General features: G+C 49.5%; 3 protein-coding genes and 1 pseudogene across 6 annotated transcripts in view; 2 read left to right on the plus strand and 2 right to left on the minus strand.

The window, feature by feature from the left end:
* The first annotated feature begins 11,075 nt into the window (after positions 1-11,075).
* On the plus strand, positions 11,076-16,042 carry SFRP5 (secreted frizzled related protein 5). Its single transcript, XM_084773768.1, has 3 exons — positions 11,076-11,753; positions 13,514-13,591; positions 15,034-16,042. The coding sequence occupies exons 1-3, from the start codon at positions 11,240-11,242 to the stop codon at positions 15,378-15,380; spliced, it is 939 nt and encodes a 312-aa protein (XP_084629894.1). The 5' UTR covers positions 11,076-11,239; the 3' UTR covers positions 15,381-16,042.
* Positions 16,043-22,181: 6,139 nt separating this feature from the next.
* On the minus strand, positions 22,182-46,966 carry ZFYVE27 (zinc finger FYVE-type containing 27). Of its 2 annotated transcripts, XM_084773766.1 has the most exons (13): positions 46,768-46,966; positions 45,823-46,110; positions 40,592-40,662; positions 38,472-38,658; positions 35,035-35,130; positions 33,609-33,721; positions 30,483-30,622; positions 29,860-29,931; positions 28,258-28,278; positions 27,956-28,100; positions 24,758-24,804; positions 24,364-24,445; positions 22,182-23,560 (listed from the first exon to the last, which is right to left on the minus strand). In XM_084773766.1, the coding sequence occupies exons 2-13, from the start codon at positions 46,017-46,019 to the stop codon at positions 23,496-23,498; spliced, it is 1,236 nt and encodes a 411-aa protein (XP_084629892.1). In that variant the 5' UTR covers positions 46,020-46,110; positions 46,768-46,966; the 3' UTR covers positions 22,182-23,495. The 2 variants fall into 2 exon arrangements, with proteins under 2 accessions (XP_084629892.1, XP_084629893.1); XM_084773767.1 differs by lacking the exon at positions 28,258-28,278 and having other exon boundaries at positions 46,768-46,965.
* Positions 46,967-65,876: 18,910 nt separating this feature from the next.
* Positions 65,877-70,404, plus strand: part of LOC311592305 (N-acylneuraminate-9-phosphatase-like) — a 5,267-nt pseudogene continuing 739 nt past the window's right edge. The window contains exons 1-2 of the transcript in view: positions 65,877-65,987; positions 66,065-66,641. The product of the transcript in view is annotated as an N-acylneuraminate-9-phosphatase-like (transcript). The remainder of the gene's footprint in view (positions 65,988-66,064; positions 66,642-70,404) is intronic.
* Positions 68,989-70,404, minus strand: part of MARVELD1 (MARVEL domain containing 1) — a 4,322-nt gene continuing 2,906 nt past the window's right edge. For both annotated transcript variants that reach the window (XR_014773098.1, XM_084749564.1), the window contains exon 2: positions 68,989-69,903. The gene's annotated coding sequence lies outside the window, so the exon portion shown is untranslated. The remainder of the gene's footprint in view (positions 69,904-70,404) is intronic.

The raw sequence follows: 70,404 nt of genomic DNA on the forward strand, positions 1-70,404 counted from the left end.
ACAAAACAAGGATATAAATAGACAATAGATAGATGGATAGATAGATAGATAGATAGATAGATAGATAGATAGACAGATAGATCTTTATAGGATAGTATATTTAAATATATGTAATTAAATATCTTTTTTAATTATTTAATTTTTATTTTATGTGCATAGGTGTGAGGGTGTCAGACAGTTGTGAGCTGCCATGTAGGTGCTGGGAATTGAACCCTGGTCCTCTGAAAGAGCAGCCAGTGCTCTTGACCACTGAGCCATCTCTCCAGGCCCCATTAAATATCTTTTAAATGGCTCTCCTAGTGTGAAATAGTTACATCATACACACAGCCCAGTGCTGGGCCTCAATAAGACTTCTAAATATGATAGACCTGCCTGTCACCAGGCAAAGCTTTGGACTACTTTGGAGAGGCCCAGGCATCATTTAGTCTTCTCATCCTCTAGATCTCCTTCTTCTGCCTCACAGCACTCCCTCGGGGAACAGGCAGCACAGAAAGGCCCCGCTACCCCATTTGTCTCAAAGTATACCAGCATTTCCATTGTGCAGTAAAATGGTCATTATCCATCATTAAAAAAGAACAGAGGACTAACGCATGTTATAACATGGATGAGCTTTATAACATCGAGCTAAGAGGAAGAAACCAGCCACGCAAGTCACATTCTATGTGTGAAGACGGACATTCATATAAAGCATTTAAAACAGGCAAAGCCATAGAGGCAGATGTGTTGTACTGGCTGCCAGACCTGGGCAGCGAGAGGATTAGAAGTTCCTACATTAGTAAGGAAGGTTTCCTTTGCAGCTGACAAATGGTTTACAAACAAGACAGAAGTGGTCACACGAAACACTACTGGGTTGCTCGTTTTAAGATGGTTAGGGAGCTGGCGAGCTGGCTTGGGGCCTAAAAGCACTGGTCGCACTTCTAGAGGACCTGGGTTCAATCCCCAGCACCCACAGGTGGCTTGTAGCCATCTGTAACTCAGGTCCCAGGAACGCACACAAGCTGTACAGATGCACATGTCGACAGAATGCCCATTCACACAAAATAAAAATAGAGGGTAAAAGACATTTGCAAAGATGGTTATTTTGTGCTATGTGAGTTTTGCCTCCCTAAAACATGATTACATGCAACCTCAGCTCCTCAGTATACACATACACACACACACACACACACACACACACACACACACACACATACACGCACGCACACACACACTCACATGGCTAGTGGCAGCTGACTTGGAGTGGCAGGAGGCAATGTTTTCACCACTGCAGATTCCCACACAGAATCTCTGCCACGCTTGATCTCCAACTAATCAATTACAGTGCTCCACCGTCTCTTCAGACATGACCTCGTCCAAGCTTCTCACCAGGATGGTTTCACATATGCCTTTGCAGGCTGGAAACTGAGACCGGAAGAGGAGACACAGAACCCCCAAGGTTGTACAGAAAGTGGCCGAGCTTACCCTGGGCCCTGGGGCATGCAAGCCCATGTCTTTTCTGTTTTCCCCCAGAAATTTGCTACCAAACTCCTGGTGGCCGCTAAGCTCTCTTGCCCAGCTGGCCTCCTAGGCTGCTGTCAACCAGATCCCCCAGGAAAGGATGTGAAAGTGGGTGGTCTGGAAGTGGAAGTGGATGGGTGCTCTGTTCCTGTATGAAGGAACTGGGGGGAGGGAGGGAGGAAGGGGGGAACACATTGGCAAGTAATTTGGAATCTGAACAAAAATTCCAGGAAGCCAGAGGCTGGGTGTTGAGTCCAGGGGAAAGAATGCACCTATTCCTGACCCCAGCTGCCTCATCACGAAGCCAGGTCAACAGGGCACCAATCTCTCTGTCTCTGACAGCCCCTAATCTGACTCCACAACCCTCCGTGATGGCAGCAGAGGGACCAGTCCAGTCCTTTTAGCTTTCCTGACTTTGGCCCACTGGATTCATGGGGCAGTGGGAAAAGGACAGAATGTCAGAGCAAAAAGAATCGGAGCTTTGTTCTGGGCCTTTCCATCACGGACTGCCTGGGTGAGCTGGAGGAAGCCAACCTCTGGCCTCAGTGTCTCCAAGCAGGGAGTGTTCACTTAAGCCTCCATGGAGCTGTAAGGATGAACGAAAGCAGCATCTGTAACTCCCAACCCCTTCATTAAGATGAGCTATCCTCATCAGGACCCCAGTAGCTGTCTCATGGGACCCTCTCCTGAGGCAGGACCCCCTATAATGTCCTCATTAGTGATGCTCTTCTCATATTGCTGGCCAGGCTAACTGAAAGCTGAATAGAAGGACCCAGAAAGAGCCAAAGAGACATGTGGCAGAGGGACATCCATCTGGAACCTCCCCACTGTGCGACCGTTTCACCTCTGTCTTCCCATCTTATGCACAGGAGGAAGGTGATAACACCTCCCCACTGTGTGCTTAGTCACTTAGATGATGGAACACTTAATGCAGGACACACACTGTCCCCTGACACCATCATCCATCAGCACTAAGCTGGGGGCTGGGTGAACAGGAGGGCCGTGAAACCAAGTAAACCACCAAAGACAAGAGACCAGGGGACCAGGGCAGAGGAGAGACGTCTGGGTTGTGTGGAACTTCCAGAAAGGAGAGTTCTCGTTTTATCCCAAACGAAGGGACCGTAAGCAGGAGACAGGAGAGAAGATCAGTTCTCAGAACTGTTCTGATTGGTTTCTATCTACAGCAACCGTTTTGCTGTGTAGTCTAAGAATCTCTCCCTCCTATTTTGACGTGTGCCGGGGCTGAGCCGTCCTGGAGAGCCGGGAAACCAACAATAGTTCACAGCTGCAGGGAGTTAGCCCTTAGACCTGATCTGCCCGACACCTCTCGGTATGAAACAAAAGCTAAAGCTTTTGTTAAAGCTTTGCCTACAATGCGAGCACAGACCAATTCCAGCAGATCTGTCCATCAGAACCAACACTGACCATCAGAACAGAGGCCTGACCCATCACAGCATCCAGAACCATCAAGCACACCACCCTTCTAGCTGTGAAAGAGGCCTGGATGGCCTCCCAGGGCAAGGGTCACACAGCTGGCTGGAACGTTGGCTCTGGGTACATTTCAGCAGAAGCCCCGTCAGCATTTGAGACAGAGAGCCTCTGGTCACACAGGCTGTGCAGGATGTCGCCCACTAGGCTCAAGAGGTGGCTCCACCACCCTGGCGATCATACCCCATCTCACATCATCCAGGTAGAGCAAGCTGCCCACCCAGCTGAGAAGCATTCTCAGTTCGATGCTTTGCAAGCGTGGCTTCTGAAACACACCAGCACAGAGCAGCAGGGTAGAGCTGCACAGGAGAGCTGCAGAAGCCAGCTGAGCCTGGCCAGACACAACCCTCAACATAACTTGGGTCCCCAGAAGGGGGCAATTGGGATTTGGGAATCCCTTCTCAGAGAGCCTTATGTGGAGACCTACACCCTGAACTGTCATGTCCAGCAACCCACCCTGGGGCCTGAACTCTAGGCAACCGGTGGAGGAGCCATTCTAGACCAGGCAAGGGGGGCCAGGACCACCTCTGTTGCTCGAGAGGCAACTGTCCAGCCATTCCCAGGCTCAGACCCCAGCTTCCTCCCACCAGAGGACAATTGCTCCATTGGCCAGCAAGAGAAGGCTCGGTTCCCCACATTCTCTCGCTTGCTGTGGCCATGCCCAGCTCCTGCCTGCCTGCACCCTCTCTTTAATGAGGCCATTGTCTGCCCAGGGTTCCCCCAACAGCTGGTCCCAACCCGAAACACTGGCGCCCTGGGTTTGCCCTCCGCGGTCCTGCCCTAAGGTCCCTCCCAGGGGTGCTGACTTCCTCTCCAGCACCCAGAGCACAAAGTGCCCCCCAGGACCTCCGACCTGCTGTCCCCTGAAAAGCCAGTCACTTCCCCCTCCCTGCCCATGGAGGGCTGCCAGGGAAGCCTGTGAGCCTGGGAAGGAGTTGTAGCCCTGAGAGCGTGTCATTTAGCTCCAATCACAGAAATCGCTGTTTTATTTACAGGCAAATGAGCCGTTCTGTGTCTGTGCTGATTTGAGGAGTTGTGGAGAATGGTTGATAGCTTTCAATGCTGCCTCCATAGCCGCTGGTAGTCAGGGCAGAATCAAGAATTACTCTCAGCTGACACAGTTTATAAACATGGGACCCCCCCCCCCAAGCAACCCACATCTGGGGCTAGATGAGGTGACCCTGCACCATACTCCTGTGACTGCAGACCCCTTTGCACCAAACACTAGAGTAATCGTCTACAAATATACAGCGGAACCCTCGCATCTACTTTGCTGATAGGGAAACCATAGCGCAAAGAATTGGGTCTTGTCCAAATTCCCACAGCCTGGAAGCAATAGAAATAAAGCCTAAGAGAAGAGGGCGTTTCTGACTCTGCCCCCACACTTTCGCCCTTTCCCACAGAGGTAGCTCCAAACACCTCTCCCGCTCCCAACCAGGAAGTCCTCCTAAACAGCAATCACAAGTTCATGAATTTGTTCATCAATGGCGTCCTGCCTTCTAGACTGTGTGTGTGTGTGCCGCTAAGATCAGAGAGCTGACCAATGTCAGCTATAGTGGCTTGGGTCTCCTTGAAGGGGTCTGCTACCCTCAGGCCCCTTCTTCAAGGCAGTTTGACTCAAAGATCAAAAAGAACACCACCCAAGAACTTCTCACATGCAGCCAGGTATCCACACAGCATAAAAGAAAGCCCTAAGTTTGAGCCCTGGTACCTGTCTCAGCTGTGTGACTCTGGGAATGTTACTAGCTTTCTCTGAACTTGTTTCTTCATATAAAATAAGGATAATGCCTCTGTCATAGAGAATGAGACTATATAGGAAAGTACAGGGCATGATGCCAGGTACCTGGCTATCTCTAAACTGCATCCAAGAGAGGAAGTAGTGGGGTTGGAGAGATTGCTCAGTGGCTAAGAGCACAAACTTCCCTTGTACAGGACACAAGTTTGATTCCCAGAACCCACACTGGGTAGCTTGAAACTGCCTATAACTCCAGGAGACCTAATGCCTTCTCCAGTCTCCCCCAGATTTGTCAGAATATGGCCCCCCCAAAAAAATCACAAAATGACTGGGCTATTGGGGGAACAACCACTGCAAAGCGCATTTCAGAATTCTAGGGCACCCCACAAGGAAAGCTGGTCAAACCAGAGCCTTCATCCCAGGAGCAAGGGAGCCTATGGGTCTTGAACTGAGTGTCAAGCCTGCTGTTTCCACCCCAGCCAGCGGAACATAGTGAGGCTGAGAGGACGCAGAGCATGGTGGGAAGAACGAGAGGAGAACATAGCCAGGCACAGGGCCTATGCCTGTAATCCCAACACTCAAGAGGCTGAGCCAGCCTAAGCTATGTAGTGAGCTCAAGACACCCAAAGGGTAGGGGTGGTAGGGAGGAGAGAAGGTGTGGGTGGGTGTAAGAGAAATTCGGGAAGAAAGAACTAAAGAATTTGGTGACAATCTCTCAGCACCACTGACAGGCCAGTGTTCAAGCATATAAACTAACAGTTGTGTAGACAGCTCTCACTGCATACTGTTCTAAGCAGTATTTAAAATTAACTCTAGAAACCAGGTGACCCAGCACATGCCTGTAATCCTAGCACCCTGGAGGGAGAGAGAGAGGGAGCAGGGGTTTGAGACCTACATGAGATATTATCCAACCCTGCAAAAGTTAAAAGTAACCTTTCTGATGATACTATAAAGAAGCAATATTCACCCCCTCCCTTTTTTTTTTTTGTTGTTTTTTGTTTTTTGTTTTTTTGAGACATGGTTTCTCTGTGTAGCCCTGGCTGTCCTAGACTCACTTTGTAGACCAGGCTAGCCTCGAACTCACAGTGATCTGCCTGCCTCTGCCTCCCGAGTGCTGGGATTAAAGGCAGGCGCCACCACGCCCAGCCTCAATATTTCCATTTTACCATTTTACAGATAATGAAATGGGAGAAGGGGTAAAGTAACTCACTCAAGCGGCATTGCTGAACTAGAACTCTCTCCAGCCTGAGTGCCTATTCTTTACCAATACATTTGATTACCTCTCTGATGAACTCTGGTCAGGGCTGGCTGCCCATTACCCTCATCCTTGGGCCTCCTCGGTGTGCTGGGAGGCCAGGGAGAAGACGAGAGTGTGCTTGACCTTTGGTTGGCTAACAGTCCTGCCTCCCACAGCCCCACCCACTGCAGGCCCACACACCACATGCCAGGATGCCGACCCTCAAATGGGTAAGCCTGGAGCTGCATGGAGACCCAAGCCCAGGACAAGCCTAGCCTCTGCTTTAGTCCTCTTACTGTTGTGGGCTTGAGAAGACCCTGAAGAGGCTCTAGTGTCCAGGCTTACAGCAGGAAGGACTCGAGTGCACCTCCAAGACCACGTGGCTCAAGTTCCTCCAAGACAGTCCTCATGGCTCCCAGCATGCCCAGTGATCCCCAGCAGGCAGTCGAGCAGGCAGTCTGCTAACCAAGACAGGGGCTGCTCTACCGAGGGGCACCCCCGCACAGCTAGGATGCTCTGGGAAGACGCCGGCGTTGCCGTGGACAGAGCTGAAAGGTTGAGCTGTAAGAGGAAGAGCGCTAAGCTGGAGTCAGGAAGGTCCCAACAGCACTAATGGCTCCATTAGTCACACAGAACAGCAGCTGTACAGAGACAGCGTGCCACTGGGGAGTGAGAGGTTGTAAAGGCTGGTGACTCCAATGAACCCTGAAATACTAACAAGAGCCTATCTTGCCTCTCTTGGGAGGGCAAGCCTGAGCTAGAGGACCTCCTGCAGCCAGGAGAAGGAAAGAGGTGACAGAGGCTGGCACATCACTTCTAGCCTCAGCCCCCACCTAAAGCAAAGGGCAATCAATATCAGGTTCACCTCCACTAAAATGCCAAGTCTTGCTCAGGCCTTCAGTTCCGGTACTCAGGAGGTAGAGGCAGGTAGGTCTCTGTGTGGGAGGCCAGCCTGGTCCACATAACATAAAGAGTTCCAGGCCAGACAGGATGGCCCAGCTATCCCCTGTCTAAACAAGTTAAGCTTTTTTTTTTTTTTCATTATCTCATTTTCTCTTCAAGCTCATCCTGTTGAGCATAAGGAGTAAAATGGTCCCCCTCACACAGTAGAGGCAACGAGGACCCAGGGCATGGGAAAGCCTCGCTCATATATTGAAAATGAAACGAAGCACGCTCGGAGTCTGAGTGTTGGTTCACAGAACTGTATCCCTCAAGCACACAAAGGAACCAAGAAGCCCTGGCAAGGGGGCACACGCCTTTAATAGGAGCCTTCTGGAGGCAGAAGCAGGCAGGTCTCTGAGTCCAAAGCCAGCCTGATCTACAAAGTGAGCTCCAGGCCAGCCAGGGCCACACAGTGAGTCCCTGTCTCAAAAACAAACAAACAACAAAAACGGAGCCAAGGAGAATATATTCCGAACAGGTAGGAGAACAGTCCCAAGAGGAGCCACAAGAATCATGCAGGTTTGTGCTGCCAACAATGTAGCTTCAAAGAAGGTCAAGCAAAGTGCATTCAACTACAAAAGCAAAGAAAAACACTACAAGCAGATTTTTAGATGGCTCTCTTGAAGACTGACAGGATAACTCGACCAACAGACCTTAAACGTTTTTCTCTCAGAGCACACATAGATTCTGAATCCCAAAACCGGGGCTCACGGTGTGTGCCTGGAAACTCTTCACTCAGCAGGTGGTGACAAGAGAACAAGAGTTCAGGTCCCTCTCTAGCGTCCTGGCCAGATCAAGGCCAGCCTGGCATCCATGAGCCCTTGTTTCATTCATCGGTCAGCCAATTGATAAATTTAGAACCCCCAAGGGTGATTTCATCCCTGTTGTTATTTGCCATATTTGAAGTTGAAAATAAGGAAGGAAAAAAAAAAAGGTTTCATTCATTTGGTTAGTAAGCCACTGCATGTTAACAATAAACACACTTCGTAAAAATAATTATGCTTTTTCAAAATGAGAAGGAAAAAAATGTGATACCCTGAAAAAGAGTGGCGTTGTTTAACAGTCTCGTAAATCCCCTTAACGTACAGGGTAATGGAGGACAGCTGGACCCCTCTATCTCCCTCTGCAGTCAATTTGTTGCCACATGTGTTTTGGTTGAACTATATGATGAAAATTTGGCCTCACACAGAAACATAGTTGGAAAAGGAAGGAGTGCATTAATGGCCTTTGCAGATAGTTATGAATATCTTCTTTGATAGCACCCCAAAAATGACATATGGGCAATATATGTTCATGATAGCAATATGTAATCTGAAGTCTATTAATAAACTTTTCTTACTACATTGCCTTGAAATCCACTGATTTATCTTGCACTTTAATTGACTTTTGTTTTGTTTTTTGAGACAGGGTTTCTCTGTGTAGCTCTGGCTGTCCTGGATTTCCTTTATAGACCAGGCTGGCCTCGAACTCACAGAGATCCACCTGCCTCTGCCTCCCAAGTACTGGGATTACAGGCATGCACCCAGCTAAATTGACTTTTAAACGATGTACAATTTTGGCTTTGTATCCCCTTTGAAAAGGCTGGCGCTTTTGAGATCCATGGGAATAAACACTAATGTAGAAATGTAGAAAGCTGTAGGAGTTCATGAAAATAATTAAATTTGCTCAAAGAAGCATCTGAGATGCAAGAGACGTCTAAATAGGATTTTGCTCTTTTGAACAAGTGGCCCCCTCTACCAGCTGAGGCAGCACGAACCTGGCCAGCTTGCGTACATCCCAGGATGGACAGATGCCAAGTGTGCCAGGTGTTCAACCCAGCTTCCTACGCTGTGCGTTCGCCTCATCAAGAGGCAACACCACATCAGAAAGTAGCCCAGCCTGAGAGCCAGGGGAAGGGAGGGTTAGCCACAGAAGCGCACAGCCTTGAGCCACCCAGTGCACTCTGGCTCCTTCCCTTGTAACGGGCTCCCCTCTTTGCTCCCATCAATCATCCATCCGTGTCAGGGAGCCTCAAGCCTCCCCACATCAGAGTTGGCGCGTAAGCGAGGCTCATCTGCCTCTTCAAGGAAGCTTCCCGCCCAGCTCCCAGGCCCATACATGCTTGCTCTCTGGCCATGTGATGGCTTTACATAACCAACCAGAGGAACACTGTCCAGCTCTGTCTAGGTCACCCATAGCAATACCAAGAATGGTCCAGCAAGAACAGCTGGTCGAGACCTCACACAAACCAACAGGGAGGCCCAAGGCCCCTCCCCTACGGCATAAAAGATGACTAGACCCAGAGATGAGGCAGGGAGTGGATTACAGAGAGCAGTGCCATTTCGCTCAGCGCTCATTCAAAGTCTTGCTCAAGGTGTCTCAGGGTGCTCAGAACACCCAATGCATATTTGCCTGAAGTCTCATCCCTGTGAGCATCTGACATGTTCCCAGGTGCTCTTTACATGCAGGCGCTGCACAAGGCCTTTCCATTTATCTCCTTTGCCCATCACAACTTCGGTGGAAGTCCCACTTTATAAAGGAGACTAAGGGTCAGAATCACTCTTACTTGCCTTAGGCCCCACAGGTAGTTGCCCAGGGAGGACCAGAATTTGAACCTGGCTTTCTGATGCAGTCAGGGCCCTTTCACGTTACTACTGTATGCTGCTTGTCTCCATGGTGACCGGCCCTTCCCCTTCTAAACAGTCATCTATGTGGCCTCTTGACGCTGCACATAAAGGGGGTAAGAGAAGAAAAACCCAACCCTCCCCCCCTCCCCCCACCCTGGCTCCACCTGGACTCCACTATGTCAACCAGGACATCAGAGGCCTCGTGTCCCATCCTGGGCTGTCTGCCCGATGCCTTCTAGCTTCCACTGCTCTGCCCAGCCACATCAGCTACATTCGGGACCAAGCCTCACCTATATCCAGCACACAGCAGGTGTTCTATGTGTGTTGGGTGGATACTAAGGTGTGGGCCCCGCATCTCCCCTCCCTACCGCTGCACAGGCAGATCAACTGGAAGCCAGGGCCCGGGGAGATATTGAGGAGCAGAGAGAAAAGGAAAAGGACCACTGGGGAGAAGCACTCCTCACAGGAAGTAGAACCAGCCCTCCCCTCCTCCAGCCCTCAGGAGGCACCTCCCCAGAGGGAAGACCAGCAACGCACAAGGGTCTCCTCCCACAAGCCTCTGCTCCAGTTCCTCTCACAGAAGAGTGAAGGAACACAGGACCCAGATAGCCAAAGACGCCAAGCTGGGATTCTGGAAGTCACCTTTTTGCTTGGATGACAATGACACTTCTCCCTCCACCCACAGTATTTCCTGCTCCAATGAAACACTGGTCTTTGGACCACCACCACCCCCCCCCCCGGGAAAATTATCTCCACTACTCTGAACCCTCGGAATCCAGACCTTTTTTGCTTGTCTGTCTGTGCTCTCACTCTGGAGCCGGACTTGCTAGATCCAATGACCAGCTGTACTCCTTGCCTAACCTCAGTCTCGGTGTCTTTATCTGTAAAGTGGTGGCGATAATGGTAGCTACCCTCTTGATAGCATCACTGAGAATTAAATGAGGCCGTTTGTGAAATGTGCCTAGAACAGTCTCGGAGCACAGTTAGCCCCCACTGGACGCGAGCTTTGTTAGAAAGAGGCATTGATAACGGTGCTCAGTGTGGCGCTTAGTAGGAGCTCATTACATGGAAGCCAAAATTCCCTTCACCCTGTCCCCTTGACTGCCACAGCTGGGTCTTAGCCATCCGCTATCCCCAGCAGGACAGGACCTCAGGGTGAAGCTCTGCCTGCCTTCAGAGGGCGGGCGAGGATGGTCAAGAGACCCTAGTATCTGAGAAGACCAAGCGAGGTGTTGGGGAAGGGAAACCAGAACTGAGCAGGGAAAAGGCCTTGGCGCAAAGATAAGCAGGTGAAGTGAGTGAGAAAAGGAACAGGAGAGACTGTGGCGGAGAGAGATAAGAAGGATGGAGAAGAGGGCAAGGGTGAGGAAAATGCCGAGCCCCAGGAAAAGGCACAAGGAGAGGCCAGGCCTGGCCTGTTGCAGGGTCGCGCAGCAGGGCGGGACGGGAGCTAGGCGGGAGGGACTGAGGGTTCCTCCCAGGTCCGACAACCCTGCGCGGGGGTGGGAGGTGAGGGGGGACCAGCGGCTGCAGATTGGCTAGGGCGAAGCCTGGGCTGGAGCCCCGAGGTGGGAGGCGCCTGGATCACTCTGGCAGCGCAGTGTTGTAGAGGCTGCCACCTACTTGGCCGACCCGAGCCGAGGCGCCGGCTACGGGAAGCATCCCGGCTAGGGCACACGCGGGGCTGCCGGGCGCGGAGCACCGAGCCGTCAGGGCAGGCGGCAACATCCAACTATGCGGGTGGTGGGAGGTGCGCGGACCGCCGCGCTAGCGCTGCTGCTCGGGGCGCTGCACGGGGCGCACAGCCAGGAGTACGACTACTATGGTTGGCAGGCAGAGCCACTGCACGGCCGCTCCTACTCCAAGCCACCTCAGTGCCTCGACATCCCCGCCGATCTGCCACTCTGCCACACGGTGGGCTACAAGCGCATGCGGCTGCCCAACCTGCTGGAGCACGAAAGCCTGGCCGAGGTAAAGCAGCAAGCAAGCAGCTGGCTGCCTCTGCTGGCCAAGCGCTGCCACTCGGACACGCAAGTCTTCCTCTGCTCGCTCTTCGCGCCTGTTTGCCTGGACCGGCCCATCTACCCGTGCCGCTCGCTGTGCGAGGCCGTGCGCGCGGGTTGCGCGCCGCTCATGGAGGCTTACGGCTTCCCCTGGCCAGAGATGCTGCACTGCCACAAGTTCCCCCTGGACAACGACCTCTGCATCGCGGTGCAGTTCGGGCACCTGCCTGCCACCGCGCCTCCAGGTAGTGCCACCATTGCCCTGTATGCCCATAATGCCCCGACGGCCCTGTGGGCCAGCAACCCCGGGGTCGGACCGATGCCTCTCCCCTAAAATCTGCAGGCTGGGATAGGTGACACACACACACTACATACGTCCAGCGCCTACGTACTGGCTTCTTTCTCCTTCCCACCGTTATAAACTTGAGGCTCTAGGTATCCCCACTCTCTCTCTCCTCCATTCTGACCTGCGCCCCATGCTGCTTACAGCATGCCTGCTTTTCCAAGTGCTGGATCTCTGGGTGCCCTGGGGACAGCCCCCATAAATGCTTTATTGCCTTCAACAATGTTTGGGATCGCTGGACAGTGTCTTTGACCTGAACTGCGGGCACCAGACAAGCACTATTCCCCCCCTGAGGTGAGAACTTTGGGAAGAGGCGAGTAGTTTGGGAATAACTGAGGGCCCCTCATTTCTATGCCTGGAACCCTAACTTCTCCGCCTTTTCCAACTCCTGAGCTGGATATTTCTTGGTACTTAACTTTTCTGAGCCTCCTTTCCCCTAAAGTCAAATCCCAGCTTCTTGGGCTCCCAAGTCCTGCTTCCCACTGGCGCCTCAGTGCCATTACTGCTCTTAAGCGTGATGTCTGCTTGATCGCAGCTCCCCTTTCACTGTGCTGGTCCTCAAAGCGGTCCCAAGGTTGGGAGCCACACCCCTCCTCCTTTCTCCAATAATGCCAGTCCCCTTCTGCTTGGGCGCCCTCCTCCCCCTACACCCAGCAGGCAGTCTTTGCCTGGGCAGTTAACTGGGAGAACAGGAGCTCCCATGAGCCCCCATCGCTGGAACAGGCAAAGCTCCACTCCCTTTTTCCTTCCCTCCCCACTCTCCAGAAAGCAGCTGGGTCCCCTCTGGCACCACCCTGCTCCTCTCTCAATGCTAAGTTTAACTGCTTATTCCCAGGGGGCTCTTACCTTCTCCTTCTCCCTCCCTCTCAGTGGGGTTCTGGGAGGGGAAAGTCCCTATCCTAGAGGCTGAAAGTGGTAGGCAAGCAGAAATAAAGCCAGCTAAGCAAGAAATCCACAGTCCCCAGAAGTCCCTGCAGGTTCCTTTTATAGTCTCACTGGAGCCCAAACATAAACAGCCTGAAAAACTCAGGAATCTTAGGCTCAGAACCTTGTCTGGCCCCACCTCGCTACCCATGACACTTCTTACCAGTGAGGCTTGCTCACCTGGAGGCAGGCACATAAAAGAACCCCAACAAAGGTCAGACTGGGGCGGACAGTGGTAGACAGGTTGTAGAAAGGTGTGTGTGTGGTCAGCAGATGACATCCAGATGTTCCACATAAAAATGAGTCGTTTGGACTTTCTTTGAGAAAGTTGATGCTGGCTTGTTACCCAGGTTACCCACCTGCCTGGCCCCTGCAAACATGCCCACATTGGCCACAGAGCAGGAGCCACGGTTCTGAGCCCTGAGTGTTGCTAACTGGGCTACACACATTAAACCTTGTTTTCTTTTGCTGTTAGGCAGAAAGGGCAGTGTCTGCTTCACAAGATGGGAGAACATTTAGAACACAATGCATGTTGTGGCTGCAGCATGAATGCCCACGTCACCATATTGCCCCTACACTGTAGGAGCCCTTGAATTTTCAGTCATTCGGTCATTGCCATCATCCCATTAGGAATCGGAGCAGCTTCTGTGAGAAGGTTGGGGGGAAGGGGGTTGTACTGGAGGAGCCTGTACTGTCCTGGCTGTTGAGGACTCCGCCCACTCTGTTTTCTCTCTGCAGTGACCAAGATCTGTGCCCAGTGTGAGATGGAGCACAGCGCTGACGGCCTCATGGAACAGATGTGCTCCAGTGACTTTGGTGAGTACAGACTCACAGAACAACAGCCCTGACACTGTCCCCAGCAGGCTGGCTCGGAACCAGCCCCACCGTCTCTACTGCAGCTGTGTTTTGGCTGGGCTATCTTTCTTAGGAGGTGCAAACTTAGCCCAGAGATGAATGGGGCCCTCACAGGACACCAGAGTCTGTGATAGAAGCAGGGTCCCCTGTCCCTGGCATCTCTGCTGAGTGCCCAGTGTTCTCCAGCAGGGTGGGTTGTGACTAGCTTTCCTCACAGCTCTTCTATCCTGGGACACCTGAATCAAGTCAGTTAGGATCAAGCTCACTGTGGGCCCCAGAGTTCTGCATGTGATCTTTGCAAAGTTGGTTCTGCTTTGTGTCCTAGCCCTCCTCCTTGTCTATAAAAACAGGGGAAAGAGCAATGATGAAATCCTTGCTTCAGAGGAATCTTTCTGCCCTCTTTGGGCAGGGCAGAGAGGGAAAGGAAAGAAAAGATGTTTAGGACAGTTCTCATCCCTGGCTGGGTAGAGTTATTTTCTGGCTTCTTAAGAGGTGGGGGCTAGGTGTGGAAGAAGGGCAGAGCTAGCCAGAGGACCTTCAGCCCAAGACTCCTGTCCCTGGGTCTCTGTGGTCACTTATGTGTGGCCTAGACTATGACTCAAGCCACAGGCCTGGCCTTTACCTCCCTACCCTAAACACTCACTCACACTCCTACACATACCTCAGCATACTTCCACACAGACATACCGCATACATTCTGCACCCACACTCCATGGTGCTACACTCACACTCACCTTAGATGATAGGTTCCCATCACAGCTGCTCTACAGACACCTTTCCCAACTCCATGCCCAGTGATGTGGCCAGCCAGGATAGGTATCAGCAAATGCGACATGGTAGACTCCTCCTTGCAGAGCTGGCTGTTAAATGTTACTAATCCCCTACCAGTCTACCACCTAACACACACACACACACACACACAGAGAGAGAGAGAGAGAGAGAGAGAGAGAGAGAGAGAGAGAGAGAGAGAGAGACAGAGAGACAGAGAGACAGAGAGAGACAGAGAGAGACAGAGACAGAGATCACATCAGAACGGGCCCCAAGGGATAACAGAAACCAGTACCCTTGCATCACAGGCACCCTCCACCCCATCACTGAAGAACCTACATTGGTGTTATGAGATCTCTGGTTCATCTTAATGAGATTCAGGCTCCAGAACTCAGGCAGGACACACCCTTCTCACACCCTTATCACTCTACTGTACTTTGAAGCTAAAAGCCCATCTACAATGTCCATATAAGTCCAGCCCATAGGAGCTTCATAAACATTGAGGTAACCTCGTAAGTCTTGCCATCCAAGCCCCATACCTCAGCAGGCTCCCCAAGAATGTCCTGGTAACAACAGCAGCTCCCACTATCCTAAGCAAATGTGACTTTTCAGACCATCCACTGTCCTTTCCACAGTGGTCAAGATGCGCATTAAGGAGATCAAGATGGACAATGGGGACCGGAAGTTGATTGGTGCCCAGAAGAAGAAGAAGCTGCTCAAGGCAGGCCCCTTAAAGCGCAAGGACACCAAGAAGCTGGTCCTGCACATGAAGAATGGCGCAAGCTGTCCCTGCCCGCAGCTAGACAACCTGACAGGCAGCTTTCTGGTCATGGGCCGCAAAGTGGAGGGGCAGCTGCTGCTCACGGCAGTCTACCGCTGGGACAAGAAGAACAAGGAAATGAAGTTCGCAGTCAAATTCATGTTCTCCTACCCCTGCTCCCTCTACTACCCTTTCTTCTACGGAGCAGCTGAACCCCACTGAAGGGCCCTCCCCTTGCCTCAGCCGGCCAGCTGTGCCTAGCCTTGCCCCCTGTCCCTGCCCACCTGGCCTCACCCCCCACTCCCAGCCTGACCGAGCCTCTGGCAAGGATGGCTTCATGCAGCTACTACTGGCCCAGGCTTCGAAGGAAAGGCATGGGGCTACCCTCCTTGACTAAAAGGGTCTGCAGGGGGGCAGGGCGGGGGATCTCTCTCAGGAGAAGGACTTTGTCTTCTGGGGAAGCCCCAGTGTCTGAGAAAGCAGGCAGAAGAGAAAAATGTGAAGGAAGGCTGCAGTGCCTCTGCAGCCTGGGGAGGGACTTTCCAGAAAGACTAGTGGGTCTCGGTGCTTACAGGACAGCTTTCTTCCCCCACTGGCCCTTTATGTGTCATCACAGCCCTCCAAAGGGCAAGAATCAAGGCCTCCACGTCCTCCAACCGCACCCACTTCTCATCTTGAGGCCCTCAGGACTGGAGTGCAGGCTCAGCAGCTTCCGCAGACAGTCACACAGGCTTGCTTCCTGGCTCTTGCTCAGCCTCCCACACCCTGTGTCCCAACGATAATAAATTATTGCTACTGCTGTGAGGCCACTGGTTCTAGACAAGCTTGGGTCTTAATTTTTTTTTTAAGTTTTTAATTAAATAAATGAAAACACTTTCTTTGGACCAGGTAATTTCTTTATCCAGTAGCTCTGCAGAGGTTGGGGGCTGAGGAGGTTCAGATGGCACTGAGCAGGGGTCGATGCCCTGAGCCAACACTTGATCCACTCATTTCTTTGGAAAGCCTAAGAAAGGCAATGTTCTTCCAAGAACACAAGGTGAGGGACACTCTCACCTCCCAACCACTAAAAAGGGGACAGAGATGACCACCCTTTTGTCCCTAAGGAGGGACAGAAGTGCCATGTTTCCCAGCCATGCACTGTCCCCATCTGGGCAGTTCCATGTCAGAAGGGGCTAAGAAAGCCAGGCCACAGGGGACGATGCCACCTCTCCCTTGGGGTTTCCAGATACTCCTGGGCACTGGTCCTGACATATAAGGTGACAGCTGTCTTAAACTGACACCACTCTAGGCATTCTCCTGGGCCAGCAGCAGCCACATTACCCAGGAGCTAGTTAGAAAGACAAAATCTCAAGAGAGCTAGGCATGCTGCCACTCAAAGATAAGAGTGCTTGCCTGGGAATTCGGGCTCTTGGGCCCCACCCAAACTTGCTGTAATGGAAAGTGCTTTGTTATTTTTAGAATATTACTAGGGATCAAACCCAAGTATCTGCCTCTTAACACATAACCTTAGCCCATCTACAGAGACTTTTAACAAATACTGGGTCCCACTCAATGCAATGAGAACAGAACCCTGCCAAGCACCAAAACCCCCAGTGTTTTGCCACCTACTGGCATGCAGGGTCTGGGAGCCGTCAATAGGACAAAGAAACCTGAGCAAGGTGCGAGAAGACTGGGGTCCACACATTAGCTTTTGGGTCCAGGTGTGGGGAAGAGAGGCTGCTTGCAGGTAGGAGGCTGCTGCACATGCAAAGAGTTTACTGTGGAGACCAGGAGGGGTTCATCAGCAGATGTAAAAACATCGGGTAGATGTCCACAGCGCAGGGCCAGGCACTCTGAGAGCCTTTCCTGGCCATCAGAAGTCAATGCCTGCTGCTCCTCCAAAATAAGGAACTGCTCAGGTAAGAAAAATTCTGGCTTCCAGCTCTGGAAGTGTACTCCCTTGGAAAAAGTCACCTGGGCAAAACAGAAGTGGTGGTGTGGCTAGACAGGCCATTGGCATAGACTCAGGTAGACCAGTTGAATTGCCCTCCACGGAGTCCTAACAGGTGGCCTGACCACTTGTCCATAAATCATCTCTGGACAGTCAGGTGGCCTCTGCCCACGCAGCAGAGGCCTAATTGTTCCTCCTCACTCAGAGGAGGCTGCTGCCACCCACCCTGCCCAAACCCTGCCCAGCCTGCCCAGCTCCCTGAATCTGCACCTTGTCTCCGCGCCTCCTGCTCTAACCAAATATTTACAGGCACTTCTCAGGTCCGCCGGGCACAGAGATTATTTTTCTACCAAGCACACAGGCCTCCGGCCACTGGCTGAAGTGCAATGCTGACCGGTCAGGTGCTGGTGGCAGAGAGGAGTGGGGGTTAGAGGACTCCCCTAGCCCACTCCATGGAACCCAGGAAGGCCCTCCCCACCACCCCAAAAAGGAACGGGGCCCTGTGCTCCTCCTGTTTTATTCTCTGCCTGCCCAGAATCTCTTGTGGAATTGAGAATTCTCCCAGAGAGCAGGGAGGCTCTGCAAGACCTGGACCACTCTTTCCTTACCCAGTCCTGCTGGCTGCACTTATTTCCCTCCTTGTTGGCAGGAGCCAATAGCTAGGCTCAGAACCCAGTAAAGGCAGGCCTCTGATCACACATGAGTGGGACTGAATCTCGTGGCACATGGTCTAAGAGGTAGGCGGGTGTGTGTTGGGGGGTCCCAAGCTCCAGACAGCAAGGCCTTAAGCCACAGAGCTCAGAAGCCTCCACCCATCCTGAGCCCATGCGCAGCAGGGAAGCAGGCCCACCTGGTAGACTTCCATTCCAGCTCCCGGACCAGGACTGAGTCACATGACCACCCCTACTTACAAGAGAGCAGAGGAAATCAAATTTTCACCTGCACACACAAAGTTCTCACACAAAACGAGTAAATTGGGAGCAGGAGAGCTCACGTGCTGGGTTGGGTTGAGAAGAGGCAGTATAGTCCAGTTCTGGCCTCCGTGACACTGAGCACACTGTCTCCTCCCCAGGTGGCAGAGTGGCATCAAATGTATGACAAGTGCCTGGACATAATGCACAGATGGCCACTAGTGATCATTTGTATTTTTACATTCCAGCAATGCCTCAACTGAGATACAAGGCTGACAAGAAGGTGGAGAAAGGCAAAGATGTCTTATCCAAAAGCCAGAATTATGGAAACTACAGGTTGGGGGGGGGGGTGCTTGCTTTAGAATTGTACCCCTAGGGTGGCAGATAAGCCAATGTCATGGTGACTGGCAGGCACAAAACACTTTCACATTGTAATTTAAGCTTTCCAGCTGCCATTTTTAAATAAGATCTCGTGGTATAGCCCTAACTAGCTTATAACTCCACTATATAGACCAGACTGGCCACAAACTCATAGACCCACCTGCTTCTGCCCCCAAGTGCTGTGATTAAAGATGTGTGCCCATGCCCGGTCAGCAGCACATTTTAACAATGACTACAGCTCACAGGGGATGAGGTTCCTGTTGGAGTTGCACAACAGACATGGTTGTGCTAGATGAGGCCACTACCCAGGACTTCTTGAACACTTCCCTCTCACCTTTCAGCCAAGAAATGTTTACTCCATTCCAGGCATATATAATACAAATCCAATACTTACTGATAACAAACCATGAATCTATTTCAAAATAATCCTCTGGCATACACACACTCTTAAGGATGAATACAAATCTACACAGTAATGGCACAGATGTGCTTGCATACACATACTGCTTCTTAACAATGAAAGCAAATCTGCACGCTAGTGGTACAGATGTGCTTGCAATTACATAGGAATTAAACCTTGACTGTTTGATATTGTAGAATGCACAGCACTTTCATTTTTTTTTTAGAGATGATCATTTTGATTTTATAATCTCTCGTGTTGAGAATGCTGCCCTGTGCCATGTGCTGGTGGTGCACACCTTTAATCTCAGTTCTTGAGGAGGCTGAGGCAGGCAGATCTCTGAGTTCAAGGCCAGCCTGGTCTACAGAGTGAGTTCCAGGACAGCCAAGGCTACACAGAAAAACCTTGTCAAAAAACAAAACAACAAAAAAAAACCATAAACAAACATAAATAAAGCTGTTCTGCATACATACACACAGAGAGAGTACAAAATGGCAGAAGTATGTTTAGAGACATTTCACAAATTCTTCGAAATTCTATCCTGATCCCTGATCCAAGACAAAACTCACTGAAAAAATTTTATGAAACTCTAAGTCAGCAATTTTCATTTCTTTTTCAATTTAATCGTTACTTGTGCTAAGGTGCATGTGTGGAGGCCAGAGGAACTGGTTCTCTCCTTCAATCTTGCTGAGGCAGGGTCTCTAGTTTATGCCAGGCTGCTGCGTGCTCAAGAGCAATTCTCCTGTCATTCTCCCCCAGCTCACCCCGCCCCCACTTCACTGAAGGGGTGCTGAGACTGCAGATGCAACATGTCTGGCTTTTTAACACAGGTTCCAGGGATCAAATCCAGGGGTCCATGCTGTGTGGCCAGGGCTTTTACCTGGTGAGCCATCATCTCATGAACACAGCTAATGTTTAAAGTCAAGCATCCCACCATGCAAGTAGGAAAATGCTGTCCTTATTTTCTGTAAACCATTATGTCCCGTAAAAGCAAGAACTGAATGCACAGTAAAAACACTGCAGTTCACTACATGCAGTGGTTTCACATCTGGGTGACTCAAGAAGCATTCCCTGGCTATGGCATGAGCAGATGCACGCTGTGTGTTCAGACCCAAGACTGGCGCATGGAACAGTGCTCCAGAAACACCTCAGATCGACTTAACAAGTTTGATTTTGATTAAGTTTTGGTTGTTCAGTGTTCAACAGCCTTTTATTGTAACCAAACTTTCCACAACCCCACATTCAGTTACAGGACACTATATGGAGTCACAGCCTCCAGTTTTAAAAGTCTGAGGACTATAAGTATGTCTACAGAGGTGAGGCAAAGAAAGGCACAGGCAACGGTGAAAGGTCCAAGAAGTTGCTTCCATGATACTGCAAGGGTCTGGGCAGAGGCAGAGGAGCCAGCCAGCCCCACCCATTCCTCTCCTCCTCACCCCTGCCAGCATCCAGCATCAGGTCTCCACAAAGCCAGCTCACATCCCACAACTACACAGCCAGCTGTAATCCTGGCTAAAGTTCACTCCTTGGGCAATCGTATGTGGGGGGTGTTTGCTGCTGGAATGTGTGTGGCTGGAGCCAGTGTCCCAGCCCAAATAGCAGGCTCTGCTGGAGCCCCAAAGGGGGCTCGCAGCCAAAGAAACCCGGCATCCCCAGCCACCAGCAGTGCCAGAGAATGGAATGTGCTGCTGGGGTGTTGCTGGCAGGAGGCAGGGCACTGGGAGCTAGGGAAGGTGGGGGCTCCTGCCACAAGGCCACCTCTGTTCTGCGAGGGACTGAAGCAGGGCTGCTGGGTGGGCAGACTGTTCCTGTTAGCTCAGGGGCTCGCTCCGTAGAGAGTGGGGACCAGAATGTGAGGGAGCTGCCCAGAATGTGACCTTTACCCAAAGCTTCTTAGACTATGCCTGCTATGAACACCTGCAACACAGTTTCCATTTCCTTTTGGGTGGGTCGCCTAACCTCCCTGTGCCTCTATTTACCCATTTAAAGTACCCACCAATCAGATCAACCTGTGGTGCTGTGGTACTGGCTAGGCATGCTTGCTGCCTGGCAAAGTGATCGGTGACCAGGGCCAGCTGTGGATAGACACAGACCTCTGAAAAAAGAAATGAAAACAGAGCCTCATTTGGCTTTAGCCCCAAATGCTACAAAAGATACCCAAAATCACTGCCTGTTCCAGGTCTGCCAAGATTTTCCAAAGGTATCAACACCCTAGACCACAAAAACCTCAATAGGCCTGAGCCCAAGCCAGGCTGGAGGTCAGGGTTCCAGACCTGCTTGCCAGGTGCCAGGACTATACCAGAACCTGGCTATCTGTCCCCTGCTCCTGGGTACCCAAGCTCAAACTGGCATGTGTCTTTTTACAAAGACATCTAAGCCCACAACGGGCAAACGGTCTGCTATTCCACATTGAGTTCTCTGTACCACAAGATCCATGGTGACACTGCCACCAATCCTGCATTTAAAGGAAGCCTTCCTCATCTATTCTCACAGGTAATTCCAGGAAACAAAAAGGGGGAAACCCTCTTTTCTCACATCCATGATTACACCCTACAGCCAGTCTACCTGAGCAGTGACAGGTCACCTTTCAACAAGATGGCATCAACTGTTTCAAACTACACTTTGGGAAAAAAAAAATAAAAATAAAAATAAATAAAAAATAAAAAACAAAAACACTACACTCTGGACTCTCCCTGACACTTCTTTGGGGGAAAAAAAGATTTAAAATCATTCTTTGGCTTAAAAAAAGAAAGAAAACAAAACTTTTTTTCACTGTAAGGACAAAGGAGATGCATGTTTCCTCTGAAGGCTGTACAATGACAGCACATGGTCCCATGACAGGTGGGGCTGAGCTCAGAGCTGGCTCACAGTGCTGCTGCTGGGCACAGTCTTACTATGAGGAAAACCGCCTACGTAGCGGGCTTGCAGCCAGCCTTTACATGTTCGTGTGCAGTGCCCATCACCCAGTACCCACCTAACCCAACCTGGGTCACAGGGCCAACTTGCACCTCACACCCCATGCAACCTTTCCTACCAGCTCCCAGCCTCCTGCAGTGTTGGCCCTTTCTGGCTTTCTCAGAGGGATTAGCTAAAACCTTTCTATTCTAAAACCTGCATTGTTTATATTTAGGTTCTGGTCCCAACTTCAATCCAAGGCCTTCAGTCTGGTCACAAGACAAGGCCTGCCCCTCCTGTTTACAAGGCACAGCTTTCCACTGCGCCTGGCTCCCTCAAAGACCAGGCGGTGGTGGCAGCAGCGGCAGCAGCACCCATTGCTACAGACAGTGTGCAAAGACCCACCCCACAGCCCACCCTTGGCAAAGTGAAAAGCGTGAACAGCACTAGGAGACCTGGGTCTCCATCCTAATGTAGAGGGTTGGCACAAGAACAGGACGAAACCATAAGCACGGGGCCTTTTATTGACAATTCTCCATACAAAGTTCCTTTCCACTGCTCTACCGTATAAACATGGAGGTCACCTTCTCTCATCAGAACAAAGGGGTACACCTCACCTGCTTGGTCCCCACTGCCAAACCCTCATTGCTCTGTGTGTTGCCTGGCAGCAAAGAGGGCTTCAGATGGGAGTCACTCATGTCCATGCCTGGGCAGTAAAAACGGTTCTGCTGTTACAGATGCAGGTTTGTGGAGAGCAGCCCAAGGGTCTCAGGCAGGAGCCCCTCATCCTCTTCACCCCATCTCTGCACGATATGCTCCCAGGAACCATGAAATAAATAAATAAATAAATACTTTGAAAAGGCAGGGCAGCTCCAGGGGAGGGGGGACCTGAGCCAGCTCATGGCTTAAGAAAAAGCGCAGCGCCCCCTTGGCAGATCAGCGGGAACATAAAACCGACCATGTGACCCTCTCCCACAATGGACACTGTTCTCCAGGAACAGCCCTGGAATCTAGGAACCAGCCCATCAAGGTCCAATAGTTCCCCAGACCTCAGAGGCCAAGGGCTATCAGAGTCTCTGCTCCATCCACCTGGCCTCACGTTCCATGAGATAAGGGCTAGAGAGATGTGGCAGTGGGAAAGAGATGGGGTGCCCTTGATTCAGGGCAGGAAGTAGGAGTGCTGTGAGGGTCCTGCAGCCACCCCAGCAGGGTTGAAGACATCAGAACATCATGGGAGCTATGATTCTGTGGGTAGAGCCTGCCCATGCTGCCGTCCACTCGACACTGAAGGACTTGAGTAGCACCTTCACATACACTCTCTTCTGGGCACCGGGGAGCTCCAATCCTATCTCTAGAAAACAACGTATCCTGAGGCTATTCACGGGGCAGAGCAGGCATGTGCTCTAAGTCCTCCTGCAGGGCTCGTGGCTGAGGGACTGCCCGGTACCCAGCAGGAAGAACCTCTTTTCCCGACATCAGGTCTCTGGGATCCTAAGGCCTAGTCAGTTCAGCCTGGACCATCAGAGCTCAGATAAGAGCAGGCTGTGCTCAGTTCTGCCCTCTGGTGGACATTCCCTGGCCAACCCTGAGTCAACAGGGCACAGGGTAGAGCAGTGCCAATAGCTCAGACCCCAGGGGCTTCTCTCCCCTTGGGCCTTAGAGCATCACCAGCCCAGCTGGAGGAGCAGGGGAGGGAAGGAAGGACCTAGCTGTCAGGCTCCATTTGCCCAGCACAAGCCTCAGAGGACCAGGACCGGGGATAGGAGAGTAGGGTCTACTGTTGGCCCCAGGACAGGTGGAGCCTGGCCTCTCTTCTCTTCTCACTTGCTTAAGGTCTGATTACAGGAGGCACACACAAACACAGTCTCCCTCTGGGCTTCAGGAGCTGGAAAGGAAGAAGAGCTTGGTGAGATGGTTCTTTGTACCCTTTGGGTTCAAGGCGCCAAGTAGTGAATTAGCCTCTCAGTCCTCAGACAGACCACCCACGGCCCGGCCCACACCCTCCCCGACCCAGCTCACTCCTGCCCTCAGACACGATGGAGCACTGGGGTGCTGGTGCCAAGCAGGCTTCTCCCAGGTGTTCTATGCATTGGAAATTCTTCTGGCATCAACATAACACAATTTTAAACCTTTTATTTTTTTTTTAAATAAAATACCAGAGGAGATTTTCCCTGAGTGTTTTAACGGTGGTTAAAATCTCTGGGTGGTAAGATTACAGGATCATTTTTCTCTTCCTTTCTTTATAATCATTTCTAAGTTTTATAGTTAAAAGCATGTGCTACTTGTAAGACCAGAAGGAAAAAAGCTTGCCCAACACTGCACCACACCACAGGGCAGGAAGTGAAATATAATCCCAGTTTTCAAGAACATGAAGGCACATTCATGCTCCCTACACACCAGTCACAGACAGGCCCATCCCCAGTCATCCTGTGTCATCCTGCCCAGGAGACACATGGGGAGTAGTTTCCTTCCTTTTGCTCATCCATGGGTCTTATTAACAGCAAACATATACAGTTTTTAGGAAAGGAAGAGAAAAGGTTTTTTATTAACAATGTTACTAACGTAATAAAAATAAGATTCAACCAGGTAGTCTCCTCTGGGAGGAAAAAGGGGTCCTCTGGGAGTTGCCTTGCTCTGTACAGGACACCCCACAAGGCAGCCTCCCTGACCCATGGCCTGCACCCTCACCTGTGGCCCCCATGGAGGACTTGGGCACCTTGAAGGAGCAGCACCGAGAGCAGAAGCTGTTCCCACAGTTGCTGCAGCTCCGCTGTAGACAAGAAACACCAGTGTGAGATGGGGGCCACCCTCAGGCACCTGACACCCCAGTGCCTCTTCCCTTCTCTCATCCAATGCTGTAAGGTAGAAGAGGGGCCTCTGTGCGGTGGGACTGGGACAGGGCAGGACAAAGCCGCCAGCAGGAGGCTGGTACTGATGTAGGCCTGAAGCAAGGAAAATACACTGGCCTCGGCAAACCATGGCCACTGGCCTCTGTGACACAGACTTTATTGAGGACTCTCCTCAAGTCCTGCGTAAGCCACAGTCACAGCACACTGCTGCAAGCAAACACCACCAGACTCACCCTCTTCTTCAGCACGGAGAAGGTGGCAGCGCAGCCTGCACAGTTCCCTGGGAAATAAAGGCAGCAGCTGAGCCTTGGCCCAGCCCAGGCCATTCAGCCCGAATTGCTCCTGACTCTAACTGACCCCACCCTGGCACAGCCCAGCATCTCGCTTGAGTGCAGAGAGCAGTGTCTGGATTCAGAATAATAAAAGCGACCCAGGCTACCCACAGCTCTCATCCTTGCACCATTCCAACCCTGAGCCCCACCTGACCCCCCCCCTACCTATCCTCCCCCCCACACACACGCATGGCAGATTATCAAGGAGCACCCAGAATCTCCTTCCTGGAATCTAGCCAAGCCAGCAGGGACCTGACCCGGGTGTACTCAATGAAGCCTACCAGATGTGACCCTTTCATAGTGTCTCCTTACAGACACCTGCCCACAGTAAGGGACAGACAGGCTTCCAAGAACTGCACACTCCTGCTTGCTGTCATCAGAAGATTCCAAGAGAAGAGCCTGAAACTGGGCACCTTCCAAGACGGCACAAAGGACAGAATCTCAAGCAGTGGTGGCAAGCAACAACACAAGTCTCCCTAGGCCACAGTCTAGTGAGACAGAGGAGCCCCAGACAGTGGCAGGGAGGCCAACAGCAGCTCAGGTGATGACTGGCAGTCAGGGGTGGATGTAAGGAGAGATGGAAGATGGAGAAAGGGGGTTCAGGGGCCTGTTATGATCTGCAGGGCAGGAGTCAGCAGCAAAGGGCACGACTGTGACTCCTGAGTGACATGTCTGACTACGACAGTCCTGAAGCTCCTTTCTAGTCAGCCAGGATTACCCATAGCTATGCTAAAAGAGGCTCCCTGGGATCAAGGACAGAGGCCGAGAAACCAGGGTCCAAGGCTGGGGTATCTGAGACAAACATCTCTTTGCTGTTGCTTAGCTCATAGCAACATAGAGGCAAAAAGAGAACCCAGACTGCTTGTGGTATGAGAAAAAGTGCTACTGACCGTGGTTCCTCCACCAGGGACAGAGGAAAGCAGCCTGCTAGGGGGCAGGATAATGGGACATGAGCCATGTCCAAGAACTCTTCAGAACTAGATGGAGGGCAAGGGCTGCATAGTCCAGTGGTAGAGCTGTGTCCCCATGCAAATCTGGGGCCCAGGAGGCCTAAGAGCTGACATCAGATCAGACAGTGACAGAGGGGAATAGTTCTGCTCCTCCCAAGCCCACCCACTCAGCCTGTTCTCAGCAAAGTCCCACATTCTTACACTCACCAAATGACCCTGCCATGAAAAGGTTCCCCAGGGGCCTGCCCGGGCAGTGCTGTAGTAGCCTCTCTCGCGTGGAGGCTCCAGGGGAAGACCTCATCTCATCCTCCCACAGACCCACCTCATCTACTGACAGCCAGAATGGATGGTCCCCTAAAGTACTTCTATTGAGTCCTAATCCCCACACAATTAGCAGTACAAAGTGAGGCCTCTAGGGGGCGTCTGGCAGAGCACTCGGTCTTACAATGGAGGCCCTGGACAGCACTTGTCCTGCCAATACAGAGAAGGCAGCAAAAGGGTCTATTATCCAGACCCAAGTTGAAGGGCGGCTTTGACTCAGGATAGCTTGGGAACCTGGTTGTGATCTTAGATTCCAGCTTCTGCAATGGTGGGAAATAGAATTCTGTTCGTGGATTAGGCACCTAGAGTGTCATATTTTCTTACAGCAGCCTGCAATGACTAAGAGATCTCAGAACAGCCTATGCCAGCCTAACCTGGGGACCTGGACCCAGGCGCTAACACCTTGAAAGCAGAACTGTCACACCTGGCCTCAAAGCAGAGACCAGCCCTACCAACAAGGAGACACAGGCACGGTAGCAGGGGAAGGGCAGAGAAGGGCAAAAGGCCACCCTCAAACATGGATGGCCTCTGCCTATCATGTGAGGAGAATCTGAACCAAAACCTAGGTTTGAAGACAGAACAGACATAAAACAAGGGACTTCTACACATCAGGGCTCAGAGATGCTACAGGGAAGATGACGAGACAAAAAGAACACAGCATGGCAGAAGACCTGCAGCTGAAGCCCAGCGCCCCACTAGATGAAGAGGGGTTACCCCTCTGCCAATCAGAGACCTCTCAGTGCCTCTGTTTAAAATGCACAATTACAAAAGGCCACTTAGGAGCAGCAGCACTATGTCCTCTTACTTGGAACACTAGAATCTGTCTGCTTCTGGGCCCAGAGGATCTGCCTGCCCATCCCACCCACTTGAGAAATGAGCCTGGAGTGGACACCAAAGCCAACAGTCAACACAGATTAAAAGGATCCTGCATGCTTAGGGATAGGGACACACAAGAGGAAGCCACAGGTCCAGGACAGCTAATCCTGAAAAGACAACCACACCACTAGTCAGGGACAGAAAGGCAGACCCCATAGGCTCCTCAAATTCCTGAAGATAAAGCCAGGGATATGCCCTCCCTCCAGAGACGTAGACCTCACTGAACACTGGAACACACAATTCACAGGCCACAGTGGCTCTCAGTCACCAGCTACCCTAGGCTCTTCCCAGGTTTGTAGCTGGCTCTGCCCTCAGGCTCAAGATCAGATCCAGGTTCCCAAGCTGTACTGAGTCAAAGCTACCCTTCAAGACCCTTCCTTGACCTGCCCACACCTCAAGAAAATACAAGCTAACCAAACTACAACTTTGGCTAGAAGTGACCTCAGAAAACTACCATGTTCAGAAGAAGGCGCCCTTTACTGCAGACAGCCAGGTTACAAAGACTGAGTCAGGCTCAGCCAGCCAGCCAGCCAGCACCTCCCACATGGACAGCACCCAGTTACTAAGAGCCAGCCGGGCCCTGTACTAACGCTTGGCCTATACTGTCATAATATTCACAACAACTCAACAAGAACAACTCTTTCACTGAAGAGGAAACTGAGGCACAATGTGCCCAAGGACACCAGCTGAGACAATATTTGCTGTCAAGTTCTGCAGCCTGGGCCCAAGAGCACCTTGTCTTCCTGTCCCCTTAGATTCAATAATGAGACCCACTCACTCCACGCTCACTCCTCCTTGGGACATATGTACATTTCCCAAGGTTTCATGGATATCTTTACCAGTGCCCACAATTCTTGGACTCTGTCCCTGTGGCCCAGATGCCACCCCACTCCCCAAGTCCCAGCAGCCCTAGCCATATACCCCCACCTGCAATCCAGTTTTCTGGCCATACCGAAGTTGTTGGTGGGGTAACGCTTGCGAAGCCGCTCCGTAAGTCGTGACACCTTGCTGCGCAGCACCTCATTCTTGCTGAGGAACCCATTGTCCTGCAGGGCCAGCTCATCCTCTGCTGGGCACGGGGTGCCCTCATCATCCTCCTGTGAGAACAGCTTATTCCAGCCCCGCTCATCTCTTACAACAGTCCAGGTCCTGCGTGCGGAGGCACCTGGACATGGTGGGCCCATGAGGTGTGGCACAGCTGCCTCAGCCACCCTGCCCGGCCCGCCCCGCCCCTTTCACCCTGCTCCTACTTACCAGCACCACCAGGTGGGTCTCCTGCCTCCCAAGGTGCGGGAAGAAGAGAAAACAGAGAGATAGCAGGAAGGGAGGAGCAGGAGGGGACAGGGGACACAGCTGTGCCATCCTGAGCTCTGAGCACTTCCCACCAGGGGCGGTGACCAGGCACACTCTCTGGAAGCAGCCCAGACCTAAGGTGACTTAGAGCAGCTGGTGCTGTTCTCCTCCCACTGGCCATTACCCAGTTCACAGACCAGGGTAGGAAAGGAAACACCCCTTACCACACCCTCTTGGGTTAAGTGTTTCATGTACATTCCACACACTTTACAGAACGAAGGATAAACTGGGTCTAGATATAAAAATGTGTTCCTTACTTGGGTCATGAAAAAAAATGTTTGAAAACTCCTGCCATAGCCATCTCCACCCTCTCCGAACATTATCAACTTGAGGAAATCACAATTAAAGTGGGCTGAGCAGGTCTGAGAGGGAAACAAGTCAGCAAGTTAAAATTCACAAGACTCAGCCAGGCGCAGTGGCGCAGGCCTGTAATCCCAGCACGCAGGGAGGCAGAGGCAGGCAGATCTCTGTGGGTTTGAGGCCAGCCTGGTCTACAAAGGGAGTCCAGGACAGCCAAGGCTACACAGAGAAACCCTGTCCAAAAAACAAAAAAATAAAAATAAAAATTCACAAGAGTCTTGCTCTTCAAACACCCTCCCACTTTACAGAGACATAAGCATCTGAGTTTCTACTCTGAGACAAACAGTGATGTAACAGAAGCAATAACAGGCAGAAGGCTTCAGTAAGCAGAGAGGATGGGAGTGTAGGACAACTCACAACTGTGGCACGTGACTCACCTACATTCATTTATTGAGCATGTACAAGGGTGTGTGTCACAACACACGTATAAAGGTCAGAGGGCAACTTTCTAGCCTCAGTTCTCTTCCTCTACCAGGTAGGTTCTGGAGACCAAACTCAGGTCATCAGGCTTTGCAACTAGACCCTCTACCCACTGAGCCATCTTGCTACCCCATGTGACTACCCAAGAGGAGTCGATGGCTCCTCAGCTACAGTGACTGGTGAGGACTCAGAAACACTAGGAAAACAGCAAGTCTACAATTCTAACTGAAACTCACCCCGTTTTAAACACTGGTTTAAAGAATTATATTAAAAGGTTACAAGCCAAATAAAACATGTCTTCAAACTACCTAAATCTAAATCACTGTCCAAATCAAGGTTGTTAAACTTTCCCTGAACTAGCACTTGGCCATGCAACCACGTTCTCCACCCTCCCAAAGGGACATCTATGGACCTCAGTGTCCAGAAAGGGAGGCACAGGCAGGGCCTCCTCCAAATGTGTCTCTGACATCATGACCCCTAGCCCAGGTGACAAACCACCAACACCCAACAGTGGCTTGCACAGGCCAGCAGAGCCAGCCCTGCCAGAACACTCAGGACAGATGAAGGGGGAAGGAAGGGGCCAGTGGCACTCTTTCAACCTGTGAATTCTAGCTCAGTGAGTTCTAGCTTCCCATGTGGACGTTAGGAAAACACACACACACAGATCTCAGCCCACCCACATCTGGCCTGGTCAGTAAAGGGGATTGGGAGGAGGCCACCCACCTCAATTGCATCTTTGAACTCCTCATCTGGCTCAGCCTCCTCAGCCTCCTCCACACTGCCTGGCGTGAGGTCCTAGGAAGAAAGACTCTATGGCAAAAGGGAAGGTTGGCAACCCTGGTCCCTACAGCAGAGAGCCACCTGCTGAGAACCAGTGGCTAGGCTCCAAAACCCCAGGTCCCTCCTCCAAGGAAACTGAACAGCTGCAGGAAAGCAGCAAATCACAGGAAAGAGCAGCCTTACCCCACAGGGCAGAGCCACAGAACAAAATACCACGGGACCTACAGTAGCTGACAGTCAGAGTCTACCTGAGACCAGCCACACTTACTAGCTAGAAGCGTTTGGCAGCCCCGCTGTGCCTGAGCCGTCTCTTCTGCCACAGAGCACAGCCTCAGCCCCATTCTCAGGACACACCTCGCAGGGCACCAGACATAGGACTGTGGTCAGAAAAGCCCAGGCAACTGTCTCCACTGCGCTTCACATTACTAAGCATCCCAGAGACTGGGTAGGAAGAAGCTCACAGCGCCAGCACAGAAGCTATGCCTTATCAACAGACTGGTAAAAACAGGAAAGAAAAAAGACCCTCAACAACACAAAAACGGCTCCTGCTGATGGCGGGGACTCACCTCTGTGGGTGTGGGGGCAGGTGTACTGTCCAGCACAGTAGCCTTCCCCCCAGAGTCCTGCAGTGCTGAGCTCTCACAGGCATACTCTTCCTGCTTGGGGCTCATCCGTCGCTGCAGACAAGCCCTATACTCAGACACCACTGCCAAGGGAACGGAGAGTAGAGTTGAAGGTGACATGAGACAGTGAGGAGTGGTGTGGTGGAGCATACCAAATCTTTAAGCTCAGCAGTTGGGAGGCAGAGGCACATGGATCTCGGTGAGTTCAAGGCCAGCCTGGTCTGTTAAGTGAGTTCTAAGTCAGCCAGGACTACAAAGTAAAAGGATCTCAAAAAACAAACAAAGCCTCTAGGAAGAGAAACCTTCCTAGACAGAGACACAGTAAGTGTCCCTCGGGGAGTGTTCTCCATCAGCATCTGTCCCTCTGCCACAGTCAGCCAGTGATTCCATATAGTAAGTGATCCATAAACAGAGGACAGAGAGGAGAAATCAAAGAGCGCAAATTATCCAAGCACAGGACCTCTCCAGTCTGCCCAGCATCCTCATCCAAGCGCAGGACCTCTCCAGTCTGCCCAGCATCCTCATCCAAGCACAGGGCCTCTCCAGTCTGCCCAGCATCCTCATCCAAGCACAGGGCCTCTCCAGACTGCCCAGCATCCTCATCTAAGCACAGGGCCTCTCCAGACTGCCCAGCATCCTCATCCAAGCACAGGGCCGATAAAGTGCCCAGCACCCACATCCAAGCACAGGACCTCTCCAGACTGCCCAGCATCCTCATCCAAGCACAGGACCTCTCCAGTCTGCCCAGCATCCTCAGCCAAGCACAGAGCCTCTCCAGTCTGCCCAGCATCCTCAGCCAAGCACAGGGCCTCTCCAGTCTGCCCAGCATCCTCATCCAAGCACAGAGCCTCTCCAGTCTGCGCAGCATCCTCATCCAAGCACAGGGCCTCTCCAGTCTGCCCAGCATCCTCAGCCAAGCACAGGGCCTCTCCAGTCTGCCCAGCATCCTCATCCAAGCACAGGGCCTCTCCAGACTGCCCAGCACCCACATCCAAGCACAGGGCCTCTCCAGACTGCTCAGCATCCTCATCTGAGCACAGGGCCTCTCCAGACTGCCCAGCATCCTCATCCAAGCACAGGGCCGATAAAGTGCCCAGCACCCACATCCAAGCACAGGACCTCTCCAGACTGCCCAGCATCCTCATCCAAGCACAGGACCTCTCCAGTCTGCCCAGCATCCTCATCCAAGCACAGAGCCTCTCCAGTCTGCCCAGCATCCTCAGCCAAGCACAGGGCCTCTCCAGTCTGCCCAGCATCCTCATCCAAGCACAGGGCCTCTCCAGACTGCCCAGCATCCTCATCCAAGCACAGGGCCTCTCCAGACTGCCCAGCACCCACATCCAAGCACAGGGCCTCTCCAGACTGCCCAGCATCCTCATCTAAGCACAGGGCCTCTCCAGACTGCCCAGCATCCTCATCCAAGCACAGGGCCGATAAAGTGCCCAGCACCCACATCCAAGCACAGGACCTCTCCAGACTGCCCAGCATCCTCATCCAAGCACAGGACCTCTCTAGTCTGCCCAGCATCCTCATCCAAGCACAGAGCCTCTCCAGTCTGCCCAGCATCCTCATCCAAGCACAGGACCTCTCCAGTCTGCCCAGCATCCTCAGCCAAGCACAGGGCCTCTCCAGTCTGCCCAGCATCCTCATCCAAGCACAGGGCCTCTCCAGACTGCCCAGCATCCTCATCCAAGCACAGGGCCTCTCCAGTCTGCCCAGCATCCTCATCCAAGCACAGGACCTCCCCACACTGCCCAGCACCTCATCCAAGAACAGGGCCTCTCCAGACTGCCCAGCATCCTCAGTCAAGCACAGGATCTCTCCAGACTGCCCAGCATCCTCATCCAAGCACAAGGCCTCTCCAGTCTGCCCAGCACCTCATCCAAGCACAGGGCCTCTCCAGTCTGCCCAGCATCCTCATCCAAGCACAGGACCTCTCCAGTCTGCCCAGCATCCTCAGCCAAGCACAGGGCCTCTCCAGTCTGCCCAGCATCCTCATCCAAGCACAGGGCCTCTCCAGACTGCCCAGCATCCTCATCCAAGCACAGGGCCTCTCCAGTCTGCCCAGCATCCTCATCCAAGCACAGGACCTCTCCAGACTGCCCAGCACTTCATCCAAGCACAGGGCCTCTCCAGACTGCCCAGCATCCTCAGTCAAGCACAGGATCTCTCCAGACTGCCCAGCATCCTCATCCAAGCACAAGGCCTCTCCAGTCTGCCCAGCACCTCATCCAAGCACAGGGCCTCTCCAGTCTGCCCAGCATCCTCATCCAAGCACAGGGCCTCTCCAGTCTACCCAGCACCTCGTTCAAGTACAGGGCCTCTCCAGTATGCCCAGCATCCTCATCCAAGCACAGGATCTCCCCACACTGCCCAGCACCTCATCCAAGAACAGGGCCTCTCCAGTCTGCCCAGCATCCTCAGCCAAGCACAGGGCCTCTCCAGACTGCCCAGCACCCTCATCCAAGCACAGGGCCTCTCCAGACTGCCCAGCACCTCATCCAAGCACAGGGCCTCTCCAGTCTGCCCAGCATCCTCATCCAAGCACAGGACCTCTCCAGTCTGCCCAGCATCCTCATCCAAGCACAGGACCTCTCCAGTCTGCCCAGCATCCTCATCCAAGCACAGGACCTCTCCAGACTGCCCAGCATCCTCATCCAAGCACAGGACCTCTCCAGACTGCCCAGCACCTCATCCAAGCACAGGACCTCTCCAGTCTGCCCAGCATCCAGAAGCCAGACAGCCGACTCAGGGGTCACGAAGAGATGTGGCAGCTAATGCAGGTGGCCATAGGGCAGGACTAGGTAGCAATTTAGGGAAAAGACCCCTCCCTTATCTTCTAGAAGCCACTCTTATCTTCTAGAAGGAAGTAGTGATGCATCTGACATTTAAAGGGAGAGGAGACCCTTCTAATGGCAGCAAATCAGACCCCACTACCACCACACTTCTAGAGATACCCCAGTGAAAAGCTGCCCCCTTGTGGCTACACTGCAAACAAACAGAAGCAGGAATCTGAAACAGGTGCTCAGAGTGGGCCTGGGCCCAGCTGTCAGGCTCTCTGGGGCTTACCTCGGAAGAACTCCATGTTTCCCAGAAAGAGCGTGCTGTTTAAAAGGGCGAGGACCCAGCAGAGTGGCAGCAGGTAGAGCATGCAAACCATGCCCAGGAGAGCGCCATAGAACCTGGATAAACACAAAGCCCACAACAGAAGGAAAATGGTGGGGAGCGCCTGGGGGAGAAACAGCTCTGGCACAAACTGACAAGACCTGCCAACCAAACCAGTGTGGAACTGCCAAGGAAACGTTCGGAAGTACCACGGTGCTGGGTTCTATCAAGTGAGGCTAGTGAAGCCACACTGTGTCTCAAGTCTAGACACAGACTTGAGCCAGAAACAAACTTGGCCACTTGTCTGTGCGACAAGTCCCCTGGCTCTCAAGCATTTCTTCATTCACCTATAAAGTGCAGGTTAAGACAGCAGCTGCCTCACAGGGTCACTAGGAAGAGCAAGACAATAACTAGGAGCCTCTGAGCACAGGCCTCACACACAGTGACGCCTAGAGAGACGCTATTATGGTCATTACTGACTCAGGAAAGCCTCAAAGAGATGCATCTCATTTGTGCAGTAATTTCATCTTTTAAGTTTATTCTTAAATTTTTTTCAAAAAATTAAAACTAAGTCCATAAAAACGCTCACTGTGGGGCTAGTAATGAAAATAAAAATCATCTAAATATACAACAGAACACTTCCATAAATTACAATCACTCACAGTCCACATTAGAAAATAATTCCAAAGACTTTGATGCAACTACCTATGATGTAATTAGTGAAGCGAGAGAAATCTCACATACAAGCTAGAGAGGTGGCTCATTGGCCTAAGACACTTTTGGCTCTTGTGGACAACTATGGTTTGATTGCCAGCACCCACAAGGAATACATATATACATATATGCAGACAAAACATTCATATACATATAATTAATAAATAAATTGAAAAAGAACTCTCACATTCCATATGAAGCTAGCAGGCACATGAGCAGCTCCAGACATAGTGAGTTACTGGCCTATTATTTCAGTACTGTTACTGTTTACCTTTTAAAAAGGCACCTAAACAACCATGTAGAACTCAAAAGCTTATGTGCAGACCCACACCCTATGGCCATGGATGCTCTTCCCTGAAGCAGGTTGAGCAGAAGGCTTTTTTGAAAATAAATCTTTCTTCAATTAACGTTTTATTTATGTATTTTATGTATGTAGTGTTCTATCTGCATGTACACCTACAGGCCAGAAGAGGGCACCAGACTGCAGTATAGACGGTTGTGAGCCACTATGTGGTTGCTGGGAATTGAACTCAGGACCTCTGGAAGAGCTCTTATCCACTGAACCATCTCTCCAGGCCTGCAGAAGCCTTTTCAAGGCATCCAGCTTTACCTGGGGGAGAAGGGATTCAATCCACAGATGGAGGGTGGTGGGGTGGAAGAGAAGGGGCCTACTCACTGTGAGGAGACCACAGGGTTCTCCCAGTGCAGCACACGGTAGGCTGTTTCACAGGTACAGCACAGGCGGCTCAGGACGGCTTCCAGTTGGATCAAGCTGTAGACACAGGAGCTTCCTGTGAGTGGACAGGCCCCGCCCCTGCCAAATCAACCGACCCACCCATCCAGGAGCACAGAAGCCGTGAGGAAGCAGAGCCTGGGTTCACAGGCACAGCCGGCCAGTGGAGGCCAGTCCACAAACACAACAGAAGACAGCCTTGCAAAGATGCTCCAGCCCGCTCCCTTCGGGAGACCCTTGCTGAGGTGAAGCTGTTAAGATCTCTGCTTTTTCTTTTTTTTTAATTTATTACAATTGGGAAGGAGGCAGTACTCTACGGAGGCAGTGCACTCCTTCCGCCCAAAGGGCTCATTAGAGACACGGCTGCTTCTAGCAGGGAAAGTGCAAGACAAATGTGCATATTCTGCTGTGCCATACAGTAAGGCAGCACTGAAAAATGATGGGGATGTGATGAAAGAACACAAAACCAGCTCAAAGTGGTCCCACTGGCCAAACCTAGGACACTCCAAGACAGAAGGAAGGGCTGTAACAGATGAGACCCCGTGGAGTGAGTAAGACTCTCTGCATGCGCACTGGCAATGAATGAGAAGCACACCTCCTCCCTCCAGAACGCCAGAAAGTAAGTGCAGGCGACTGGTAAGCAGACAGCCACTTCTCAACACCGTGGGAGCAAAGTGACAAAAGCAAGACCTATAAATGGCTTTTACAGCAGTTGAGTGAACGCTGATGAGGACAAGATATTTCAGTCTCAAACTACATCTGTAGATTACCAATAACCAAGGGTAAACATAATTTGCCATAGAGAAGCCTTAAGCAAGTGACCAAAGTTAGTGGTTTCTGACATCATGTCCCTCTAATATGGACTATGACAGACACTCCGCTTGTCAGTTCTGCTCAAATGTATACCCTCCACCTAACAAGGGACCTAACACCACAAACTGAGGAACAAACACAGTAAGCTTATACTGTATCAAGTATGTTGAGGTCACATGGAACTGCTCACCCCAGGGTCACAGAACACAGAAACTAAACATGAGGGCTGAGGTGCTGGACAGGCAAGGTCTTGGACCAGGGGAAATCAATATAAAAAAGGTCATCAATACACCTGGCAAAATGTGATTATGAACCACGTAGCAGAGAACAGTACTAATATATCAATACAAATGTCCTAATTCTGCCCACTCTACTGGGAATACATAAGACAATGTCCTTGATCTCAGGAAGTAATGTTGAAGTATTTGGAGTAAACAGAAAGGATGTGGGAAGGCAGAGGCGAACGGATCTTTGTGAGTTCGAGGCCAGCCTGGTCTACAGAGCAAGTGCCAGGACAGCAAGGGCTACACAGCGAAACCTTTTCTCAAAAAACAAGTAAACAAACAAAACAAACAAAACAAAAAGGATGTTTACATTTTTCAAATGGTTCAAGGGAAAAATAATTAAAGCCAATGTGACCACTCATTAGTAATTGTTCTGTATGGATAAAGGGTATACTGAACGGTTTTCAGTCTTCTTGCACCTCTTGCCAAATATTAAAGTTTTTTCAGGCATGCTCACACCTCTTTAATCCCAGCACTTGGGAAGCCGAGGCAGGCAGAACTCTTGTCAATTTGGGGTCAGCCTGGTCTACAGAGCAAGTTCCAAGCTAGCCAAGGCTACATCACAAGCTCATTTCAGAAAAAAAGAAAAACTTAGAAATAAGTTATTTTATATTTTGAAAGTTTGGCTTTTTGTTTCCCAGACTCCTGATGACCCATAGCTCTGCTATCAACCCTGTTGTACATCAAAAGCCTACACGGAACCTGATCTAGGAAAGGCTTATGAAAAGCCAGCTGCGCTGATGCTGGCCCAGTTAACATTTGCTAGCAGTTGTGGAACCCTGCTTTTTAAGATCAAAGTCTGCTGGCGCCCCATATTTGACCACCTCCTCTTGGTGGGGAGGCCTGGTGGCACTCAAAGAAAGAACAAGCAGGCTACCAAGATGAGACTTGATATCCTATGACCATATAGTAAGAGAGGAGGTCCTCCTCAGTCACAGACCTAGGGGAGGAGAATAGGGTGAAAGCGGGAGGGAGGGAGGAATGGGAGGATACAAGTGATGGGATAACAACTGAGTTGTAATCTGAATAAATTATTAAAATAAAAAAAAATTTTAAAAAAACATTGAAGTCTGGTTTCTGGACAGCCACCTGAGCTCAGTCTATTACAACAGACTCTGTTTCTCAGCAGAGTTTTTTCTCTTTGCCTCATCTGGGAACCCCCAGACTCCCTAAAGAGCGTCACATAAGGAAGATATGACGCTTTCCTGATAGAATCTGTTCAGCAAGCACGTGGGATTCCTAGAAATACCCCACCCTATGCTTAGGAGATCCTAGTCTTCAGCAAATGACCTTTAATCATACCTGGAAGTTCTTCCCCCAACCACAGGATAATTAAGTACTGTGTTCTCCTGCTTGTGATAGGACCCCTGCTACCATATGTAATGAGGTACTGTACCACTGCGTGTAAGTCAGGAATCCCTAGCACCCTAGCCTGAGCAAATCAGACACATTCTCCCTCAAAACTCTCCTCACTGCCCAAGGTTTGTAAATCCCCGATTCATGAAAATAAAGGTTGGCTGGCTTGCTCTCTCATGCTCACACCACTCCTCCACCATGACCATCTGAGACTCCATTTATTCTGGGGAAGAATCACAGCTGGGCGCCGGGGACTTGACTGCCTTGGCAGCTGCTGAAGCCTGCTCCATGGATGCTGCTAGCTCAGTGAAGCACCCACCGGGCCTGCGCTCACCGGACCTGCCTCCCAGCTGCTTTCAAGCACGCCGCACAGCAGCTTAACAAAGGCTGTACCATTTTTGGTATCATCACAAGCGTGGGGAATGCCTGAGTTTCCACTGCCATCTGATACCTGCAACCTCATTCTAAAAGAACTAACTGTAACATTCTTTTCACACCCTGGCCTAGTGCACAGGCCTCACCCTGAGTGCTCTAAGCCACTCCTGATTGAGAAACGGGACCTTTGACCTTGAGGTCCATCTGTTCTCGTCCAGGACCAAGCAGAGCCTGGAACGGCCCACTGGACAAAGAAACCAAGCCACCACTGGATGGTGAACAACAAACAGTCTGAAAGCCACTTCCTCAAAGAATCAGTTACATCACATTTAGGACGGTGATGATGACTAACACTGAACACTTCCTGGGTCCCCAACACTAAAGCAATCTTCACAACCAGCTATCTAAGCCTTTGCCTCCCTAAGAGGATGATAGTAACAGTGTCTGCTCAGAGCCAGGAGAGAGTAAGCAGCTGAAGTCTGCAGCACGCAGACAGCCTGTGGCGTGGCGCTGACTCACTCCCCCACACTCCTGGCTCCCTTCAGTACTTACAAGCTTTTCACCTCAGCCACAGCCTCAGGGCGGGAAAGCCGCACTCTCTGTAGGTCTTCCTGCCTTATGCTGTGGTACTTCCTCCGCATCAGCTCCGACTCTGGCAGCTGTGCCCGGCAAACCTCCTGAAGGTAGCCCAACAGGGCAGGCACCGAAATCATCAAGGCACCCATGGAGTACCATGCACCTAAGAGATCAAGAGCAGTGCAGTTAACACAGTAAACAGGGCCCGGGAGCCTGACCACTCATGGCCACATGCTTGCTTCCTCGTCTCCTCCTGCTCTATGACCTCCTCAACCCAGCTTTGTTTTCCCTCATTGATCTTATCACCACGCCGTGTACTATGGATGTGCTCACTGTCTCTTCTGCAAGAGTTCTAAACTGTGCATACTTAGGTATGTGATGACAGATGAACTCCAGCCTGGCTCAGTACATTAAAAATGCCTCAAGAGCTGGGGAGATGGTCGAGTGGTTCAAAGTACAGACTGCTCTGCCAGAGGACCTGGGTTTGACTTTTGGCACCATATGGCGGCTGACCACCATCTGTAAGTCCAGTTCCAGGGGCTCCAGCTCCTTTGGGCCTCCACAGACACGGCACGCACACAGTACACAGACATGCATGCAGACACAACATCCGTACACTAAAATAAAACAGAAATCGCCACAGCATACAACAGATGGTTCTGCAGTGGATGCTGCTGAACTCCCCCAATGATGGAAACTTAGCCCTCTACCACTAAGGCAAACTGGAAACTTTGCCTATGGCCTTGAGGAGAGCATGGGGGTCCTGAGGACTGAGGGACAGATAATGAGACCAAGGCAAAATTCAAAGCAGGAACTTCTCCCCTGTGAAATCCTAGGAGATATAATCAAAGAAAAAGAAAGCTGGCTAGTATAGGGACTACACTTATAGCCTCAGAGACTGAGAGGCTGAAGCAGGAAATGGGTAGCTCCAGGCAAAACTGGGCTATGTGGTGAGTTGAAGGAAAGCCTGGGCTACATAGAGAGCCCCTGCCACAAACAAACAAACAAAAACCAACAACAACAAAAATTAGGTGAGCTTGTGTGAACTGGAGTAATTTTCAACCCACTGACTCCTAGTGTCCACAGGAAACAGAAGATACTAAGAAACATGTGTGTGAAACATTTATGTAAGAACACATAAATAAAGGACCAGCTCCTCAGAACATTCTGCCCTGGACTGCTCACTTGATTTCTGGGGGTCGGAGGCAGATCGCTTGAGGGGGATGCTTTATCGACAGCTACCTGACAGTTCCAACCCTAGAAGGGCTGGGTCACAGCATACATAACAGAAGTCCTCACAGACACTGCCACCCAGGACACCTACAGTCGCCACCAGCCACACATCTTCCCCGTGGCTTTGTGTGTGTGCCTCTCCCCGCTACTGGTGACCACCCAGTACATCAAGGCTCATTTCCTGGACCAGAGAAAAATGACAGATATGGGGGGGGGGAAGAACTCTCATCTCCTCCTGAAAGACTTACCCTATGTCATGTTGACAAATGACCCTTAAATTAGGTTGGAAAGCAAAATGGGAATGGTCAATGACCAGCCATGAGTGAGGAAGGAAGCGGTACAGAAGCAGCCGCAGCTACAGTCCGCTGGCTGCTGCTCTGTGCGAGGCACTGGGCTGAGTGGCACACAGGCTCTCACCCCTCACAATGCACAAGAGAAAAGACTGTGGCTGTCCTCCCTTCAAAGAAGAGGGAGACAGGGTATCAACAGATAGGCTACATCATGTGCCCAAAGTCACACACAGAGGCTGGGCCTTTGAGGTCTCTCCAGAGCTTGTGTTTTAACACCGAGAAGACCTAGGAGGAAGCCGGGTGGTGGTAGTGCACACCCCAGCACTCAGGAGGCAGAGGCAGGCGGATCTCTGTGAGTCCAAGGACAGCCTGGACTACAAAGCAAGTGCAGGACAGCCAAGACTACACAGAGAAACCCAGTTTTGAGAGACTGGGGGGAGGGGGGGGCAGAAAAAAAGACCTAGGAGGAAGCAAACTGGCAAAGAGCTAGTCCCTCCCACAGAGTGCAACCTCAGGGTTCTTCCCCCCACAATCAGTCACAAAAACCCACTGGCCTGGAGAAGTCGTTCTTACCCTCGTTCAAAGTGAGGAACAAGATGTTGAGGCCCAGGCAGGTCAGCAAGGAACACAGAGGCATCTGCCACCTACAACACAGAGAGCTCTGATCACAGGAAGCCAACTCCTCCAGCCTGAGAGAGGCCTGGCAACACAGCCAGCCAGCCCAAGCTGCACATGAGGAGAAGACAGCACAGAAGACCAAGGAGAAATGCACGTGGGCCCATCTGTAGGGCAGGAGGCCACACATTAGCCCAGGGTGACCAAACTAGAAGACCCACGGAACTTTCTGCCAGAGGGAGGAGTCTTTGTAACATCTGTTGAGAAGCCAGGTCACTGCTGCTTCCCCATGCTTTGCACGGCTCCTTCCTTTACAAGGGACACTGACAAGGTTCTTCTCTTGCCACATTCCTATATCCTACTTCACAACTTCCGAAGGCAGCAGCAGCACACTCTCCAGGCCACTGGCTGGACCACAGAAAATAACAGATACGGGGAAAACCCAAAACTTCCTCAGCTCACCAGTCTACCATCTGGACAAAAATTCATCAACCGCGGCAAGGAGTAGTGGTGCATGCCTTAATTCTCAGGCTCTCAGGAGGCAGAGGCAAGCGAATCTCTATGAGTTCGAGGCCAGCCCGGTCTACAGAGTTTCCAGGACGGGCAGGGCTGTTACACAGAGAAATCCTGTCTTGAAAAACCAAAATAAATAACTAACCAATCAATCAATCAACACGGAAGTTGAGAAAGAACAATACGGACTCCTTTGCCCATCTGTTCCTTTATCTCTTTACTTCTATAATCTTGAGCATTTATCTCACTTTGCTTGAACATTTATTTATTCAAAAGGAGAAAAATACTACCTACTGCACTATACTACAACTGAACGGCTGGGAATTTAGCTCAGTGGTAGAGCCCTTGTCTAGCAAGCACAGGGTCATGAGGTCAGACCTCAGCTTAAAAGAACAAACAAACAAACAAACAAAAACCTAAATGAGCGGGCAATGCAGTTTCACACAGAAAACACAACCAGTGTGAACTGAACGCCGCCACACACATGCCACCACCAAATGGCAACACAGAGTGCCCAAAGAAAGAAGTGACTCAGACCTCCGAGGACAAGATGGTGCTGCTGGCTTAGCTTGGGCCACGACATTTTATATTAATATGAACACGGATGTAGAACCCAGTGTGGTGGACACTCTGTAATCCCAGCACGGGGAGGCAGAGGCAGGAGGATCAGGGATTCAAGGTCAGCCATAGCCACACATTTAGTTGGAGGTCAACGTGGGCTACATAAGACCCTGTCTCAAAAAGAAATAAACAAAATAAGTGAAAATAAAGTAAAATAAAAAGAAGCAAGCTAGCAAAAAAGAGAATAGATAATAAAAATGAAGCTACTGAAACCTATATCCTAAGGTCAATATAATCAAGGTGAAAAATAAGAGCAGAGAAACAAGTATTTTTTAAAAATCCACTGCTAAAAAACAATGCATTCAGAATTTATATACATATCTATTTTTTAATTATATATAATTAAACATATATAATTTATAATTACATACATTACTTATCTAATCACTTTACATCCTGGCCCCTCCTCTTCTCCCAGCCCCACCCTTCCTCCTCCTTCCCCTATCCCCTTCCCTCATCCCCCACTCCAGCCCAGCCCATCAAGTACCTCAGGACAAGCATGTCCTTTCCCCTGTGGCCTGGCAAGGCAGTGGAGGAAGTGATGGAGAGCAGGCAACAGAGTCCATGTCATGTCCCTGCTCCCGACTCAAGGACCCACATGCAGCCTGCCCATCCGCTACATCTGTGTCGGGCTCTATGTATTTTCTTTTAAAAAGATTGTTGTGCCAGGTGTGGTGGCGCACGCCTTTAATCCCAGCACCCAGGAGGCAGAGGCAGGAGGATCACTGTGAGTTCGAGGCCAGCCTGGTCTACAAAGGGAGTCCAGGACAGCCAAGGCTACACAGAGAAACCTTCTCTCAAAAAACAAAAACAAAAACAAAACAAAAAAAGATTGTTGCTATATTTTGGGTTTTCGTGTGTGTGTTCACATATGTGAACATACGTGGAGATCAGAGGACAGCTTACAGGAGTCAGTTCTCTCCCTCCACTGTGTAGGTTCTGGGGGTTGAACTCAAGCCCTTAGGCTTGGAGTCAAGCGCCTTTACCCAATTAGCCATCTTGCCTACCCATAAAGGTACCCTTACATTTAATTAGAAAAATATACAATTACTAAGTGAAGTTAACTAATTTATGTGGGACTTTTACTCTCTCTGTGTGTGTGTGTGTGTGTGTGTGTGTGTGTGTGTGTGTGTGTGTGTGTGTTTGGCACAGGGTCTCTCACTGAACCCTGAACTCACCAATGTGACTAGGCCAGCTCATCAGTAAGCTCCCAGGATCCTTTGGTCCCCACCTCCCCAGGCACACATCTGGCTTTTTATGTTGAGTGCTAGAGATCCAGACTTGGGCAACTGTATTTAGCAGATGAGCTTCCCAGCCTGGGGCGCTTAGTTTCTAATGAGCATTACGAGGAAAGGAAGTAACCCTTTAGAGCCTTTCTCATGGCGTCAAACACATTTCACCCACACAACCCTAAACCTGTCTCAAAACCACCAGCAGCTGCCATTATGGTAAAAGTAAGATTAAAAAAAACAAGCCTAAAAGGAAAAGGAAAGGTAGGTAAAAACATCACACTGCCAGTGGTTCTCTCTCCTTCCAAAGCCACTGGCCTAGGTCTTTGCTGACAGTTTGATCCTGGGAGACCTGCAAAACGGAGCAGCTGACGCTCGAGGAGTCTTAAATTTTACTGTAGCTCCAGACCCAACAGGCAAACTCCAAGATCAGGTCCCTCTTCAGTCAAATCCTCTTTACTAAAAAAAGAACATCAAAAGCGTAAACTAATCTGACAGCCACTTTCACAGACCAGTGATCCCTCTGTGAGCTTCTAGAGACTACGGCTGGGGGAGGTGCTCCCCTCCACCTAGCTCCAAGCTGTGGCCCTCTCACTCCACATAATGGAAAACCCCAAAAGTTAGTGTGCCAAGAGGCACTACACCACCTGCGGAGGAAAGCGGAACAGGGCATCTGTAACTTGTCTGCTCTGCCTGCCTGGGGAGCACAGACAGAGAGGATGAGAGCGCCGGAACGCAGCGCCACATCTTTCTAGAACTGCCCCTACCTAAAAACAGGAAAGTTCTTTTTGGTTACAAGGTACTGCTCGAATTCAAAGAAAGCAGAGAAAGCCTCTTGGCCTGCCGACAGCCTGCACTCGGAGCCGAGGACCTCACAGGAGAGCCGTAAGTTACAGGGTGAGTGAGACTGTGAGGCCTTGTCAAAGAGGCATTAATAGGTGGCTACCAGGAGGCTTGTTTCAGCCCAGGAGCTCAAAGACAAAGCAAAATAGTAATTAGAAATGGTCCCTACTTCTAGACTGAGATGAGGATACATGCAACAGCATCCTTCAAGGCAACCCAGCTCCACCTCTCCAACTTCTTACCAGTCTTTTTGGGCACATAAGATGGCTGACTGTCTTTAAAACAATCTGATGGAAACTGGATTCTCGTTTTTTATGAGTAAGTAGGCAAGAACACACACACAGTTTGTCTGCAGCCTCAGAGGAGTCACCCTTAAACCTATCCACAGGCTCCAAGTTAAGGACACCTGCTCTGAAATGGTGTTTGCAGCCAAGCCTCAGGGCCTGAGTTTGATCTCCAGGACCCACACAGTGGTAGGAGAGCCAACTTCTGTAAGATGTCCTCTGATGTGTACACAACACACAACTCTACTGTTTTAGACACAAATTGAATGTGATTCTTGGTGTCATGCCACGTTAACAGCGTAATACTTCCTTTTGGAAACAAAGTCTTTAGCTTGAATGGAGTCCAGTTTTTACTCTCTAAACTCCAAGTTAAAGAGCTATGTACAGGTAGCCAGACAAGTCTCAGGAGGAAATTCTCCAGGACAGTGTGCCCAGGCACTTCAGCAAACCCGTACATGAAACAAGAGCTGCTTTAGTTTGAAAAAGATTTACAGGACATAGAAACCACACCAAATGCAGCACTGGAGAGGAACCTGACAGGAGCAGGCAAAACAAGAATCCATGATATCCTTGGAAAAAGTGAGGAAAGTGGGGAAAAGTGAGGAAACTGACCAGAGGAAGATATAAAGGAATTGTTTTCAATTCTGTTAAGTATAACATTATTTTGATGATATTGAGTGCCTTTATTAAGACATAAACTGAAGTAACCAAAAATGCAACGCCATTTATTTGCAATTTAGAGTACCTTTTTGGTTTGGTTTGGGTTTGGGGGGGGTGGGTTGTTTTTTGTTTTGTTTTTGTTTTTGTTTTTGTTCTTAAGACAAGGTATTATATAGTTCAGGCTGGCCCCAAGTTTGCTATGGAGCTAAAGATGATTTTGAACTTCTGAACCTCCTGTCACTACCTCCAAAGTACTGGGGCTAGAGGCATATGCCCAGATAAAATACTTTTTTATATACAAGTGCAAACACCTGAAATCCCAGCACTGTGAGTCTGAAACAGAAGGACTGTAAACCTGAGACCAGCCTGTGCTATACATGACACTACCTCAACAACAACAGGAAAACTAGAAGAAAAAAATATATATACAGAAAATGAAATAGAAAAAAATGAAAAATACAAAGAGAGAGAGAGAGAGAGAGAGAGGGAGAATGAGAATATGATATCTCAAATAACAAACAAAAATGCTGTCTGGTTTTTTTTTTCAAAGGTGTTTGTATTTGAAGTTTGTTTCAAGTTGTAACTTGCTGGTGGGATGGCTTAGCCTGTAGGGTGCGTGCTGCCAAGCCTGAGTCAGATCCCTAGAATCCATCATGGAGGGAGAAGCAACACCCAAAAGCTGTCCTCTGACCTGCACACAATGCCACACACATACAAAAATAGCAAAATCAAATTTTTACTATTAATTATGTTAGTACTGGGAGAGAAGGGGAGGGTGGGAAAAAAACTAAGTCAGCTCTCAGCTACAGTGGGCCAATGTCCAGGGCTTTCTGGCAGTCCCTAAGAGGAACTTATCCAACCACAAAGAACCTTGGTGAAGGCCAGGTGGTCTCCAGGGCCTGGCTTTCCTGCATAGAGCTGGAACACAGGTAGATCTGAATAACTCTAGAGACCAAACCAGCTCTCCAGAACCAGTCATCGCTAGAGAGAAAGGACAGACAGGAGAGACCAAAGGAAGAGCAACCCCGAAAGTCTGTACCTTAGCAAGAATCGAACACCATCACCTGCGTCCTTCAGGGGTTCCAGGTAGACCCCCAGCCTCTTGTAGGACAGAACCAGGTTGAAAAGATCAAACGCTGTTGACTTGGTAGGGGCAGGTGAACACTCAGAGAGAACCTCAGACATCACGCTGGGGCTCGCCTCAGGCCCACTCAGGTCCCGATCTGACGTCTGCATTTTGTAATCGTAATTCCCCACACTCACAATGCACTTCCAGTCTTCAACACGTTATCCCCTGCATCATTTCACGTGGTACTTAGGGTTAAACCTGTGAGGTGAGAGGCAATACTCATTTCACACTGGAGAAAACTGTGCTGGGCAGGGTGAAGTGGACGACTTAGACTTTTCTTAATGAGCCCTTCCAATGCTCCCCCTCCCCGCCACAGACCTTCAAGAGCATATGAACCATTAATAACCAGGTTGTTGGAAGGGGGACTGTTGGTAATCCCAAGAACAAAGATGTCCTGTGGTATCTTTCTCCCGTCTTTACTTGGTAATCCCTACTTATCTTTCAGATGTCAGTGTAAAGCAGATCATCTTGTTCTGGGAAGTTTTTGTCAATACACGCAAAGTACAGTGGGAGACCCGTGCCATGTCTCCCAAAGGTTCGTGAACTTTTCCAACAGCCCACTTATCAAGCTTTTAACACCCCCCCCCCCCGGCTCCTCCACTCATCCCTTGCAAGGGGGGCAGACTCCTGATCGATAGGACCAGCCAGGAAGAAAGGAAGCCGGGTCAGGCGCCAGACAGGAGCCTAGGATTAGCAGGTAAGCGCCCCACAGAGGCCTCCACTACACTCAACTCCGACGTGGCGCAAAGCAGGCCACGCCCAAGGCTGCTGTGCCCGCAGGTGGCGACCCCCACCAGGTGGGAGCGCCAGACTCCGTAAACACACAGGGGCGGGGGCGTGAAGACCGTCACCTACCCGGACGCTGGCCCAGAAGAGGGAGGAGCAGGGACAGCCAAGGGGACAGAAAGGCCACCAAGCCCCGGAGCAGTCCCTCAAGGCCCGCCCCACCCCACGCTCCCACCAACGCGCCGAAGTCACAGGTCCACCAGAGAGTCGCAGGCCCCTCCACCGCCGTAGCTTCCGGGAAGCGACTCACTCTGCGGTGGCGCGCCCGTGACGTCACCGCGCCCGTCCGGCCTAGAGTCGGGGCTCCCGGTTTAGCCCCTCCCGCTCTGGGTTTAGCCCCTCCCACCCAAGCGCAGGTGAACGAGCTCGTCAATACTGCGCCTGCGCGCTTTCCCACCTCAGCCCATTTTTTTCCTAAATTCTATTCCTTCCTTGCAAGATTTGACTCACTTAATGCCCCGGAACCGTAGGACCTAATGCCTGGGGAACAGCCTAGCTCCGGGACATTACAGCAAGGACAGATAACCCAACATAGTGACCCACGTCTATAATCACAGCCCTTGGGATGCTGAGGCAGGAGGATCACCAGTTCAAGGCCAGCCTTGACTATGGGAGCACCTGGCTCAATAAATAAACAAACAAACAAACAAATAAATAAATAAATGAAGGAGGAGGAAGAGAAAGATAAAAAGGGAAGAAAACTTGGAAAGAAGTTCCGTGAGCCTACGAAAGGCAGAAAACATCCTGTATGCCAGGTGCCTAGCAGAAACAGAACGGTGGTGGGTAGCTGCTGTTCCTAGCTCATGCCTCTTCACATCTTGTGACCCAGTTGGTGTCCCTTAAAACACACTTCCCATGGGTTTGCATTAAGCGGCAGCCAGGCAGTACAGTACGCTTTTTGTGCACCTTATCTTATCTGGCCCTCCTTCAACAGCCCTATTGGGGTCATCACCATTTCACAGAGGAGGAGTTTGAGTCATGGTAAGTAACTCCTTTAATGTCACAGCACATAAACCTCTTGGAACTGGGATTTCAGCCAAAATATATCCCAGGATCCCAGCAATCCCAGCTGTCACACCACCCACACGAGTCTGCAGCTACTGCTTCATCTACCCTGCTGCTCTTTCAGAGCGCCTCAGTCTCAACTAGCTGAACCCTCTTTTTGTTACCTGCAAAGGCCCAGGACTCCTGCCAGCTTCTCAGATTGCTTGTCACACCTGCCTGGCCCCACGCTTCTTGCTTCCATGCAAACCCAAACAGCTCACCCTAGCAGGAGTCAGATGTCTGCAGGGTCCCCGGCTGCCCAGCTGGCAGTAGCCACCCTTTGGGCCTCCCCAAAGCCTTATTGACATCTCTTCCAGCATCTTTTTTTTTTTTTCAGAGAAACAGGCATGCCTGCTCCTCCATCCAGCTGTCCTGGGAATCTCAACTCTTGTCACTGTCCCACGGGCTCTGAAACCTTTACTCTCACTAGCACCCCTTATCCTAGGAGACAAGATCCACAGGAAATTTCTCCTTAACCCCCTCTTTTCTTTATTTGTCTGACTTGCCTCACTCTGCTGCTCATTCCTCACCCAATTCGCTCCTCACCAACTGTACTCCTGTCTTCCTGGGTCACTTGTGCTGTTCTGGCTCCTTGCAGGAGCTCTCGGCAGCACTGGACACTTGGCCGTTCTTTCTTTGTCTGCCTTAGCATCCAGAGTACCACCCTCTCTTGGCCTCCTACCCTCAAGGCCTCTGGGGCTTTTCTTCTCTCAAACGTTGTCTATCTGCCACCTTCCTTGCTCTCCCTGGGGCTTGCATGCACTCTCACCAGGAGCTGTTAGCTAATGTCCAGCAGCTAGGGCAGCGGCACGTGCTGTGAAAGGATAAAGGACACACGAGATGTTCCCGTCAGGAGATGCTCACAGGCTCTCTTGCTGTTATCTCTGATAACCTCAAAATGAAGTGCTGAAGAATGTAAGGACGAAGCCAGGCGTGGTGGCGCACGCCTTTAATCCCAGCTCTCCGGAGGCAGAGGCAGGCGAATCGCTGTGAGTTCGAGGCCAGCCTGGTCTACAAAGCATGTCCAGGACAGTAAGGCTACACACAGAAACCCTGTCTCAGAAAAAAAAAAAAAAAAGAATGTAATGACGTTGTAAAGTTCTGCTTTGCAGGCCCAACCTGAGTTACTATAGAAAACAGTATGGAAAATACTATAGGAAATACTATGGAAGATAGATTTGCTGTTTTCCAACTATACAGCGGGGATAAGCACAGAAGGAGCTTCCCAGGGTGAAGATAGAATGAGCTGAAGGATGGCAAGTCCTGGTGTTTTGTTTTCCTGGGCTTTGTTGTTGTTTGTTTCATTTGGGGTTGTTTTCTGTCTTTGTTGTTTTGTTTCATTTTAGGTTGATTTTATTTTTTTTTTGTTTTTTGTTGTTGTTGTTGTTGTTGTTGTTGTTGTTGTTGTGAGACAAGGTTTCTCTGTGTAGCCCTGGCTGCCCTGGAACTCACTCTGTAGACCAGGCTGGCCTCTGCTTCCCAATTAAAAGCATGAACTACCACCACCCGGCTTCCCCGCATGTTTTACGTGCTCAAAACCTGTGGGCTGGCAAGATGGCTTGGTGCGTAAAGCACCTGCTGTACAAACCTGAGGCCTGAGTTCAGTCCCCCAGTGCCATGGTGGAGGGAGAGAACCAACTCCCCAAAATTGTTCTCTGACCTCTACACATGCACCATGACACACACACACACACACACACACACACACACACACACACACACACACATTTAATATGTTTTTTAAGTGTTAGTTGGGGATAGGCACCGAAAGGTGGCTCGTCGGTTAGTAGCACTTGCTGCTCTTGCAGAGGGCCTGGGGTTGGTTCCCAGCGTCTACATGGTGGCTCACAACCTTCTGTATTTCCAGTTCCTGGAGATTGGACACCCTCATCTGACATCCACAGGCACTGCACATTCATAGTGCACAAACATACATGCATACGTACACACATCATACATGCATACATGCAAAACACTCAAACTAAAGCTAAATAAATCATTTTTAAATGTGAGTAGGGGCTAGAGAAAAGGCTTGACAGTGAAGAGGACGTGCTAAGAAACTATGAGGGCCAGGGTTCAGATTTTGTCACCCACATAATAAGCTAAAGGTCTCAAGCAGGCCTACATCTACAGGTCCACTACATCTTATGCCCTCTTCTGACCTATACACACACACAGACACACACACACACACACACACACACACACACACACACACACGTTAGCAGTCACTACCATGTTCATTTTTACTCTAAGTTCTACCAATACCTCCCCCAGCCCAGTAATCAGACAAGAATCCTTGGAAACCCAGGGTTAATGACGTGGCTTAGGTGGTACAGTACTTGCCTAGGCCTGGGTTTCATCTCCGGCACCAGGCCCAGGGATGGTGGTACTTGGGGATGGCGGCAGGAATATCAGGAGTTAAAGGTCATCCTCAGCTACATAGAAAGTTCAAGGCCAGCCTGGGATGCCTGTCAAGAAAAAGAAGCGAGGAGGGGGCAGTCGTGGTGGCGCATGCCTTTAATCCCATCACTCCGGAGGCAGAGGCAGGCCGATTGCTGTGAGTTCAAGGCCAGCCTGGTCTACAAAGCAAGTCCAGAACAGCCAAGGCTACACAGAGAAACCCTATCTCAAAAAAACGAAAGAAAGAAAGAAAAGAAAAAGAAGGAGAGGAGGAGGAGAGGATGGGAAATGCATCTTTGGGAGTCTAGAACGACAGACATGGCACTAAGCTGTCTGCTGGACTCCACCACCTCCTTTGACTGTTTCAGGGGCCTCCTTAGTATCTCATGCATGCAGCCTCTGGAGCCCCCACTTCTTCCTCTTCTGACCCAGCTCATCTCTGAATCCCAGAGAGGCTGTAACCGCCCCGGGGCTCACCTCTTCCTTCTGCACACACACCTTTACCCGTTCTTCTGCTCATAACTGAGCAATTTTCAGTAGCACAGTGACCTCCCTGAGGCCCTGGCATACTCAGCCCCTCCGGAAAATCCCCAGCGGGGTACAGCTTCTCCCATTGCCTTTTTGTCCAGACAGCTTTTCTTTGACCAACTCCAGCTCTTTCCACAACTCGGCCCAGATCTCACCTCACCCCTTCAGGAAGTCTTCCCTCACACACTCCATCAGTGGGACAGATGCCCATCTGGCCTGGTTCCATGAGCTTGCCCAGCCCACGCCTGGCGCGTGAAGAGGCGCTGCCAGTTTGCTTAATGGATCCCCTGCCTAGGCTGAGGCCAGGGGGGAAACAGGCTTGAAGTCACTTCAGTGCCTCAGCTCCTAGCACAAATGTTCCCCCAAGTGATTCATGCCTGTCAGGGTCTCCCCATGATCTGGCCTCTAGGACATGTGTCTCCCCATGATCTGGATCTTCACAGTATTAGCTCTCCATTGAAATGGTGATCTTGAAACTGGCAGGAACAAGCGAGTCTCATTCACATTCCACCCTCCATGAGCTCTTAGCTCCATGGGAGGCACTAACCCGACTCAGCCACACTACAACACACTGACTCCTCCAGGAAAAGGGTGAGCATAGCAGGCTTGGGAGAGCAGACCTGCTACCCTAGCACCACCAGCCAGCCTGGGCTAAATAGCAAGATCCCATCTCAAAGAAAACAATTAAGCCTCTCCCTCCTTAGAGGAAAATAAATGCTTATTTCAGTGACCTGACCACCTGGAATTCAGCCATCAGTAACTCTCTCTAAAGGGAAGTTTCGTTTTCTTCGCGACTTTTCCTCCTGGGTCTAACCTGAGGCTGGCTGTGACTGGTGGCAGTGTTGAATTTATTTTCTATTTTATTTTTCCTCCAGCTACTATGAGATTGAAGAATATGATCCCCAAATTCCTAGACATTATTTGGGACAAATATTAGAGGATACAAGAAGGCTCTAAAGACCAGAATGGGACAACCCTCATGGCCAAAAACAATGAGCAAACTCTTGCCCCGTTCTTAGGACACTGACAAGCTTGGAGTGGGGGGGCGGATAACTGATTTTATTTGTTTTGTTTTGTTGGTTTTTCGAGACAGGGTTTCTCTGTTTAGCCTTGACTGTCCTGGACTCACTTTGTACACCAGGCTGGCCTCGAACTCACAGTGATCCGTCTACCTCTGCCTCCCAAGTGCTGGGATTAAAGGCAAGCACTACCACCGCCCGGTGGATAACTGATTTTAATTACTTATTTTCATTACTAGTGGGGGAACCCAAAACCTGGCACATGCTAGACAAGTGCTATAGCATTTAGATACACCCCCAGTGCTATAGCATTTAGATACACCCCCAGTGCTATAGCATTTAGATACACGCCCAGGCCTAACTCTGACGTTTTATAATCGAATTCTACTTATTTGTCCCCTCTTGAGCATCTTGAATCATCAGGCTTTGTGCCTTCCAGATACAAGAGGCTAAGAGGAAACAGAAAATTATCAAAGAGGACACTTAATACCTTCACTTGACATTTCAGAGGACAGTATTTGCATCACTACGGAAATACGTTTATGGCCAACATAACTGAGTCATAAAACTCCCTATGGCCTTTGAAGGAATTCTAAGCTGGGAAAGGGGGAGTGGCTAAGCATGCCTTCTGTCACCAGGGGGAGCCCTCGCCCACTCTTCTTGAGAATCATGGGGTTCAGACCCATCTCCGCACTTTACGATCAAGTTCTCCCACACCACCACACTGAAATAAGCCAGATCTCCCACACCAGCCTCCATCGTTTTCTTCCCACCTTCAGATCATGCCTTATCTTTTTCATGGTTCTCAATAATTGTTCAACAAATTGTTTTAAAACTTAACACCTCAGGCTGGCAGAATGCTTGCCTGGCATGCGCAAAGCTCTGGGTTCAATCCCCAGTGCCATAGAAACTGGGCAAGATGGTGCCCACCCGTGCTCCCATCAAGAAGACAAGGCAATGGGATGGTGAGTTTGAGGTGCATGCAGTGGCAGTAGGATCAGAAGTTCGAAGCCATTCTCAGCTGCAGAGTGACGGTGAGGCCAGCCTGTGATATGTGCAACCATGCCCCCTCCAAACAAGAAATATAACTCCTTAGCTAGCAACAAACACACACAGTCTCATACCGATCTAGGGGATCTCTGGAGGTGTCTGAGTGGGCAGTTTGTGGGCATCCGTGTCCCTGCATCTGGATGCTATCTTCACCTGCATCTAAGGCTGGGTGGAACTTTGGCCCTATGGGCACTGGCCATGTGGCTGCTAATTTGGTGCTGGCACTACATACAGTCAAGCTGGCAGAAGGTTCTGGCACCTTTTCATTTGTGGCTCTCCGGAGGGGTTCTTGAGGGCCTTAGGTCTATGGTGACTAACATCCCAGGCCAAGCGATCCAACATGGAGCAAGGCAAGGAACTAATGTCCAAAAAGCAGACCTAGTCATTTTTATGACACTGTGTTGATTTTATGGGTTAGTCCCTTTTGTATGTGGAAGGGGGTGGTGGTAAGGTGACTCACTGGGTCAAGACATTGCCGCACAAGCAACAACCTGAGTTGGACACCCCCCAAGCGCATATAAAAGTGGATAAATATAACTAACCCCCACTAAGTCATCCTCTGTACCACCCACACACAAATGCAACAAGCTGGGCATGGTGGCGCACGCCTTTAATCCCCGCCCTCGGGAGGCAGAGGCAGGAGGATCGCTGTGAGTTCGAGGCCAGCCTGGTCTACAAAGTGAGTCCAGGACAGCCAAGGCTACACAGAGAAACCTTGTCTCAAAAAAACAAAAACAAAAACAAATGCAACAACGCAGCAATTAATAACATTTTAAGGCAAATTTTTTAAAGTATGGAAGGATGATTATACAGAGTCAGGTTAGCTACTGAGGACAGCGGAGGCGCTCTTGGAGTGTGTGCGCATTACCAAACCAATTACCTTTCACATCCCTGCTAAATGGCTCAGCCCTTGATGACATCTGTCGTGTGACCCCCTCACCAGAGTAAGAACTCTTACTTCTAGTAGACACCCATCACCCTGCATTTCCCCCATGGTGCCCTAAGCTTCTGACAGCAGGGACGGTCAACATCTTAGCATCTCCAGCTAAGTATAGAGACCTGACATACTAGGTGATTGGCTGTCTACCTGAACTTGGTGGTGCATAGCTGTGATCGGAGTACTAGTGTACTAGTGAGTCTGCGAGGAGAGGATTGTGAGTTGGGCCAGTCTGGGCTACATAATCAGACTCTATTAAAAATGCATTGTTGCATGGGGTGGGGGTTCCTTCCAGCCCCAAGCTTCCAGAATAAAGACGCATGAGACTCAAAATATTATTTATAAATACCTAGGCCATATAGCTAGGCTCTTCTTTGGTTAGTTTATAACTTAAAGTAACCCATCTATTCTAATCTACATTCTCACATGTGGCTGGTCATCTGCACTCAGGTACCATGTGTCTGTCCTCCTCACATCTTGCCAGCCAAGTCTCGAGCATCTTGCTCTATCCCAGAATCCTTTCTGCCTGCCGGATGCTCCACCCCCTATTTCCTACCTCAGCTATAGGCCAATAGCTTTTTACTGACAGGTGATGCTTCCACGCAGGCACAAGAGAGTCCTTCCACAATACATAAAACAAAAATAATAAGTGTGGGTAAGCGGTAGAGAAATCGATAGCCTTGAGCATCGTCACAGGAACATAAGTGGTGCCGCCTGTGTGGAAAACAGCGTAGAAATTTCTCCGAAATTTAAAAATAGAACTATCATGTAATCCAACAGTTCTACTTTTGATTACATATTATATCTAAAAGAATTGAACACATGGCCTAAAAAGATATAAATGCCCATGGTACCATGTTTCATACTAGCACTGGACAAAGGTGGAAGAAGCCAGGTGTCCATCAATAGATGAAAGGACACACAAAACTAGAATTCACACACTAGTGTAGTTTTCAGCCTTACGTGAGACTCTGTCCCAAGGAGGCGTGTATTTGTGGGGATTCTGACATGTGATACAACCTGGATGACCGTGGGAAACTGTCTCAAAAACAGTTTTGATTCCATTCATATAAGTTCCTGGAATGGCTAAATTCACATGACCAGGAAGAAGGATGTGTGAGGGAAATGAGTTGTTCAGTGAGAATTTCCATCTGTGAAATGCAAATGGGCAGTGGTGATGGCTGCCCAACGGTGTGAACAGACTTCATACAGAATTAAACACACACACACACAGGCTACAAAGGTAAACTTATGTTGTATATTCTGGCACCGCTTTTGAACATTTTTTAAAAAGATTTATTTATTTTTATTTTATGTGCATTGGTGTTCTACCTAGATGTATGTCTATGAAGGTGTCAGATGCCCTGGAACTGGGGTTACAGATGACCATGTGGGAGCTGGGAATTGAACCGGGGTCCTCCAGAAGAACAGCCAGTGCCCTTAGCCACTGAGCCATCTCTCTGCTTTTGAACATTTTTAATGTAGTCTTTAGCCAAGGCTGGCCTGGCTACGTAGCTAAAGATGACCCCCCCCCCCCCCGCGCCTTCATATCCCAGGTGCTAAGTGCTAAGATTACAAGGGTGTGTCTGTGATGTCTGGTTCATGTGGTGCTAGGGTTACCCCAGCATCTAGCGCATAGTAGGCAAGCACTCCATCAAATGAGTTGCATTCTGAGCCCCAACTTAAAAATACTTTAAAGGAATATATAATGGGTAAACAAAATATATCCTGTCCATTCACAGGAATATTGTTCATTCACTATAAAAAAAAATAAGTGAACCACCACTACTGCCTACATCATAAACAAACCTCAAAACAAAAACCTCAGCCAAGTGGGGTGGTTGATTTTGATGTAAACTCGGGGGACTTGAGAATCAATGGAAAATCATGTCTGGGTGTGTCCATGAAGAAGTTTCCAGATATTTTTAGCTGAGCAGAGAATCGTCCTGACAGTGAATGATACCATCCCATGGGCTAGTGTCCCAGAGAAACAAAGAACACTTTCTGAGCACCAGCATTCCTGTCTGTCTGTCTGTCTGTCTGTCTGTCTGTCTGTCTGTCTGTCTCTCTCTCTCTCTCTCTCTCTCTCTCTCTCTCTCTCTCCTCCCTCTCTCTCTCCTCCCTCCCTCCCTCTCTCTCTCTCTCTCTCTCTCTCTCTCTCTCTCTCTCTCTCTCCTCTCTCTCTCTCTCTGTGTCTCTGTCTCTGTCTCTCTCTCTGTCTCTCTCTCTGTCTCTCTCTCTCTCTCTCTCTGTGTCTGTCTGTCTGTCTACCTCACTCTCCTGCCGCCATGGAGTCACCAGCTGCCACAGCTTCTCCTCCATGGTGACTCTTCCCTCAGTATGTGACGTGAAATCAGCCCTTCTTCCCTGAAGTTGATCTTGTCAGGCATTTGTTCATAAGAATAAGAAAAGTAAATAATACACCAAGTGGGGGAAACAGTCTTACAACACTACTGTGTGCTCACACTTACCTGAGACCCACAGAAGAGGCGAATCCTAGTGCCAAAGTCGATGGGTGGTGACCAGGGACTGGAATGAAGAGGGAAAGAGGAGTTACTGACAAGACACAGAGTATTTCTTTTGAGGGTGAAATTGTTCAGGAACTGGATAGTGGCAATGGCGGTGTAGCTCTGAGAGTAAGCAAAAACTCATGAATTGTACATCTTGAGGTGAAAACTGCAGTGTGGAATTCTGTTACAGGAACTGCGCATCCACCTCTTTTAATGAGAGGAAGAATGAAAGTGTTTGGCATGAGTCTTCAAGTTCCCTTTAATATTTGCATTTTTGTCTCCTGTATCTAAGCTTACTATTTGACTAGAGTAATTTTTTCTTTGCTTTTTTTTTTCTTTTTGATCAACAGCTTGCTGCCGCTGCCCTTGAACAACGTTCCATAAACACATCTTCTTGTTCTTGTACCTGGGGAAGAAGAGCTCATGAGTGATGAGCTTTCCAGCTGGGAGACCGTGAGTTGTTGGGCAAACAGCAAGGAAATGAATGTCTGCAGTTACATTCTCACTCAGTGGCTCTTGGCAGCCATGAAAACACTCATTCATCAAACCCTGGCCCAAAAAAAAAAAACCACCACAGTGGAGAGCAATGGCAACCTTACTAATAAACCTCACGGCTCCCATGAAAGAGGCATTAATGGGAGTCAGCCCCTCATGGGCACACCCTTCCCTGAAGCCACAGAGCTACTGGGCAAAGGCTGGGCATCCTGGGACTATGGCTCCTTCACATAGGCCAGCCAGGGCATGGAACTTACAAGGGAATGAGTGGGAACGGTGCTCGTAGACCAAGATATTTTAAAGTCAGAAACTTACTGCTCCCTGTCTCGTGGAGTGGCCAGATCATTGCAGAGGGAGAGTATTGCAACAAGGTGAACACAACGTACCGCCAGAAACCATGTCTGTGTGAGGGTGTCAGAGCTGGGAGTTACAGACAGTTGTGAGCTGCCATCTGGGTGCTGGGAATTGAACCTGGGTCCTTTGGAAGAGCAGTCAGTGCTCTTAACCTCGAAGCCATCTCTCCAGCCCCTCCAGAAACCATCTCACAGAGGTCATCCCCCACTTCTGGAGACAACCCACAGTGGACAGTTATGTGAGAGGAATCTCAGTCAACATCCTAGCATGGAGTGGGATTGGGGTCACGAGCCCTACCCCTGACTGCGAAGCTGTGTGTAGTCGGTGGCCTCATAGTGAGGGAGAGTCAGGGTTTTTTGTTTTGGTTTGGTTTTACTTATTTATTTTATGCATATGATTGTGTTTGCTGTGTGTATGTATGTGGACCATATGTGTGCCTGGTGCCCACAGAGATCTGAAGAGGCCATGAGATCCTTTAGAACTGGAGTTAAGAATAGTGTGAGCCACCATGTGGGTGCTGGGAATTGAACTTGGGTCTCTGCAAGAACAAAAAGTGCTTTAAAAGCCTGGAGGCTGTGGCACATGCCTTTAATCCCAGGACTTGGGCGGCAGAGGCAGGCAGATCACTGTGAGTTTGAGGCCAGCCTGGTCTACAAAGCGAGTCCAGGACAGTCAAGGCTAACACAGAGAGACCCTGTCTCAGAAAACAAACACACACACACACACACACACACACACACACACACACACACACAAAACAAAAACAGTGCTTTAAAGGGCTTAGCCATCTCTCTAGCCCACAGAAGTCATTTTTCAGGGGTGTAGTTTATGGTGGGCTGACTATGCTTCAAGGGATGGCCCTATACCCAAAAATATACGGAGCAAACGTTGGAGTTTTTAAATGAACAATCTAAGACAGGAAGTTGGGGTAGATCTGGGAAGAGTTGGGAGTTCATGTGATCAAAATACACTTTATGAAATTCTCAAAGAACTAATCAAAATATCTATTTAAAAAGTAAACAAGGGGGGCTGGAGAGATGGCTCAGAGTTTAAGAGCACTGACTGCTCTTCCAGAGGTCCTGAGTTCAATTCCCAGCAACCACATGGTGGCTCACAACCATCTATAATGGGATCTGGTGCCCTCTTCTGGCCTGCAGGTGTTCATGCAGACAGAACATTGTATACCTAATAAATGTTTTTGTTTGTTTGTTTTGTTTTTCGAGACAGGGTTTCTCTGTGTAGCCTTGGCTGTCCTAGACTCACTTTGTAGACCAGGCTGGTCTCGAACTCACAGCGATCCACCTGCCTCTGCCTCCCTAGTGCTGGGATTAAAGGCATGCACCACCACGCCTGACTATAAATAAAATTTTTTAAGTAAATAAAGAGCAGCTGAAGAGATGGCTCAGCAATTAAGAGAACTGGTTGCTCCTGCAGAGGACACAGGTTCAATTCCTACCACCCACGTGGTGGCTCACAACCATGTGCAACCCAGGTTCCAGCAGGTCTGACGCCCTCTTCTGACCACTACAGGCACCAGGAACAAACAGGGTGCATAGGCAGACATGCAAGCAGAACAATCATATACATAAGATAAAAATAAATAAAAAACCAAAAATATTATATGAAAAGTATATATGAATATAAATCAATGTTATTTTGATTTTTGATTTGATTTTGATGCTCTTGAAGTATGTTTTTGTTTTAACAGCTGGACAACAAAACCCATTAATTCTCCCAAGGATTCACAGTATATCATTCATGAGACTATAGAAGTAAATACCTCAAGATTGTTTTTTTTTAAAGATTTATTTATTATGTATACAGTATGCATCAGATCACATTACAGATGGTTGTGAGCCACCATGTGGTTGCTGGGAATTGAACTCAGGACCTCTGGAAGAGCAGTCAGTGCTCTTCTTAACCGCTGAGCCATCTCTCCAGGCCTCAAGATTTTTTTTTTTTTTGAAGCAAGTTTTTGCTGTATATAGCCCAGGCCCATCTCTAGCCCTCCAACTCTCACTCTCCCAATCCCCTGCCTTACTCCCCAAAGCTCCCAAGTTTACAGGCATGTGCCTGCATGCCTGCCTTAACAGCCTTCATCTTTCTGGAGGGAAATCACACTGGGCTCAGGATAGTGGTGTGCCTGTCTGGCATGCACAAAGCCCCGAGTTCAGTCCCAAGTGCAGGTGTGGTGGTGCGCACACTTATTCTCAACACTTAAGAAGCGGATGCAGACATTAGATGTGGTGTCACACACCTTTAGTTCCCAGCACTGGGGAAGTAGAAGCAGATGGATCTCTGTGATAGTGAGTGAGTTCCAGGACAGCCAGAGCTACATAGTGAGACCCTGTCACAAACAAACAAAGGCTCCTGCCGTTCCCAAGGTTGCTCTCCATTTTCTGCAACTTCCACAAATGTGCTGTGGCATGTGCTTAACCACACACCACGCACCCACATGCACACGCACACATGGGCGCTCACGAGCACAGGTGCACAAACTAATACATAATAGATAGTTTGGGGTTTGTTTTTTAAAGATTTCTTTGTATTGCAGTTGTCTGTTTTGCTTACATGTATGTGAGCAGGTGCATTAGTTGCCCTGGAAAGAGAGTTGCAAATGGTTTTGGAATCAGAAGAAGGCATTAGTTACACTGGAATCACAGTCGCAGATGGCTGTGAGCCGCTGTGAGGGTGCTGGGAATGGAGCCACGGACTCTGCAAGAGCACTAAGTGCTCTTAGCCACTGATTCCCCCCAAAACTGTATTTTCAAAAACCAAACTAGCAGCCAGTCAGTGGTAGTACATGCCTTTAGTCCAGCACTTGGGAGGCAGAGACAGGCAGATCTGTGTGAGTTCCAGGCCAGCCTGGACTACAGAGTTCCAGAACAGCCAAGCAGCCAAGGCTACACACACACAAAAAAAAACCCTGTCTCAAAAAACTTAAAATAAAAAAAAAAGCAAAGCAAAACACACAAACAATAACAACAACAAAAAACTAGTGCGGCATGGTAACATATTCTTTTAATCCCAGCACCCAGAGGCTGATGAATCTCTGTGAGCTTGAAGCCAGCTTGGTCTACATAGTGAGTTCAAGGCCAGCCAGAGCTTTGTAGCAAGACCCTGTCTCAACTCCTTCCAAACAACAACAACAAACCCCAAAACTTAAATAAAAATAAATAAATAAACAAGCCCTCTCTTCAAAATACAAACTATTCCAGCACCTAGAATAAGATGAAAAATTCCCTAATTTATCCTGAGTCCAGATTTAGCATTCTTGATACAAATGTCTAGGAAAACTACAACCCACCTCATCTCAGAAATAAGAATCTACTACATGACTGACCATCACTGATCGGTATCTACCCAAGAGAAACCAATAAAGGCTTGTACAGTCATGTTCTCACAGTAACATGTACTTATAACCAAGCCCTTGAAACAATGTAAATGTCCACCAACAGGTAAATAGAGAAAGAAATTATAACATACCTATACAACAGAATACACTCAGTGACAAAAATGAATGAATGATTTGCTCATTCTGGCATATTATCTGTAATCCCAGCACTCAGAAGCCAGAAGCAGGAGAATCACTGAGAGTTCCAGGCCAGCTTGGTCTAAACAGTGAAACTCAAGTCAGCTACAACAGCATAGCAAGAGCCTGTCTCAGAAAAGGGGGCTGAAGAGATGGTGTAGTCATGGGCTGTAAACAGTGAGGACCCCTGTAATTTGGGTCAGAAAAAGAGCTGTACTTCTTTTTTTTTTTTTTTTTTTAAGATTTATTTATTTGAACCAGGCTTGGTGGCACATGCCTTTAATCCCAGCACTTGGGAGGTAGAGGCAGGTGATCGCTGTGAGTTCAAGGCCAGCCTGGTCTACAAAGCAAGTGTAGGACAGCCAAGGCTACACAGAGAAACCCTGTGTCAAAAAAACAAAAAACAAAACAAACAAAACAAAACAAAAACCAAAAAAAGGTTGATTGATTGATTATACAGTGTTCTGCCTGCATGTACACTGCACACCAGAAGAGGGCACCAGATCTCATTATAGATGGCCATGAGCTACCATGTAGTTGCTGGGAATTGAACTCAGAACCTTTGGAAGAGCAGGCAGTGCCCTTAACTGCTGAGCCATCTCTCCAGCCCCAGGAGCTGTACTTCTAATAGTATAAAATTGACTTCATCCTGGCTGACACACACCCGATTTATCTGAAAAGCAATTCTCAGGTTCATGTGAAGAGTCAGGGCCCAAATGCAACCCACTCTCAAGTTTTTATCATCTTATGATTTGCAGGAAAAACTAGGTAGGTTTATTTCTTTGGAGTAGTCATGTTGATTATGACTTAACATGGCTGCAGTTATGTCAAGCTGTTATCTACACACCCTAGGATAAGATCTCTAAAGTGGTTCACTTATTTAACTAAAAATAAAAATCCAAAGCCTTAGCAAGATGGCTCATTGGTTAAGATCACTGGCTGCTCTTCCAGAGGACCTATGTTCAATTCTCAGCACCCCCACTGTGGCTCACAACTGTCTATAACCCCAGTTTCAGAGGATCTGACATCCTCTTCAGGCCTCTGTGGACACCAGGCACACAAAACTGGAACACAGTCATACATGCAGGCAAAACACCCATGCATATAAAATTAAATTGAAAAGAACTCAGCAAGAATTTACTAGTTCCCAGGGAGGAGACAGCAAGGAGCAGATAAATTCAACCATGATTATCAGAGAGGCAGAAAAGTCATGTGCAAAGTGAAGATGTGCACCAGCTAGGCGCCAGAAAGAGGCTCCCTTTGCCCAGGTAGGTCCTGGGATGGTTACAAACATATAAGCAAACACACATGGGGAAACTGTGGGCGTTTCCACTACTGACAGCCCAGTGCATTGTGGGTGGGGTCACTCTTGGGCTGTGGTCCTGGTTTCTGTAAGAAAGCAAGCTGAGCAAGGCAGGAAGCAGCACTCTTCCATGGCTGGCTCAAATCCCCTTCTCCTTTTCCTCTTCCACCTTTTACAGGTTCAAACGTTGGCCTGGCTGTGGCTGCGTCGGCTCCACTGAAGAATAAAAGAGCACCCAGCTTGCTTTACAGTCCTCCCTTCCTGTCATGACTCGAGGTGGACATAAACTCAGATGAAATTACAGAGGGGAATAAAAATGAACTTGTAAAGAAGGAGCCATGCGCACCAGGAAGTGCCAGCCTTTCCTTAGCTGGCTTTGATAGGAAATGTATGCAAACAAGCCCCTGCCAAGGGCTCCTCCCAGAACAGCTAGCCTATCCTTTCCCCTCTAAGTGCCAGGGAGAAACCTTCAGCGCCACTTCCTCCTCCCTCTACCCGACACTGTGTTTTTCTCTTGCAACACTAGCTAGCTCATTAAGAGATCGGGCGAGGAGGAATATTTCTTTTTTTTAATTCACTTTATTTTCTTATATAGGTGTTTTTGGTTAAATGTGTATACACATACCACATGCATGCCTGGTGCCTGAGGAGGTCAGGAAAGGGTATAAGATTTCCCCCGCCAGAACTGAAGTTATCGATAGCTGTGAGCGACAGTGTGGGTGCTGGGAACTGAACCCCGGTCCTCTGCAAGAGCAACAGGGGTTCTTAACCACTGAGCCAGACCCCAGAAGGGAAACTTCAAAAACAAACAAACAAACAAACAAACAAAGTCAGAGTCTCCGCCCTATAAATCCTTCAGAGAACGTATGGAAAAACAACAGACTTTTCCAAGCTTGGGACACAACCTCTCTGCCCATCATCCCATAAAAGCTCTGAGACTGATTCCCGTTTTGAAAAATGAGGAATGCTTTTCTGTGAAGCAGAATAGCACTGCCCATTTCCCCAAGCCCAAACTTGAATAAAATTCGGCTCCACCAGTTTTGGTCCCCTGTTTTATTTGGATAGGAGGCGCTCTCCATGCCAAGGGGCCTGTGCATGGTTTGGGGGGAAAGCTTGCTACTCGGAGACTGGAGAGGTAGCTCTGTGGGTAAGAGCTACCTCTCGCAGGGGACCAGAGTTCATTTCCCAGCACCCACATCTGCAGCTCCCAACCACCTGTAACTACAGCTTCAGACGTTCCAATGCCTCCCCCTGCCCCACCCCTGCACTCAAGTGCACATATCCACCCACGTACACACCATTAAAAGTAAATATTTCTTAATTAAAATAGGGGTTGTTTTAGTTAGGCTTATCGTTTCTGTGGTGAAACACCATGACCAGAGCAACTTGGAGGAGAAAGGGTTTATTCAGTTTACGATTCCACTGCCCTGTTCATCACTGAAGGAAGTCAGGACAGGAACTCACGCAGGGCAGGAACCTGGAGGCAGGAGCTGATGCAGAGGCCATGGAAGAGTGCTGCTTACTGGCCTGCTCAGCTTGCTTTCTTACAGAAACCTGGACCACCAGCCCAAGAGTGACCCCACCCACAACGGGCTGGGCCTTCCCCCATCAATCACTAACAAAGAAAAGGCCCTACAGGCTTGGCTATGTATTACCCAATCTTATGGAGGCTTTTTTTTTTCAGAAAAGGTTGCCTCCTTTGATGATCCTAGCTTGCGTCGAGTTGACATAAAACAATCCATACAGGGGCTGAGGCTGAGGCTCAGTTGGGAGGGAACGTGCACACCAAAGCATGTACAAAGCTCAGGGTTCAGTCTCCAGCAACACAAAACCTGGGCAGGTGTGATGTGTGCCTGTGAGCCCGGTACTTGGAACGTGGAGGCAAGTGTAAAGTCACTCAGCTACGTATGCCCACTTGAGGCCAGCTTAGGTTGCAGTACGTAAATAAGGCGCGGCTGGTAAAACTTCTTGCCTCACAAGCCCGGCAACCTGAGTCCAATCCCAAGAAGTTACAGAAAGGAGAGAATCAAGCCCATAAGTTGTCCTCTGACCTCACACTTGACCCACGATATGTGCACCCACAGACATACAGCATACACAGTAACAAAAAAAATTTTTTAAATAAGCTTTTGGTGATCATATATTGCTTATTACAGTACAACATATCAGTTGTACAGGCTCATTTTATGTCAACTTGACACAAGCTAGAGTCATTTAGGAAGAGAAACTCACAATTAAGAAAATGCCTTCTACCTGGGTGGAGATAGGACACACCTGTAATCCCAGCATCCGGCAGGCAGAGGCAGGTGGATCTCCCAATTCGAGACCAGCCTGGTTGTCAACAGAGTGAGTTCCAGGGCAGCTGGGGCTACATAGAGAAATTCTGTCTTGAGAAAACCAAAAGCCAAAACCCAAAAAGAATAAGAAGAGGAAGAGAAAGAAAGAAAGAAAAAAAAAATGCCTTCTTAAGGTTGGCCTAAAAAATGAATAAATAAATAAATATAAATAAAGTTGGCCTATAAACAAGTCTGTAGAGCATTTTCTTAATTAGTGATTAATGTGGGATGGCCTTACCTATTGTGGGTGGTGCCACCCCTGGACTGGTGGTTCCGGGTTCTATTTTAAAAACAGGCCAAGGGCTGGGTGGTACACACCTTTAGTTCTTGCACTCGGGAGGCAGAGGCAGGTGGATCTCTGTGAGTTCAAGGCCATCCTGGTCTATGAAGGGAGATCCAGGATAGCCAAGCCTACACAGAGAAATTCTGCCTCTGAACACCAAACCAACCAAACAAAACAGGTGGGAAACCATGAGGGAGCAAGCCAGTAAGCAGCACTCGTGTGTGGCGCTGCTCAGATCCTGCCTGCAGGTTCCTTCCTTGAGTTGGTTTTCTGGCTTCCTTACCTGTAAGCGTTCAATAATTACCTTGATTAATACATAAATATAGTAAAACACTGCATTAGCTATTCTATTTTCCAAATAAGTATTGTTTTTTAAAAAAAATACATATATAAACCATGTTAAGTAGATTTTTCTCTTTCATATCCTTGCTTCTTCCCTTTTTTCCTGAAGATGGCAGTGTACTAAATCTTTCTTACCACCAGCTACCCTGCCCCCACCTAGAAAAATGGGAAAAGTCACAGTCAAAAAAAAAAAAAAAAAAAAAAAAAAAAAAAAAAAAGAGCAAACCTCTGAGATTTCCCAGACTCAAAAAGTAGTGTCTTATTTCAACGAGCCACTCATCCAGCAAGCTCATTACACATATACACACATCACATAGAGGTTTTTTTTTTGGTTGGTTGGTTGGTTGGTTTGGTTCAGTTTGGTTTGGTTGGTTGAGGCAGGGTTTCTCTGTGTAATAGCCCTGGCTGTCCTGAACCCATCCACCTGCCTCTGCCTCCTGAGTGCTGGGATTGACGGCTGGTACCACCACCACCCGGCTAAGCACCTAATCTCAATGATCAAAAGCCAAACTCCATTTAGGTTTCAAAGCCTGCCAAGGACAATAAGGGGTTAAGAGGGAAAAAATTCTGCTTCTAGTCCCTGTCCTGCCTGCAGCCAGCTGTATGACCTTGGGGAGGCCCCTTTCTTCTTCAGGACTCCATTTTCTCTACAGGGGCAGAGGCAACAACAGGTGTTGACCTTCTGTGAGGATTTAGTAGCTCAGGCCCCTGTGAGCTAATCATGCAGAGCAAGTTTCCTCAACCCTTGTGAGAATCAGCACAACGTGTCGTTTTGCCTAGGGAATTTAGGATGCTGAGGAGATGGCTTGGTCCATCAAGAGCTTGGTGTGGAAACAGGAGAACCTGAGTTCAGGTGCTCAGCACCTATGCTCAAAGCTGGGTGTGATGGCAGACCTGTCATCCCAGCGATGAGGAGGTGGAGATGGAAAGATCCCGAGGGCTTGCTGGCCAGCTAACCTAGCCAATCAGTGGCTTTGGGTTCAGCGAGAGACCTAGCCTCAAAAAAAAAAAAAAAAAGGTGGGCAGTTGGGTGGTGGAGGCTATGGGGCTGAGTCCGGTCCACGTGGTCTTCCTCAGCCTGGACAACATGCTCATCGACACGGCCATGGCGAGCAGGAGAGGCATGTTGGGGCTTCAAGGAGAAACCGAAGGAGTATGAAATGGGGAAACCCACTTACAAAAGCCAGCCCTTTCAGTACTAAGGGTCCTATGCGTCATCGGCTAATCAAGCTCTTACAGCCAAAGCACCACTACAAAGAAGAGGCTGGGAGCATATGCGATAAAGTTCAAGTTAAACTCAGCAAGGAGTGTCTTCGTCCTTACAGCCCATGCATCACAGAGGTCAGGACTTCACCCTGGGAAGAAGCAATCCAGGAAACCAAAGGCGGGACCGGCAACAGGAAATTGGCAGAAGAGTTATTTCCTGTGGAAACCTACACGGTAGAGCATATGACCCTAGCAGAAGATGTCAAAAGCCATGCTCACTGACCTTCGAAAAGAGGCTCCGCCTACTTTTGTTAACTCACGGTGACAGACAGACACTGAGGGAGAAGATCGAGGCGCATGCCTGCCGGTCTGCCTTTGATGCTATTGCTGTAGGAGGAGAGCAGAAAGGTGGAGAAACCAGCAGCTTCCATATTTTATCACTGCTGCGATCTCCTTGGAGTGCAGCCTGGGGACTGCGTCATGGTTGGTGACACACTAGAAACTGATATGCAGGGAGGCCTCAATGCAGGACAGAAAGCCACAGTCTGGATAAACAAGAGTGGAAGGGTGCCGCTGACATCATCCCCCGACATCATCCCCCGTGCCTCACTATGTATATATATATGGTTTCCTCTGTGCTGGAAGTACCTGCTCTCTCGCAAGGTCAGCGTGTCTGTGTAAGCACACAGAAGGCACGGTGGCCTTGTTGAGGGCCAGTTTCCAGGGCTAGAACTAAGGAAAGCTAAGGCAATATGTCTGTTTGGTTCAGGTCTAAGAATAATGTGAGTAAGAGATTCACACCCACATTGTGACAATCCTCCCGACCCCTGCTGCTGTTGATAACCGTAGGCTTGTGTTCATACCCAAAATCCAGGTTTTAATTGTGTAGTCCTGAAAACTTAAAGAAAGGCAGGCAGGAGAGCATATATCCTAGTTTATAGAACAGAAATAGATAATTTTTTCAAAAACTAGATATTCTAAAATTGAGATACAGGCAACCGAATCCAGTCAATGTAAGTACTAAATCATACAAATCGAGAGAATTCATAGTGAAAATTTATATCTTTTAGACAAATTTTTGTTATAAATATTTTTCCTACTGTCTATATTCTTATCTATAATTTACTTTTTCTGCATGATTTTTGAGGGCTGATTTTCTGTAGTGTAAACATAACAGATTGTTATAGTTTGGGGAAAAAAAGCTATTAAAAATCAAACCACAAAAAGAAAGGTGGGAGCTGGTAAGATGGGTCAGCAAGTAAAAGCACTTGCTGTTCTTGCAAAGGACCCAGATTTGAATCCCAGCACCCACAATCCTAGATCTGGGATGAACAAGACACATAGTCAGACATGAGAACAAAACACTCATACACATAAAAATAAAACAAATATATCTAAAGAAAATAAGGTGGGGGCTGGAGAGATGGCTCAGCGGTTAGGAGCACCATCTGATCTTCCAGAGGTCCTGAGTTCAATTCCCAGCAACCACATGGTGGCTCACAACCATCTATGTAATCTAATGCCCTCTTCTGGACTGCAGGTGTAGGTGCAGGCAGAGCACTGTATACATAATAAATAAATAAATAAATAAATAGTTTTTTAAAAAAGAAAATAAGGTGGGAGTTAGGTGTGGTGGCACTCAGGAGGCAGAGGAAGGTGGATCACTGTAACTTTGAGGCCAGCCTGGTCTACATAACTGATTGGGGTGGTTTTTTCTCCCAGCCCTAAGTTCCCAGGATAATGACTCATGAGATTCGAAATATGTTTACAAACACCTGGGCCATATAGCTAGGCTCTTCTCTGACTAGCTCATAATTAAAAAATAACCCATTTATTCTCTTCTAAGTTTTGCCACATGGCTAGTTACCTCTGCTCAGGTACCATGCGTTTATCCTTCTCTCACCTCCCATGCCTGGCTCTATCCCAGAATTCATCCTGCTTACCAGATGTCCCACTTCCTATTTCCTGCCAGCCAGGACTACATGGTCAGACTACAATGTTTTTTTAAAAGTGGAGAAGCAATTGAAGAAAATGAGAAAAACATGTGAAATTGACAGTGTGTGAATACTTACCCATATACGTGCACAGACAAACACACAAAGAAATAGACACAGAGCAGGGCGTGGTGGTGTACGCCTTTAATCCCAGCACTCGGGAGGTAGAGGCCGTCGGATCGCTGTGAGTTCGAGGCCAGCCTGATCTACAAAGCAAGTCCAGGACAGCCAAAGCTACACAGAGAAACCCCGTCTTGAAAACAAACAAACAAACAAACAAATAGACACAGAGGAGAGAAGAAAGAGGGGAATGCTCAGCAGCAAGTGACACTTTCGTTCACCCTGGAACCCCCCCACCAAAAAAAAAAGAAGGGATGTGGGTATGCGCCCATGTCATTGAATGTCATGCTGCAGAAGGGTCTTGGGAAGAGCAGGCAGGCTTGGAGCACATCTGGCTTCAGGAGGAGCCCAAGACGCCACTCCCTTCTGCTCCAAGACTCAATATTCCCGGAACAACTGGCCAATAACCTCTGTGGGGTCAGGGCCACAGGCCAGGCACAACAGGAGTAAACACCCCCTGGTCTCCAGGCACCTCCAAATTTTCTCATCATCAGCTATGAGGCATTACACAAGTTGCCTCTGTGCCTGGACTCCTCTGTATGACAGGGCTGGACCAGAACAGGACCCTGCTGGCTCTACATCAGTCACTCCTGGCCTGACAGGGAGTGGCGCCCTAAAGAGGGACCAGTAGAGAGGAAACCTCTGCAGTTCCTGCAGCACCACCCAAAAGCATCGGTCCTCTCTGGGTCCTGCCCTCAGGGCCCTCCTAACCACAATGGAAACCTGTGAGCTCACTTTTCCTTCCCTCCTAGAAGGCAAGGGTGGGTTGCTGGGGGAACCTTAGCTGAACACTGATTACCACAGAGGACCAGGATGTGAGACACAAACACAAGATTAGACAAACCAAACTTTATTCCAAAAAGCATTCTGGGGTAACCATGACTACACTACTGGATAAGGCACATGGCAGCCCCTCTCTAACCATCCTCCTTATACCAAAACCCACCCCTGCTTGACCTTTGTACACACTGTAGAAATTGTCCCCTAAGCCCACAAGAGGCCCCAGACTTATGGTTGGGAGCTGTCTGGGTAGTCCTGGCCTGGCCCCAATCCTGCTGTGAGGGAGGTAAACCCGGGCGGGCGACTATGACCAATTTCAAATTGCTCTGGGCAGCATCAGGTGATCATCCTATGGCCTTTGAGGAAAGGTGGGGGCAGAACAGTCTTTCTTGTCTGTGCTGCTCGCATTTGGTAAACAGAGGGGCCTCGCCAAGCTGCTCGAAGCCAAGCTGGAAGGCACACCAGGTGGAGCTAATGAGATCTGGAATGCTACAGGCACATCAGGGTATATGAGGCACTGGAAAGGCCAAGATGTGTGCTCCTGAGTAAGGGCTCCTGGCCACAGACCCAGACAGAGCACTGGGGCTGAGGAGATCCTGAGGGGACTAGACCTGAGCTTAGACGGTGATCTAAAAAAAAAGGACAAACAGGTAAAGAATAGGTGCTGGAACAGAGACTGTCATTTGGGGAGCGGGAGACGGGAAGAGCTCAGTCTCAAGTGTCCAGAATCTTGTGCCCCAAATTTTAACACAGGAGATTGGGAGTCCTCTAGCATCAAGGAGGAAATCAGTTTTCCCCACTATGGGGCTTCCACCGGAGAGTGTGCAGAAAAGACTGCTGCTTCTTCCCACTGGTCCCCAGCATCGAAGACTCCCCCAAACTTTCTGCTGGCCCCAGGCAGACCCCTGCAGCCAACCAGGCAGGCATTGACCACTCTGGGCATCTTTGGGACATCAGCAATACAGGAACCTGAAACATAAGAACGGAAGTCACTGGCTCTCAAGGTGTCCCAGCAAAGCCCACCCTGGCACAGACCGCTAATGTCTCGGCTGGGAGGGAGGGAGCTCACTAGCTCTTCCTCGCAACCATCCTTTGTGGAATTTGCAGCAGAGCTAGCTCAAGACAACGAAGAACCTAAGAAGCCATGTTCTTATGTTTTGGGATTTCTGGGGGGGTGGGGATGGGGGGAAGAGACCAAAACCAACAACAAAGCCCAACAAAAATCCCCTACAAACTTTTTTTTGTTGTTTTGTTTCTTTGGAGGATAGGGTCTTATTATGTGCCTGGGGCTAGCCTGGAACTCACTATGTAGTCCAGACTGTCCTTGAACTCATAATCTACCCTCCAAAACCTCCAACACTCTATGATTTCATGCCTGTGCCCGCAAACCCAGCTCAAATTCCCATAATCCTAGTGGATACAGACTTTCTGTTTTGCAAGATGGAAACAGTTCTGGAGGTACATGGTGGT

This window comes from Acomys minous (genome assembly GCF_964271855.1).
Source record: "Acomys minous genome assembly, chromosome: 2".
Taxonomy (NCBI): Eukaryota; Metazoa; Chordata; class Mammalia; order Rodentia; family Muridae; genus Acomys; species Acomys minous.

Bases quoted from the DNA above. Each gene is read 5' to 3' on its own strand.
- ZFYVE27 (XM_084773766.1), bottom strand. From the start codon at position 46,019: ATGCAGACGTCAGATCGGGACCTGAGTGGGCCTGAGGCGAGCCCCAGC. The intron at 40,663-45,822 runs GTACAGACTTTC...TCTGTGTTGTAG, and splicing joins GGTGTTCGATTCTTGCTAAG to GTGGCAGATGCCTCTGTGTT. The intron at 24,805-27,955 runs GTATGGCCAGAA...TTTATTTCCCAG, and splicing joins TTACCCCACCAACAACTTCG to GGAACTGTGCAGGCTGCGCT.
- SFRP5 (XM_084773768.1), top strand. From the start codon at position 11,240: ATGCGGGTGGTGGGAGGTGCGCGGACCGCCGCGCTAGCGCTGCTGCTC. The intron at 11,754-13,513 runs GTAGTGCCACCA...TTCTCTCTGCAG, and splicing joins GCCTGCCACCGCGCCTCCAG to TGACCAAGATCTGTGCCCAG. The intron at 13,592-15,033 runs GTGAGTACAGAC...TCCTTTCCACAG, and splicing joins GATGTGCTCCAGTGACTTTG to TGGTCAAGATGCGCATTAAG.